This window comes from Melospiza georgiana, chromosome 5 (genome assembly GCF_028018845.1).
Source record: "Melospiza georgiana isolate bMelGeo1 chromosome 5, bMelGeo1.pri, whole genome shotgun sequence".
Taxonomy (NCBI): Eukaryota; Metazoa; Chordata; class Aves; order Passeriformes; family Passerellidae; genus Melospiza; species Melospiza georgiana.
In genome coordinates this window covers 32,912,227-32,969,536 of record NC_080434.1, presented here as the reverse complement: position 1 = coordinate 32,969,536, position 57,310 = coordinate 32,912,227, and the positions used below count along the sequence as shown (strand labels likewise).

At 46.1% G+C, this 57,310-nt stretch overlaps 4 protein-coding genes across 8 annotated transcripts; 2 read left to right on the top strand and 2 right to left on the bottom strand.

Annotated features, from left to right (window-relative positions):
- Positions 1-878: 878 nt before the first annotated feature.
- On the bottom strand, positions 879-4,688 carry PURG (purine rich element binding protein G). The gene is made up of 2 exons (XM_058023740.1): positions 4,640-4,688; positions 879-3,718 (listed from the first exon to the last, which is right to left on the bottom strand). The coding sequence occupies exon 2, from the start codon at positions 3,703-3,705 to the stop codon at positions 2,695-2,697; it is 1,011 nt and encodes a 336-aa protein (XP_057879723.1). The 5' UTR covers positions 3,706-3,718; positions 4,640-4,688; the 3' UTR covers positions 879-2,694.
- A 373-nt stretch (positions 4,689-5,061) lies between these two features.
- On the top strand, positions 5,062-33,521 carry WRN (WRN RecQ like helicase). 4 transcript variants are annotated; one of them, XM_058024221.1, is made up of 35 exons: positions 5,062-5,143; positions 5,550-5,652; positions 6,385-6,500; positions 7,427-7,572; positions 10,237-10,385; positions 12,167-12,316; positions 13,818-13,890; positions 14,823-14,931; positions 15,200-15,605; positions 15,748-15,828; positions 16,164-16,302; positions 17,031-17,106; positions 17,530-17,597; positions 17,756-17,864; positions 19,376-19,444; positions 19,940-20,022; positions 20,503-20,609; positions 21,308-21,495; positions 21,608-21,782; positions 22,302-22,483; positions 23,148-23,249; positions 23,614-23,706; positions 25,084-25,225; positions 25,980-26,153; positions 26,234-26,328; positions 26,586-26,661; positions 26,814-26,887; positions 27,635-27,713; positions 28,023-28,135; positions 28,311-28,425; positions 28,991-29,116; positions 29,964-30,126; positions 30,563-30,777; positions 32,403-32,543; positions 33,196-33,521. In XM_058024221.1, the coding sequence occupies exons 2-35, from the start codon at positions 5,563-5,565 to the stop codon at positions 33,316-33,318; spliced, it is 4,347 nt and encodes a 1,448-aa protein (XP_057880204.1). In that variant the 5' UTR covers positions 5,062-5,143; positions 5,550-5,562; the 3' UTR covers positions 33,319-33,521. The 4 variants fall into 4 exon arrangements, with proteins under 4 accessions (XP_057880204.1, XP_057880205.1, XP_057880203.1 ...); XM_058024222.1 differs by having other exon boundaries at positions 21,605-21,782; positions 26,589-26,661; XM_058024220.1 differs by having other exon boundaries at positions 21,605-21,782.
- Positions 33,522-33,627: 106 nt separating this feature from the next.
- GTF2E2 (general transcription factor IIE subunit 2) lies at positions 33,628-53,999 on the top strand. Its single transcript, XM_058024746.1, has 8 exons — positions 33,628-33,686; positions 34,252-34,418; positions 43,657-43,748; positions 44,142-44,249; positions 44,797-44,979; positions 45,427-45,520; positions 52,421-52,536; positions 53,189-53,999. Exons 2-8 carry the CDS (start codon positions 34,256-34,258, stop codon positions 53,306-53,308), a joined length of 876 nt encoding a protein of 291 aa, XP_057880729.1. The 5' UTR covers positions 33,628-33,686; positions 34,252-34,255; the 3' UTR covers positions 53,309-53,999.
- On the bottom strand, positions 36,449-42,296 carry SMIM18 (small integral membrane protein 18). Of its 2 annotated transcripts, XR_009114479.1 has the most exons (3): positions 42,020-42,296; positions 38,170-38,954; positions 36,449-37,226 (listed from the first exon to the last, which is right to left on the bottom strand). XR_009114479.1 is itself a non-coding variant. In XM_058024747.1 (2 exons), exons 1-2 carry the CDS (start codon positions 42,156-42,158, stop codon positions 38,608-38,610), a joined length of 486 nt encoding a protein of 161 aa, XP_057880730.1. In that variant the 5' UTR covers positions 42,159-42,296; the 3' UTR covers positions 37,981-38,607. The 2 variants fall into 2 exon arrangements, 1 of the variants encoding a protein (XP_057880730.1); XM_058024747.1 differs by lacking the exon at positions 36,449-37,226 and having other exon boundaries at positions 37,981-38,954.
- Positions 54,000-57,310: the final 3,311 nt, after the last annotated feature.

Here is a 57,310-nt window from a genome sequence, read left to right as displayed (position 1 = left end):
ACCTGCATGCCAGAACCAAGGCTGGCCGTCGCTGGATTCCTGGGTGACATTTACAAGAAACTAACGGCATTGGAAGGCCAATTCACTAACAAAAGATAAAGAGTTTTTTTAAAAAACGAGCAGCAATAAGGAAAGCAATTTTGCATCCTTTTTTGCATCTTTTAAAATGGTGAAGAAAACATCCCTTTCCAATCATGAATAATTTCCTCACCAATGCTACAGGAACATGGGGAAGGCAGGAGCACTTACAACACACTCGGCCCACTTAGGCTAATTCCAACCCAGGAGCTTTTACGATCCCTTGAGGCAAAGGCAGGCAGGGATGGGAGATGCCGAGCACACACAGGGAAGAAGAGCATAAAAAGTTCGTACATTCATAGCTCCGGTTTGTTGGACTAGAAGTGAATTTTTTTACCTCAGGCACTGTGACGGGCAGCAGCAGTCAGCGATGCGCTAATGTACGCATCAACGACTCATTCACTAAATTCTGGTTTCACACCATAACAGGATGTGGAGTTCTTTTAACGTGGGGTTTGGTGGGGTTTTTTTTTAATTGACCTGTTAAAACCATTGGGACGAAAGCCGCGAGAGCGCCGCTGAATCAGGACCCCGCACAACGCCCGCTGATTCATCATGGTCCACTGGCTGTTTGAGTGATGGAGTGAGAAACCTCTTCCAGGTTTGAAAAGGGACCTGAAAGAGCAACCTATGGAGAAAGGGATGGGAGTTTTTGACACTAAGCCAAAGGCTTGGTTGCTGTAACTGCTATATATGGTTTTAAAGGGGGAATCACCTAAAACAGTGAAATTAACTTTCTTACTTCTTGTCACAACTGTAACATTTTCCTAAAGGTTCTTTGGTGACTTTGGTGCAAGCTGTTATTTTTTTTCTTTTTTTTTTTTCTTTTTGTAAAGTTAAAACAGATTAACTAGTTTTAGTTCCCAAACTAAAATCCAGATTATCCTCTTGGTTCCCAACCCTGTCTCCCCAACCTTTCTCATTATGACATTAACAGGCAACAGCATTCGGATTGAGCGTGGCCATGCAGTGTGCAGGTGGCTCCAGACTCAGAGTGGTGAACAGTCTTGGTTGGAGATAAAGATGTTTCTCAAAAGGTTAAAAAATAAAACAGGTCATGGCTGCATGGAAAAACAGCTGGTCCACATGCACACTAGGCCACTCTGTAATGAAACAATTTGAGTGATTACAAATATCTGATCAGACATGGTAATGCCTGCTTAAAACAATCTTAAAGGTGAGCAACGCACTACTAGAAGTACCTGGAGCTCAGTCAAACTCCCGCTGGTTCAGGGGGAAGAAGCTGGTTGCCCAAAGGCTGGACAAGCCCCTTATGCTATAAATATTCATGTTTTAAGAAACACAGAACCTTTCACCAACCTCCCAACCAGGTAATTGCACACGTTCTCCCTCCAGGCAGAGAGTTAATATCACGAGATTTAAAATTACATCACAAAGACTCCAGGATGACAGCAAAACCTTGGGGCAGGCAGGCGAGATCGGGACTGGAGCGGCTCAAGGACAGCTCCAGCTCCGAGCTGGGGGGGAAGGTGGTGATGGCAGGGCACGGATGTTGTCTCCCCAGCACCACCCACAACCAGCACAACAGAAAAACCAATGGGGCATCCACCACAGCTTCCAAAATGCGCCACGAGCGAGCGTGACAGAGATGCCTTTCTACACGAATCCAGTGGCGCACCCAACACCCCAAAGGTCTTCCCATGGCAGGAGGAGGAAAACACCCAAAGGCTTTCCTCGCCCAGGTCACATCCCGAATCACATCAGTCTGGGAGAGGAGCCGGGAGCCTCGGCCACGGCATTCCTTCCACCTACCAACACCCGCTCCACGCCTAATACAAAAATACCTTCTGAAATTTTGGACAAAATGCGTTAAAAATAAAATAAAAAAAAAGATCACCAGCCTCTAAGGGGCAGAACATGGAGATGAGGAGTGGGTTATCATTCACTGCCATTAATTCAGGAGGCTGAGCACTCTGCTGTCCTGGGGTACTCAGGTGATCTGGTCAGCACAAAACTACGGGATGAACGACAGCTCTTCTGCCCTTCACTGGCATGTGACTGAGGTCTGATGGGTTATCAGGACTTTACCCATAAACAGACTATCGTTTCCAACTCAACAACCAGGAGATGTCAACTTTTAAACCTCTCTCCCTCCTCACACACAGACCAGAGATTCACATGGAGCCGATTTTTGCCATAAATGCTCTACAACAGTGCTGCTTGGCCTTCAGACCGGGCACGGGCAGAAGCCAGTCCTGAAAAACTGGTGATAAGCAGAAACTGATACATTTCATGGTAAGGTTCAGGGCAGGGGTACTTTTGTATCGTGTTTAAGTGCAACACAAGCCTTTTCTAGACTATTTAAAGGTCAGGGTGCCGGATTTTGTTTGTGCTGATACTCGTACTTCCACAGTCTCCAACACTCGAAGCAGCTGACTCATACGGACTTGGGAGGTTGGTCCTTTTCTAAGACACACGGAGATGTTTTGGGCATAGTTTAACGTCATAACCAGACTCCTATAACATTATATACTGGAGTTACCAAGAACTACCAGAAAAGGACTTTACAAAAAACTGGGGCAACTTGGAATTACTATAGGTCAGTCCCTCTCACCAATTTCTGCTTGCTTTGTTTGGTTAATCGTCCAATGCACTCTATTCCAGACCCTCTTGCTCTTCACCACTGTCCCCTCTGGCATCCATTCTTTTCTCTTTATGGCTGTTGTAAATTCTCCTCATCTCTTCTTCGTACTTGATAAAATTTTCCCCGAACCGTGTCCACGCTTTGTAGGGAACTGTGATGGTGTTACGGTAGGGCGGCCTCACCTCACTTACCTTCAGGAAGATGCCGTACCTGTTGGATCCCACGTCGAAGTAGAAGCGCTTGTTGTCCACTCGGAAGGAGGTGCCCTCGGGCAGCTCCGGGGGCTCCTCACCTCCCCCCCGGCGATCCTCTATGTCCCCCTCGCCATACTCTTCAATCAGCTGCACCAAAGCATCCCTGAACTCGATCATGCCTTGCGCCGGCAGGACGATCGTCTGCTCCTGTCCCAAGCCGTGGCCGAAGTAGCCCATCATGCCAGGTCCCCTGCTCATGGTCTGCCTAATCCGCAGGAAGCGCCCGCGCTGGTTCTCCTTCAGGTCCAGGTAGTACTTCCTGTTGTCCCTCTCGATGTACTCCGTTTTGAGGACGCTGTGAGGGGGCTCTTCGGAGCCCACGGAGGCTGGGGGCGAGGGCGGCGGGTGCTGCGGCCGCCTCCGGGGATGTTGCTCCTTGTCATTGCTGTGCTCGTGCCGGTGCCCATGGCCGCCCTTCAGGCCCAAGTGGGCGTAGTGCTCGATGAAGTCCCCGAGGCAGTCCTTCAGCTCGGCGGCCACCGACAGGGAGAGGGTCAGCTTGCTCTTCCTGATGTTGTCCTGCCTGCCCCTTCCTATCCAGACCTCGGCGATCTTCAGGAAGCGGCCACGGGAGCTCTGCTTCACATCCAGATAAAACCGCTTCTTTTGGATGTCCACCCTCTTGGAGGCCAGCTCCTGGATCTCCATGCAGCTCCCCTGGGAGGAGGCCGGGTAGTGGTACTGCTGCTGGGACTGGGAATAAATGTTCCTGTGCAGGCCAGAGCCTCCCAGGTTCCTTCCTCCTCCTCCTCCTCTCCCTCTTTCCATCTTTACCGATCAGCTGGAAACAATACACAACAGAGACACAGATAACAACATCAGCACCAGGGGCCTGCTCAGCTCCTCGGCGGCGGCTCCGCTCGGCGCCGCTCTCCCTACAAAGGCTCCTGCATCCCTCTCCGCTGCCACTGGCACGCAGCATCGCAGCCCGAGGATCCCGGACGCTCTTCCCCTCCCGTGCTCCGGCTGCCGGACAAGGGAGCCCCGATTCCAGTGGCACTCCCCGGCAACACTCCCTGCCCTGCAGCCCACCTGTCCTGCCTTGTGGTGCCACAGACCCTCCAGCTGCCCCACGGGGGTGGGTTATGGTGCCCTGTTTCGGGGAGCACTCACCCCTCTCCCCGGGCTGCGGCTCCCCTCTGCAGGGTCTATCCCCGAGCCGCTGCCTTCCCCCTCCATCACCCCCTCTGCTCTTCCTCCCAGGGCACGGGGGCTGCACTGGGGTTTCCTCCAGCACTGCCCTCCTGTCCCCCGCTACCCACGGAGCCCCCCCGCCACTGCATCTCCTGCCCCAGTGCCCTCCAGCCTCCAGTTCCTTCCCCCGGTAGTGCCCCAGTGCCCATCTGGCCCCTCACGGCCCCGGTACCGGCTCTGGTGCCCTCAGAGCCCTCCAGCACTGCCCCCGGTAGTGCTCCCCTAGCCCCCAGCGCCCCACTACTGCGCCCCAGTGCTCCCCATCACTGCACCTCCAGCCCCAGCGCTCCCACAACTTCACCCCTTGCCCCCCAGCGCCCCAAAAGTGCCGCCCGGCGCTCCCAGTACTGCCCCCAGCGCCCCAAAAGTGCCCCCAGCGCTGCCAGCGCCGCCCCCGAGCGCCCCCAGTGTCCCCCGGCACAGCATCTCCGGCCCCATCACTGCCCCCCGCAGCCCCGCGGCCCCTCCGCGGCCCCCGGAGCCGCGCTCCCCACGCCCGGTCACTCACCCCGCAGCGCCCATCGCCGCCGCTGCCCTTCAGCCGCCGCCGCCGCCACCGCCCGCAGCCGGCGGCCCCGCCGCCCCCCCCCTGCCGCGCAGAGCCACGGGCTGGCGCTCCCCCGCCGCCCGCTCCGCCCCGGCCCTCCCCGGCCCGCCCCGGCCCCGCCCGGCCGAGATCGGCGGCGGCGGCGGCAGCGCGGGGGGCGCCGGGGGGTGCGCGGCCCTTACGACGGCGAGACTACAACACCCACAGTGCCTCGCGGTCGCCGCGGTACCGTGCGTGCGCGTCACCTCGGGTAACCCGAACCGAGGCGGGGCGCCATCAGTGGCGTATTTAGGGCGCGACGCGGGGTGACGCGTAATGTGCGCTCGGGCTCCGTGAGGGCGGGCGCCGCTCCCAGGGACCGGAGCGCGGGGAGGCTGCGGCGGCCGAACGGGCTCGGGGCCCCCGCGCCGCGCTCGGAGCTGCTGCCGGCCTGCGGCGGGCTGCGAGGGGACACCGGCTGAAGCGGTGAGTGCGCTGCTGGGGGGCCCGGGAGCACTGGGGCACAGCAGGGCAGCCGCTCCCTGGGGGCCCTGGCGGCCTGCCCAGCGCTGAGGGCGTTCAGTGTTCGTGTAGCAAGTCAGGCGTGTTAGCCGTGGCTATTGTCGTGCTTTAGTGTGAAAATGCTTGTTTGGTGTTGAAATGCAGGGGGGTGTTGGTTGTGCTGCTGTACACCAAGGGAAAAGTCTGTTAGCCTTGAAAATAAATTAAAAATGAAGATATTTTCATAACCTTGATCAGGCCTGATGATAGTGACAGCTGACCTCCCCATGAGCTGCTGATTGTTCTAACTTTTTCTTGTCTTTATTAGTCCCAGAAATGGATGTAGTAGCTGACTGTTCCATTTTCTTTTTGTTCTCTTTATCAATTCTAGAAATGTGCCAGAAATGGATGGGGTAGCTGCTGGCCTGCGGGATAAGTATCCCCAGTGGATGCTTACAGAGAGCCAGGACGAAGCTTCCTTGGGGCACACAAAGGTGGGTCCTGGCTCACTGCAGAGCAACCCAGCTCTGGAGAATGTGTGAATGTTCAGTGTAAAAATGCCCATGAGGAGGGACCATCCCTGAAACAGCTTCAATCGTTAGGTAATTAATTAATTAATGAGAGAGGGGGAGAACAGAGGGTGCAGTTCAGCAGCTTTTATTACACCAAGTGGTATGAAATATATGATTATTTAGTTAGATAATTAGTTCGTAAATATATAATATTTATATATAATATAAATCTTAAAATAGATATCATTTATTTATATTATTATTATCTAAATATCATATATAAAATTTTGTATGTTTTTATATGCAATGTAGGTATAAAATAGAATAGATAATATTTGTATTGTATTAGTAAATATGTAATAGTAGTAAATATATAATTATTTAGTTAGATAATTATCTAACTGTTGATAATTAATATATAATTAATTATCAGTGGTTAGATAATTAATTCATTAATGAGGGAGGGGGAGAGCAGAAGGTGCAGTTCAGCAGTTTTTATTCCACCAAGTGGGAGTAAATGATTAGCTGATTAGTAAGTGTTTATTAAAAGTTATCAGGTGAAACAACAGTAATTTTGACTTTTTGTTCACTAGGGAAGATGGGATAGGAACCCAAATGTTTTGATGATGGGGCTGTGTGAGCCTGGCTGGGATGGGTGTCCCTGGTGAGGAGGGGGGGTGGCAGATAACCAGTCTCCCAAATTTGCTTTCTCAGAAGCCTGGTGCCCAGAGGAGTGTTCTGGAGGATGGGCTGCCTTTCTTGGAGTTCTCTGGCTCTGTTGTTTATAGCTATGAAGCCAGTGACTGTTCCCTCCTCTCAGAAGATATCAGGTAACAGCTCACACTCAGTTTTTTTCCATCTTTCCCTTGAGTGCTCCTGTGTTTTTGGAAGGGGCTCAGCTCTTGGGAATAGTTTCCCATTTGGCCTTGTTGGTGGGAGATGCCATTGCTGAGCCTTTCTGTTCCTCAGAGCAGAGGCTGTGAGGGCTCCAGTGCAGACTGAGTGCCTTTCACAGGATGGGTCATTCCATGTGCTTCCCTGGCTTCATGGACGAGTGTTAGTTCCTAATTAATCCATTAATTGGGAGTGTATGTGTAAAGAAAAGACAGTAAATTTGTAGTGCAAGTACATTATTATTTCCCCCTTTTTTTGTGTAGCACAGCTCATGATGCTGGGGGAAAAAAGTTGTGTGCAACACTTCCAGTGCTGTGGGATAAATAAAGGACTGTCTTTCAAGGGATCCTAGGGTGAACCCTTTACAGGAATAAAAACTATTCCTTTTTTCATCTGCCTGTCCTTGAGGCCTGTGTGGCCAAGTTGTAGTAGTGGGGATTAAAGGTTCTGTCCCTGTTGTGGTGCTGAGGGAGAAGAGGTGGGAAATTTGGGAGTCCAGGGAAGAAGGGAGTGGTGTGGGAAAGGTGTTTTGAGCTTGTTTCATTTCCCATTGCCATGCGCTGATTTGACTGGAAAGGAAGTCAGATGGGAAATCAGATTAATTTTGATGTGCTGGTAATTGCTGTGTCCTTCTCTGCACCCACCACCTGCAGCTGTTTTTAACAATGTGTATTTGTGTTTGCAGGCAGGTCTGCAGGGTTTTGCAGCATTTCAGGGGCTCTGTGGGTCAGCACCAAGTGCTCAGAGCTGTGGGATGCTTTCTGTGCCCTGCAGGTGTGACATAGGGGTGTCACACAGCCTCTGCTGTCAGTGGCAGGTGTTGGAGCAGCAGGTAAATGTGGGAATTTCTGCTCCTTTCCAGGCAGAGCCTGTCAGAGGGGGCTGCTGTGGGCTTTGACATCGAGTGGCCCCCATCCTACACCAAGGGCAAGATGGCCAGAACAGCTGTAATCCAGATGTGTGTGGCTGAGGACAGGTGCTACTTGTTCCATGTCTCCTCCATGGCAGGTACTGTGCTTCCTCTCTTATTTGGGGCATGAACTGCTCTCTGTTTCTCCTGGTTATCTCTGAACTGAAGCCTTGAGCAATGGCTGACATATCCTACCACATGGGACAGTAAAAACCCACCCTTTTCCTCCCCTTTCCCACCTAAAATAAAGGGATTTATTCATTGAGTGATGACTGTATATTAAGACAATCTTAGATGTGCTTGAAAACAGGGTGTGGGTTCTGATTATTTTTCTAAGTGGGAATGTTTTATTCCAGTTTTAAAAATTTAATTCTCTGCTCCTTTAATGAGTTTCCTGTTTAGTGCCAAAATAAACAGTGAACCTAAATAGAGCAGGCTGTGGGTTTTATTGTGTTTTGGTATTTTTGGTTGGTTTTTTTTGTTACATTTGGCTTCAACAAGGAGCCTCAAAAATGATGGCTGTTGTGCTCTTTGTTCCCAATTCCTGCGTTGTGTGACATCAGCTTTGGGAAAGAGTCCTGGGTACCTGGTGTGATGCAGCTGTGGGGAGAGAAGGGGGTGTGCTTAGCAGAGGCTGAATTCATTATGGATGTGAATAAAAGCTTCCAAATAGGGAAAATAGGGATAAGGGAGGGAGATGGCAATTTTATAACCTTTGGTTTAAAATGTTAGATTAAAAATATGCCTGGGAGAGGTTTCTGATTTCCCTGGGGGACTCATGCTGAGGTATAATAGTGATAATTTTAATGTTGGTGTTCAATCCTTTGTCATTTAGAGCAAATGGGGTGGAAAATTTAATTGCTGGAGGCTCTTCCATCGGGGAGGCTGGAGAGCACAAAGGAAAATGATGTGAGGAGAGGAAGCTGAGGGAACAATAGCCATAAAGAGCTGCAATGCTTCTGCTTCTGGCAGGGGAGACGTTTGTGCGGCTGCTGTGGTACAGCAAAAGGGGAAGTTTCCCTCTGGATGGTTTTCCAAAGTGCTTCCTCTTGCCAGTGGAGGATGCACTTTGAACTGAGTGACTTGGGCAGGGACCAGAGCCAATTTCTGCTTCTTATGGCAGTATATGTGATCTGCGGAAATCTGGCCAAACCAGAAGAAAAAACAGCAAGTCCTAGCAAAAAAGCTTTCTCCTGCAGGAGGAATTGGGCCTTATTGGACTGTGCATAAATGGCAAAACCATGTTTATTTATTTAATAGGAAGACTGTTCATCATTTTCCTTACAGATTTCTCAAACTGTGGTCTGTTTTCTCAGATTGTGGCCTTTGCACAGTCTTCAACTTTGACTAACAAAAAACCAGAAAATTCTCTTTTCTAGGAAATGGGGCAGGACTCATCGACTGGGGAGTGCCCATCCTGGAAGGTTGTAGTGATGATTCCCTTAGGTGAAAACCCCTTGCACATATGCAGGCTTGTATTTGGTTGAATTCTCTTTATTTGTGGAGGGTTTTCCATATTTTCCCATGGCTCACGTGCTTTGGGAATGCTGTAATTTGTCTGCCTCTCAGAGCACCAGCTTGCTGCTGTCTGGGGGGGTTTTACCAGTTATTTTTTTAAAGCTTTGGGGTGGATCTGCAATTTTCCAATGCACAGGAAATTGGCTGTGGCTACAAATGTAGAGTGGCAGCCAGCAAAGGGCAGAGACAATTGTGCACAAATGAAATCAGTGGTGCCAAGTGTTTGTTGAAGTACATAAATGCATATTGCAGGGCTGGGAAAAGGTGGTGTTTGCAACGAGAGCCAAGGCAGGTGAGCAGTGTGCCTGTGCAGCTCTCTGTGTTTGCAGGTACTAGATTTGCACTTTTGAGACTAATTCAGGGTATCCAGCTGTGGGGTCCTGAAGGTATGGATTTAAATAAGATGTTCTGAATTTTAAATGGGAGCAAACACACAGGGGAGTAAAAGGCTGTTATTGTTCAAGGATGAAGTGTCTGGGGCTGTTCTTCCTGCAGAAAGAGATGAGAAAGCTGCCTGCTTTAATTCAGCTCTGTAAGCTTGAAAATACCCTTTGATCCAGGTTTGCTGTGCCATCAGTTTGGGAGAAATCAAAATATAAAACTGAGTATCTGTGTGCATCTTTGAACACTGTGGGTTTTTGCTTGCTGACAGGTCTGGCATGTTTGGGCTTGGCACAGCAGCTGCTTGGTGGGTTCTGTTTTCCAAATGCTGTTGTTGGAGCAGCCCAGCCTTAGCTGTGAGTTTGTCTTCAGAAAATCTGTGCTGCTGGGGATTTCCCATGCTTATGGTTTCAACTCTTGCCCAGAAATGTGAAATAGCAAAAACTGTGAGGACATCGTGGGGAAAATAGTAAAATAATGTTTGATTTTATGTAATGAACACTGAGTTTTGAGAGATAAAGTGTCTTTTCCAGTGCGGGGTTGGTTTTTGTGGCGTGATTTAACAATCAGAAAGACCAATTATGTTTTGGGGTTTTTTTACTTGGTTTGTTTCCACATAGGTGCAGGATGATTTGTGTATTTCAGGTATTTCCTTCTTGCTTGTCTGCAGATGACCCATCACAACCAGCTGAAGTTTTCAAGTCATTCCAGGGAGAAGTCAAATAAACAGAGAAACTTTGGCTTTTCCTTTAGAAGCCCAGGGTTTTGCAGATGGTGTTTTTGCTTGGATTTTGTAATTTCCATTAGACTTTCTGGCATCTTCCACTGTTTAGTTTCTCATGTTTGGGCTTAATCTATTTTAGGTTTTCCCAAGGGACTCAAAAGGCTGCTCGAAGATGAAACAATTAAAAAGGTTGGCGTAGGAATTGAGGGAGATCAATGGAAGCTGATGAGTGACTTTGAGATCAAACTGAAGAGCTTTGTGGAGCTGGCTGACATTGCTAATGACAAAGTAAAACTCTAAAACCTTTTTGTTGTGGGAGGGAATCTTGTTATGGTGCTGCTGTGCAAAGGAAGGCTTCCTTGTCTTGGTTGGAGTTCAATTCCAACAGCAAACCTGTTCTGTGGAGTAAAGCAGAGATCTATTGTAACTTATTTAGAAGCTGCTTAAAAACACCTCTCAAAGCTTGCAGAACTAACTACTGTCTTCCAGTGAGCCAGTTTTTAATCCACATCTGTGTCCTCTCAGGTTTGTTCAAGTGTTTACAAGAGTTACTTTTTAAATTCAGCTGCAGGTGCTTTTCCTTTAATTTTTGGTGATGGAAATGGCCAGCTTGTCCTGCTGGCAGTGGTGGCATTGTCCCAGCAGTGGCTGAGCCTCATCAACAGGCTACAAGGAGGCAGCCCTGCTTCTTGGAGGGAGGCTCAAGGTCTTCCTTGAAGCCCTCCCTGCAGAGGTGTTTCTGCAACACAGTCTGGAAATGGATTTCCTATAGGAATATCTGCATTCCTGTGATTCTCAGGCTGGTGTCCCCTCAGCTCTGGTGTGGGTGCTGCTTCCAGCTCCAGCTGAGCTGCTGCTTACAAGTGGCCTTTGGCATGCCCTGAAATTCAGTTCTGTGTCAGAGATGGTTTGATGCAGGGCCACCTGTGCTGTCTTTTAAGGAAGGGAGCCCAAGCTTCATTGCTTTCCAAATCTTTCTGATTTCTAGCACATCCCTTAAAGCTTTTCTTTCTGTGTGCACCTTACCTGTGCTTGGTCTCTCCACATATTTCTCATTCCTTCTGTGGTGCAACTCAGTGCTTTCCCTAGGAGCCCCTGTGGAGTTGGGATTGTAAATGATACAAATTAACTGTTTTGCTCAAGCAACAAGAGGAGCTGTTACTTCTCCAACTTGAAGTTTCCTCAGTCATCCGGTTTGTTTTCGGTTTTTTTTTTAATTCTGTCTTTTGACTCAGGATAATTTGTTATGACGATGAGCAATGTGATCTCTGATAGCAGCTTCTGCTGAAGAGAAAACAAACCAAAAATAAACTTGAAAGAGAACAGGAGAACAGGGTTATATATAATGGCACAATGGGAGGGGAAGGGGTGGGGGAGCCTAAAAAGAACAGTTGGGAGGGTTTTTTTTAATACCAGACTCAAGGCAGTGAGCTGCTAATGCTGCACTGCTGCTGTTCAGCTCCACAGTTGGGCACATTTTCCAGGCTGGAATAGCAGCAGACTGTGCCCATGAGGCCTGGATCCTTGGGCGCCACAGCAAAATTTCCCAGGCTGGCTCTGGGGACAGTAGGGTGCAGCCACTGTGGCTGACAAGGGATTGCAAAGGCAATTGGAGGCAGCACATGCTGGGATGGCTTTTGGAGGCCTGGGAGTCCTGGGCTAGAGCTGTGCTTTTCTGCTTTGTGCTTGGCTTCAGCCTGACAGAAGATGTCCACCACACACAGGCAGGCTTTAATATTCCTGTGGTTTTATGAGGTAAATCCCTGTTGCTGGATGCTGGGTTTTTCTAATTAGAAAGGCAAATAGCAGAAAAATCCTGGAGGAGAGAGGGAGTGCTGTTTAAGTCCAGGGCTTTTATTTTATCAACCCAGAGGTTGTTTTGTACAGATGCCTCATATTTTTGTTGTGACAGCACTGCTTTGAAAAACTAAGTATGCTTTGACTAACCCAGAGCTCTTTGCTGCTAACAAGAGATTGAGTATGCTTTGCTCTTCTTGGGGAGGTGCAGATGCTTTCCTTTATAAACATATCCTCTGCTTTTGTTGTTTTGTTTGGGTTCTTTTCCCCAGCTGAAGTGTAAGGAGACGTGGAGCCTGAATGGCCTGGTGAAGCACCTTTTTGGCAGGCAGCTGCTGAAGGATCCGTCCGTCCGCTGCAGCAACTGGGAGGAGTTTCCACTCAAGGAGGAGCAGAAGCTCTATGCAGCCACAGATGCCTATGTATGTACCACAGCATTCCAGCCTCCTCAGAAGGGAGTGAATCCCTTCTCCACTGTGCTCCTAGCTGCTGGCTATTTCTTTAGTCCCTTGTTAGCACTTTTGGATGTGTTTCCTTCTGGTTTTGTCATCTTTGTTAGCTGCTACTTAACCTAAACCTTGTTAAATACAGTATGGGAGGTGAAATTCAAAATTTGCAAGAAACACAGCCTTCACTGGTGGGTAATAAAGGAGAGCCACAATATGAATTGTCAGGGAGAGTTGCAGCAACTGGGAGAAGTTTGCACTCAACAAGGAGCAGAAGCTCCATGCAGCCACAGATGCCTATGTATGTACCACAGGGGATCAGCATTCCAGCCTCTGGAACTGAATTCCTTCTCCTGTGTGCTCCTAGCTGCTGGGTATTTTTTAGTCCCTTGTTACTTCTGGATCCATTTCTTTCTGGTTTTGTCATATTTCTTAGCTGCTAATTAACCCAAATCTTGTTAAATATAGTATGGGAGGTGAAATTCAAAACCTGGAAAAAGCACAGCGTTCACTGGTGGCTAATACAAGAGAACCACAATCTGAATTGTCAGGGAGAGTTTAGTTGCATATGAGTTTTGTGCTTCTCCAGAAGTCCCTGTTTTTTCAGTCATTTGGATGAATTTTGGTTTATCTGCAGTTCTGTGAAGGGTTTTGCCAATATGCTACCAGGTGCCACCTGCTTCCTGGGAGAAAATCAAGGGAAAAAATCCTTTTAATCTTGTATTTCTAGGCTTGGAGGAAGGGAAGTGGGACAGTGGTTTCTTTTCTGATTTCTAGTTCAGTTAAAAGTTCTGCCATGTGGGGTTTAGCCTCTGTCAAGATCCTTAACAGTCTGGAAATTATTTCAAATTTTTTTTGTGCCTGGTTCGTCCTTTGTAGCCATTTTTTTCCAGGCAGTGCATCTTTCCCACTTTGCTCTGTTCACCTGGCCTGCCTTTTGGAGCCTCCCAGGAAAACATTAGGGAGTAACTTGTTTCTTTTTCAACACATGTAGCCTAATTAGCACATTGCTGGCTCTAGGCTGTGTTTTTCTGTTAGAACTCATTATTCATACCTAGGGAAATACTAAACACACTGAATCCATCTTGGTGTGTTTGTAGCTCTTCTCCTGGAGCAGGGCATGAAATCTGAATGAGGTGAGCAGATGGTGGCCCTGGGAGCTGAGCACTGGGAACTTTCTGTGTGCAGCCAGCAGCTGAGATGACCCACTCTGGGATCTGTGTAAGAGGATCCGTTTCAGAGGGAGTCCCAAGTCAGCACTTGGCCCTTAGTGCAGCATTCTGTAGCATGTAACCTGGTCCTGATGGACAGTGGAGTCAGGGTGGTAATTAGTATGATGGGAGCCATATTCCAGTTTGGATTTTTGCTGGTCACACTGCATTGCTGCCATGATTTGCCTGATTAACTCCTGATGAATTTTTTTTATTATTTTTTCTCTCAGGAGTACAGAGTACCAATAGTTTCTTTTCCCTCCTAGGCTGGCTACATTGTTTATGAAAAACTGAAAAACATGAATAAGAGTGACCTGAAATTGTGTAGCATGAACAAAGGTAAGTTGTCCATCCAGGCATAAGGAATTTATCCCATTTACAATTGCGTATTGCATTTCCCAGCAGGGAAATCAATATATATATTAAAATAGTGCCAGGTTTGTTTGGCTTCTTGGTGATTCCACATGACTTGCAGAGGGAGCAAGAGGCCTTGGATGCCCGGAGTACCCATACTCAGTGCCTGTTTTCCATAGGATGTGGGAAGGTGCTCTCAGGGTGATTGTGTTTGTCTCTGCTGTACACAGGGATGGGAAGAATTCCCACTGTCATTCCAGTTTGTTTATGGAAACACTTGAGTGAGTTAATTTCAGTGCTGCTGATGCAGGGACAAATACCTAATTTAAGATGAAATAGGGCCACAAAACAAACCATGTTGGGAAGTAATGTTTTTATTGAGGCACATCGGTAGGACTTAAAATGTTTCAGGGCAGCTTATCATTATTTACTTGGCCAGAGACGATTTTAAAATCTTAGTGTTTTGTTCAGTTCTGTGTTTCATAAAAAATTACAGTTAGCTTAAGGCTGAAAAAGAGGTGGTGAGGGGATAGTTTCCTTTTTGTTTTGGCTCAGTTTTAATTTCTTGCCAAAAGATTTCTTGCCAAAAGGAGCGGTGGCAGTGCTGTCCCCTTGATCTGAGGTGCAGGATTTGGCCTTGTTTTACCTCTGTGTTAGCAGCTCTTTTCCAGGAGCTGGAGGGATTGCTTTGTTCCCGTTGTGTACCTGTTTTCCCTGAGCTTGTGTGATGGAAGAGATGCAATGCTGGAATACTTAGAAGCTTGGCCTGATTCTCTGTGTTTGATTTTTTTAAGCCCGGGGAAATGCTGTTTTACCAGCTGGAAATGCTGTAGAGATGCAGTTGCTGGAGTTCTTAAAATAGGGATGTTATTACAAATTAATTGTTATAAAATAACCACTTGTTGTGCTTGTTACAGATGCCACATCTGAGGGTGTGAAGAAGCACTTGGCTTCCCTGGCTGCAGAGATAACAGACCTGGCTTCTCACATCCCCGACTCTTCTGGACAACTGGAGAACTTGCAGAGGTCAGTTTTGTGCTGACTTGTCTCTACCTCCACAATCAGTGTTTTGTTTTTGATCCCCCAGGTCCCATACAACAAAGTGACATGTCTTTGAACAGGCATCTGTTACCCGTTTGTTTTCCAGGAAAATGCATTTTTTTTATATGTAGGAATATGTGTTTTCACTGGTCTGACTGCAAAGGATTTGACCCTGAATTTGGCTGAATTTTGTTCTGAAGTGTAATAGCTGCTGGTGTAATTTTGCTTTACTTTCTTTGATTTTACCTCCTAGGGCTACAGAAATACTAGCAGAGATATCAGGGAACATCAGTGCCTTGAAAGCCACCCTGCTTTGCTCAGGTTCCCCTTCTGGGCTGGAGAGGAGCTGTGGTGCAAACAGAACACATTGGGAAGCCAAGTCAGCAAGTGTCAAAGCACAGCAAGCAGAATGTGCTGAGCAGCCTGAAAGTGACCTCAACATCTGCTCTGATGCTACCCTGGCTGTCCTCTGGGAGGAAGAAATGAGTGGGGAGGAGGCACAGAGAGGTAACACTGCTCTGGAAAGTGGGGCTCCAGCAGCCAGGGTCACAGACAGAGAGGACAGGGATGACTTCATGTCCCTGGACATTACTGAGCAAGAGCTGCAGGTCTTGGAATGTCAGGCTGCCAAGGAATTGGGAAGTGAAGCTGCACCTGAGGTAATGAACACTCCTTAACTCCAAATATTTCTATCAGATGTTTTGTTTTTAATGGACAGTCCTCAGAGCTGAATGTTGAGCTTAATTATCTTGAATTTTCAGAAATTACTCTGCTCCTAAGAGAATTGTGTTGATTTTGTAGGAGGCGTGTTCCACAGACAATGAACAAAATGTGTCCTGTGTCATTGAGAGTGACGAAGAGCTGGAAATGGAGATGCTCAAAGTGAGTGCCAGAGGGTTTATTTTAAAATTTTATTTATAATTATGCTGCTCTGGGAGCACAGTTAATGGGAGGGAATATGAAGCAGAAAGGTGCTGCTTGCAGAAGAGGGACAGAATAAACACAGGAATACCTAAAGAATTCAATTTGCTGGGGTTAGACTGGAATACCATTGGCCTCCTTTGTCATCTTTACTCCACCAGCTTGGACTTGATCTGCCTGCTAGATTAAAGTTGTTATAACTGGATTAAAAATTGGTTCCCATATCTTATTACTTGAGAGAGGTGTTTTATCTACCCTTCCCTGCTCCAAAATAACTTTTCTTCTTAAATGCTCAGTCTCTAGAAGATGTAGATGATTGTGAAGGAGTTCTACCTGAAGGAGAGTCCAGTAAAGCCAGGAAAAGTCCTGAAGTGGATGTAACACCAGATGGTGATGAAGATGAAGGTGTTGAGGAAGAGGAGGAGGAATATTTGGGTATGGTTTTTTAAAAGTATTAGTGCATGGTGAAATCTTTGTTTTAAAAACCACTGTCTGTAGAAGCAGCCTTGAAAGCACAGTGACTTTTAGGGATGGGTTTCTCAAAATGGGAAGGTCAAGCTTGCCTGGATTTCTAAGGGGAGCTTGGACTGTATGAAGATTCAAATACAAAGGTGTGCTTGGCAGGAGAGAGTGACGTTCTGCCTTGGTCAGCTGATGTCTGCTTCATGGAGTAAAACTGACCTGGGGGTGTGGAGGACCTGCTCAGAGCACAGGGGAGGTGACACCTCCCATCTGCCTGTGCTCTTCTGTTGCTGCTGAATGACAGAATTGTGAAGAAATTCTGCCTTGGGGGTGGTTTTGACTTGCTTTGGGGTTGTCCCTGTGGAGACAAATGAAATGGGGAAAAGCAGCTGAAATATGAGGAGGAGCTGTCTTTTAAGGGTGATGCTGTTCCAGATGATGCAGTTATGCATTGCAGTCCTATTGCTTTATTTCATTAATCAAGCCTCATGCAGGGTCTCTGAGGAGCCTCCTTGCTTTTTTTAATCCTTCATTCCAGCCTGAAAATATCTGGAGTTTGAGATCTCTCTTTTCACTGGAATTGCCCAAATTCTAACCCCTGGGCATGACAAAGCATGAGCAGACTGTTGCTTGTGGAGACAGTGCTTTATCTTTTTAAAATTCAATCCTAAAAGAGTGTTTTCTCCTCTCTCCCACTAAAGATCCACTGCTGCCAGAGCCTGCAGAAAGCCACATCATGTGTCTCAAGACTTATTTTGGGCATTCTTCTTTTAAACCGTGAGTGTGTTTTCTGTTGAAATGGACACTCTGGGGTAGGTGTTCCTGCCCTTCCTCCAATCTGGATGATGTTTTTATTACCATTCACTTGAAAAAAGTGGCAACAAGCAAATCCAGGTCTTTTTCACACTCTCTTGAATTGGAGATAAGTGATCCATAAATGCTGTGAAAACCACAGGTGTTATTTGAGATCAGTGATCTCCTGCTTCAAGTGCTGCCTGCCTGAGTCCTGTTAAAGATCCCTACTTGGGCCCTGCCTGCACTACTTGGGGTGTCTGAGTGGCTGCAGCGTGCAAGGACACCACTCTGAGGCAGCCCCAAGGGTCCCTTTAACCCACAATCCAGCAAAATATGCAGTTCCATACAATTCACTTGTTATCTGTGGTGGCCAAAATCACGTATTCCCCTTTGTTTAATTTCAAGGGTCCAGTGGAAAGTGATCAATTCTCTTTTGGAAGACAGAAGAGATAATCTTGTTGTCATGGCAACTGGTGAGTTACCACTGCATCCTAAGAAACAATAGAAAGTCATTCCCTTTTTGAGGGACAGCAGTACAACAAACATGGCTGGGTTTTTTTGGAGTGTCAGAATTGTCTGTTGTAGGTGCATAGAAATCATGGTGTCTTACTTTTTTTTTTTCCCCTCTCAGGCTATGGAAAAAGCTTGTGCTTCCAGTTTCCTCCTGTTTACACTGGACAAACAGGAATTGTCATCTGCCCTCTTATCTCCCTGATGGAGGACCAGGTGCTGCAGCTGACGTGAGTGACATGGTGGCAGGGCCAGGCTGCTGCTGGCTGCCCCCTGGGCACACAGGGATGCTGCCTGTGCCCCTGCTGGGTGTTTTATTTGCAGCAGGCTCTTGGGGTGTCAGCTGCAGGGCTTGTGTGTCTCAGCGAGCACACACAGCCCTTGTGTGACTGTCAGCAGTCTCACATCCCTGGGTTTGCCACGTGGGTCAACCAGAGGCTGAGCTTGCAAAGGATGGATGCTGCTGAGAGGTTTCTGAAGGCACTTATTTCTGGATTCACAGGCTTTTTATGTCAGACCAGAGTGGTGGGGGAGCTGTTTGAGGCTGTCAGACTCGTTTCAGGGTTTGCTTTGGGTCAGAGGGGTGACATGTGAACCCAGTATAGCTGGGAGCTGTTGGCACTCCAGATCAAAGCTGCAGCACAGGCTTTCAAGAGGGACAGTGTAGTAGGTCTCCCAACACCTGACCTCTTCACTTCTTCACAGATCTGAGGGGGGAACTTGTGGGTGACACCAAATCACTCTGACATGAGTGGTTCTAGGTGTGTTGTCAAGATAAATCTCTTTGATTTTTAATACCTGATAATGCTTTCTCCACATGTATTCACTTCCTATTGTAAGAGCCATTCACTTCTGACACTTTTGCACTGAGCTGTGGGACTCATGCTGAGTTGTGTGGTTCATTCCTGCTTTTTCCACCTTGGGAAAAGGAGTTTTTTGTGTTAGAGGGGATATGAAGGTGCTTTGAAGTGAAGAACACCAGTGACATGTGGCATTTTCTGCTGCATGTTGTGGCTGTGTGCAGATGAATGGCTGGACAGCCTAAGCTCTTTGACTATTGCTCAGCAGGGTGTCTCTGTGACTTTTCCACTGTTTTTCTCTGTGGAAGGGGTTTATTCACTGCCTTAATTAATTTTGAAGGCTGAGGAGACTGAATTTGTACAAACTGCAGCAGTTTGTCTGTCAGTCTGGCTGCAGTTTGGACTGAGCAGCTGTGGAAACCAAGGGCTATGAGACAATGCAGCAAATCACCAAGCTAAGAGGTAAAATATCAATAAGTTGGGCTGGTATTTATTATGTCATTAAAAAGCAGCCACCTGATTTAAAACAAGCAGATGCAGCATCAGTAGCTCACAAAAGATGGAACACGGTAAAAAACTGTGGGCTAGCTAGGCTTATATCCAAATGTGAGGACCTGCTGCAGTGAAGAGTTGAAGAAAATAGATTTAGCATATTCTTTTGCATGTTTTAATTGTGAACTTGTGCAAGGAAAATGGCTTTCCTTTCTCTGATTCCTATTAATCCAGTGTGTGTCTTGTGGAGGGGAAGTGCAAGAGCATTTGGGTGGCAGGAAGAGCCGTGCACCACTCCTGCTTTTTCAAAAGGTGTTTCACACAAAGATCCTTGAAGAAAACAGTGTCTGACCTCACAGCTTGAACTTCCTTTGGAAATGCTGGCACAGGCTGGAAGCTGAAGCTTGGAGAGGGAGTCTGTTCATGACTGTGCTTTTTTATTTCTGCAGAATGACAGGGATTCCAGCTTGTTTCCTTGGTTCAGCTCAGTCAAAACAGGTCAAGGATTCTATCAGAGGGTGAGTTTGAGCCAAGCTTTCTGGTACTCTGGGCTGTGACAAAGGGCTGCTGTGGGGGTGGGATGTCTCCCTGCTCCATCACCACTGAAACTCCTGCTTCTGGCCCAGCCCTGGGACCTGGCACTCAGGATATTCTTTGCATTCACCCAGGCTGAGAGTGTGGGAGGCTACAGCCACCCTCCAGTGCCTTTTGGCTGGGGAAATGGAATTTAGTGACTCTGCTGTATTCTGACTTATACCTGATTTTAGTCAGGTTTTAGGCCTGTATCTGTCAGCACCACAACAGTCCCTTGTTATTCCAATGGCTGGCAAATTACTTTTCCTGCAATGCCTTGCTTTCCTGTGGTTCTGGAATGTTTTCTGTGGACTTCACACAATTCCTCTTGTTTGCCATCAGAAATCTGTTGTTCTCATTGTTTTTCAGTGCCATCATGATTTTATTGAATTGAATTGTCTGGATTCTTCTGTGTCAGTGTATTTTTTCTGATCTTTCAGGGGTCAGTACAGAGTCATATACATGACTCCAGAGTTTTGCTCAGGGAACTTAGAGTTACTTCAGGACCTTGACCGAACTGTTGGTAAGTTGAAGGTAAGATTGTGGGTGAGTTGCCAGGCAGCTTAAATTGATCATTATGTTTAAGCCTTTTTGGTAATTGGAGACTTTTCACCCATTTCTTGGTGAGAGTAGTGACACCATTCATTCCCATTCATCACACAAGATGAAAAAAATCATATGAGTTTGTCTGAGACCATCAGGCTTTGTGTTACAATCCAGGAAATACAACAAATGACATCTGGAATTCTTACTGGTGACTGATTGAGAAGCAGTGAGTGGGAAAAGCTCCTGTTGGAGCTAACTTGAGATTTTGAGCCATATGAGGGATGTTGGATGAATGGAGCTTAGATTGTGGTGGGGGGGGAGACTGTAAAAGCTCCTGGACCTTTTTTATGAGAAAGACCCAAAAGATGGTGCAGCAGAAAGCATTCTAGGAATAAAACCCAGGCCCTGCTGGTGGTTTTAGGAAAGCTGGAGCTTGCTGTGGTTTTGTGTCCTCCAGGTATCACCCTCATAGCTGTGGATGAAGCTCACTGCATCTCTGAGTGGGGCCATGACTTCAGGAGCTCCTTCAGAAGTTTGGGCTTGTTAAAGAAGACTCTGCCCAGGGTGAGGTTTGGCTGAGTTGGGTTTCTGATACAAGAAGAGGGCTTTGGGTAGTAGTTTGGAAATACCACCCTTTTCATGTTGTGCTCTGGGTGTACTGACCATGCTGGTTGGGAATTGGAGCATCCCTTTCAGTGACTGGGCTTTGTAGGTTCTCCCAGTGTTTAAACAAAGGGTGTTCTAAACTTGGACTACCAAAACTTAAGAAATTTAAATTGCTTTGAATTCCTATGCTGAGGAAGATGATGTCCCTAAGCCCCTGGTTTCATATTGGAGGATTTTATTTTACCTGACCAAGTGGCTGGTAGGAGCATGCCACTGATTTCTGGACACTCCTCAAGCACTTACTGCATAAGCTCAGAAATTAAGACCTGAATTTAACATGCTTTTATTGTCAGTGTCATCCTATATTCCCTAAACTTAGCTAATCACAGCAGTGAAATACTGTGGTCTTGTGGAAGATGCATTCAGAATAAAACTTTGCGTTTCAAGTGTTGTGTTCCTGTCTGCCCTCTCAAAAGCTTCAGTCTAAAATGTTCAAGAAGCTCAGTATTAACTATATTTTTTCAAATGACTGAATTTATCCAATGATAAACACATTAAAGTGCCTGTTTAGGTTCTGAATTAGTAGACTCTTGAGGTTTTTGTTGTAAAAAATGCTCAGTGAGAGGTCATTAATGTTATTGTATATCTCTTTGCAGATCCCCATTATTGCATTGACTGCAACTGCGAGTCCCTCGATCAGAGAGGACATAGTGAAATGCCTGGACCTGAGGAATCCCCAGGTCACCTGCACCAGCTTTGACAGACCTAACCTGTACCTGGAGGTTGGACAGCAAAGTGGAGACATCTATAGGGATTTGAAGCAGTTTCTGACTAGGAAAGGAAGGTAAGAATTTAAGCCTGGTTTTGATCCCTCAGGTATGTTGTTTTTTTTTTACAGGCAGGTGGCATTTTTTTGTTGTGTCTTTACATGATGTTGTTGTTGATACTTTCAGCAGTTCTGTGTATGAGTTTGAAGGCCCCACTATCATCTACTGCCCTACAAGAAAGGCCACTGAGCAGGTGGTGTGTGCACTGAAAAAACTCAATGTGACCTGTGGTACCTACCATGCTGGGATGGGGAACAAGCAGAGGAGGGACACTCACCACCAGTTCATGAGGGATGAAATTCAGGTATGGAGGAAATAAGTCTCTTGAGTCCTGTTTAGAACTGCAGAGTTTTTGGTGGAAGAAAATTTTGGAATATCAACCTGTGTTAGCCATGTCCTCTCTCTTCAGTTCTGGGTGAAGAAATTGCTGGTCTGTGCTGTCAGGAGCAAGATTCCAGGCTTATCTTTTGAATTTCTGTAGTAATTCCCTTAAAGATATGTGGTATTGAGGGAAAATGGTGATAGCTGGAACAGGAGCACAGCTTCTATGAGCTGCTTTTTTCCTGGGCAGCAGAGATATCCTGGGACTCCTTGTGTTCCTTTTCATGACCTGTTTTGTGCCTGTTGAGAACAGCTTCTTGAAAACACTCCTGCATTTGCCAAAAGACATTATCCCTCTCATGGTTACAATCCTATGGCTGTGCCCTGGCCAGAGGGTGTGGGCATGGAGCTGGTGTAGTTCAGGCTGGATTTTGATGAAGATTCCCAAGCGTGTGTGAAGTAAGCCAGGCCTGTTTTTTGGCACGTGCCTGCTGTTTTGCAGTGCGTCGTGGCCACGGTGGCCTTTGGGATGGGCATCAACAAGGCCGACATCCGGCTGGTGATCCACTACGGCGCCCCCAAGGAGATGGAGTCCTACTACCAGGAGATGGGCAGGGCCGGGCGTGACGGCCTCCCTGCTGCCTGCCACGTCCTCTGGGCTGCCACTGACCTGGCCTCCAACAGGTACAGCCCTGCCCTCCCTCCTCAGGCCCTTTGGCCATGGCTCACTGCACTTCAGTAGCCTGTTGTGTTTGTGGGGTGCCCCGACAAAGGAAGGGAATGATGGATCTGACTGTGTTCTCAGAAGGCTAATTCATTATTTTATGATACTCGTATTGAAGAATGCTATGCTAAAGTATACTAAAGAATACAGAGAAGATACAGACAGAAGGCAGCTTGACCCTGATTGGCCAATAAGTCAAATCATATGAAACCAGTGAAATAATCTCCAGACACATTACACATGTGAGTATGACACAGGAGAAGCAAATGAGATAAGAACTTGTTTTCCTTTTTCTCTGAGACTTCTCAGCTTCCCAGGAGAAAATCCTGGGCAAAGGCATTTTTCAGAAAATATGGCTGTGACAGTAGCCCATGGGCTTGGAAGAACCTCTGTCTCTCTGCTGTTCTGTCCTCTTTGGGATAATGTTGGGAAGAATATGAATGAAGTGCTCTCCTGAGTATCCCCCATGGTGCAGAAGCAGACAGGCAGCTTGGGTCTGGTTTTAGCAGGATACTTTTTCTAGGCCATCCTGGTGAATTGGAGGGTATTGTCTGGTATGTTTCATTTTTGATGTGTTAACAGTGGTCAGCATTTAGGGCTGTACATTTTTTGCTCCTGTCTCAGGCGCCTCCTGGGTGAGATCCGTGATGAGGGGTTCCGGCTGTACAAGCTGAAGATGTTGGCCAAGATGGAGAAGTACCTGGTGTCCAAGGGCTGCAGGAGGAAGTGAGTGCTGGCACTATTTAGTGCTGTGTCACTGCAGGCAGCTTTGCTAAGAGCTGCTGGGGCTCAGGCACAGCTGGGGGCTGTAGCCAGAAGGCAGCTCAGGCTCACAATGTGTTCCACAAGCACAGAACATTCTATTCTGTATTAATAAGCAGTATCAAAAGTACATCCTTCAGCACATTTATGCATTTCCTTGTTTGCTTTTTTAAAAAAAAAAAAGACTTTTTCTTTAGAGGAATCAGGGCTAAATAATTGGTTCCCCAGTGAATTAATTAATGATGCTGATTTTGACTCCATTTTCTGCAATAAATTTTATGTGTAAATTCTTGGTCTTTTATTGAGTTCTTTTTGTTCCCTTGGGTAGAATCATCCTGTCTCATTTTGAAGACAGACGACTCCGGAAGGTTTCCTCTGGCATCATGGGCACAGAAGAATGCTGTGATAATTGCAGGTCCAGGTAAGCTTTCTTCCCTCAAGGCTGATCCTAGAGGTTATGTTCTCTCAGCCTGACTTAGAAGGCAAATTATCTAAAAATTGACTCTCACACATCTGATCTGGCAGCTGCTCAGCCTCAGGTTTATTTTTGGGCATCTCCCTAACCTTTTTCCAGTGAGTCAAGCAAACTGTGATAAGCTCCAAGTGAGGCTGTGGGAAAGCCTGGAAGCAGAGCAGGATCGCAGTTCCTAAAAGGGGATTAGAGCACCACTCAGTGAAAAACACTTCTATTCATCAGTTTAAGGCCTGTTAGGTAATTAATCCCAAAGGACAACACTTGCAAATGGTGTGTGATACCAGGTGTCTAAGGCTAAATTGCCCCAGTGTCCGGGGAGCTGTTCTCCTGTGCTGACATGTGCTCTTTTAACCTGCTAATAATCTCGTGGATGTGCTGAGAGGGACTCAGGAGGCTGATAGTCAGGGAGGCGTGAGCAGAAACACATTTGTCACCTCCTTCTGTAGTTACAATAAAGCTTTCCCTGAAGTTACAATGAAGCATTCCTTGCTCTGGCTCTTAGCCTGATGCTTTCTGATCCCAGGTGAGGTGTTAGGCTGTGCTGCTTTCTGGAGAAGTGTTACCAATTTAGCTACTGAATTTCTGTATGTCAAGGATTAGGACAGCTTTGCCTGGCCTCTACTACAGCTAAGTTAAAGAATTTAAAAGATCATAATTGCCCTCTTTGTAGTCACCTTGCAGTGCTACTAAAGAGCCAGATTGTGAATTTGTATTGCACAACTGAAATCACTTGAAGTAAGTAATGCTTGTTTTTTCTCCTTAGAAGTGGTTTGTGCCAATAATGTTTCAGTGTGTTCTTTCAGGCAGTAAGAAAGAGCAACCCCACTAAAGGGCTATGTCTTTCTTTACTCCTGGTTTTGTTTTTCCTATTTACAAACCTTACCTAGCTTTTAGTGGGGTTGCTCTTTACTCCTGGTTTTGTTTTTCCTTTATGTTCTTAAAGAAACAGGAAAAAACTTTAAAGCGCAGTTAAAGAAATGTTGTGCATGCCTAAACCAATGCAAATATTTTGATATTGAATTCCAAAAATTGTTGAGACCATGTTCTTAACAGCAGGTGTGGTGGAGAACTTCCTGTTGGGTTGGGCAGGTGTCTGAGAAGTTACATGGATAGAAATAGAAATGTGTCTTGAAGTTACATTGATGCAAATCATTAAATGTGTTTACATGTATAGAACATGGACTGACATTAGAGACTAGGTACAAGTAATCACTTGTTATTTCATTTAATTATTTCTTTAATCACTGGGTTGACAGCATTTGGAGCAAGGGAGAGGGGACTTGGTTTGTTTGTGTTAAGCCTGGCTTTTTTTGTGCCTTGCAGTGGCTCCTGCCTTGCAGTCCCCAGTGACTTTGAGGGTGGATTGCAGGACTTTGGGAAGCAAGCACACCAGCTGCTGTCTGCAGTGAGCGCCCTGGATGAGAAGTTTGGGACCAGAATGCCAATTCTGCTTCTTCGAGGGTCTGTAAGTGATGGGGCAACTCCTTGTGTGTGTTCTGAGGGGAGGGGCTGTGACAACCTCATTTACTTTATCCTCTTAATTGATCTGTTCATCAGTACATGGATATCCATGCATGTCCATGTGTGTGTACCATTTTTCTTGGAGAGATGGAGGTTTGTGTAGAGAGGTAGTCTTGACTTTGGGAAGCTGCTCAGCTCCACTCCCCATGCAGCAAGCAAGGGGATTGTCCTCTAATTTTTTGTGAAAATGCATCATTTTGATTATCTTGAAAGGAACAGCCTTTTCAGAATTCAGGATAAACATTTGGCTCAATTAGTTGGCTTATGTTTAAATAAAACAAAGAATGGCTACCATTGTATCTTAATGTTGCTGTCTGACTTTGAGTACTGAAGTAGTGTACTAGAATAAGTATAAACTAACTTCCATACACCTTTAATTTTAATTGTTTTGAAATGCTAAGCAAGAAAGTCACTGGAAATAAATTAGAAAAAGAACAAAATATTTTTTATGCTTACAAACTGAGGTTAGGGTGAGTTATGTTCCTTGTTTAAACCTTTTATTGCAGTTAAGCTGCTGGTTGTCACACAAGTGCATCTAGGGAAAAATGAACTTGCCACAGCCTTGGCAGGAAGTAGATTAGGAGTGGAATAGCTCAGAGGAGGCTCCTCACATGCTGGGCTTTTGGTTTACTGGTTGTGTTTGAAGTTTCCCTGTGCAAGGAGTGCCCAGATGTGACAGGATCTTTCCAACCTTGCAGTGCTCGCAGCGCTTGCCGGAGCGGTACCGCAGGCACCCTCTCTTTGGCTGTGGGAAAGAGTGGCCGGAGAACTGGTGGAAACTGCTCTGCCAGCAGCTCATCATGGAAGGCTTCCTCAAAGAGGTTTCAGCCCAGAACAACAAGTTTGCAACCATTTGTGTGCTCACCCAGAAGGTACTTGTGGTAGTGAAAGGACCCACTGAGAGCTCCTCCTGAGTAACCCACAGCTAAGCAGTGTGGTTTGTTTCCTACAGGGTAGGAATTGGCTGTCCAAGGATGGATCTGCCCCAAATCCAAGTCTTTTGTTACAGTCCAGTGAAGACCTGAATCTGCAGAGACCTTCTGCCAGGTAATTGCAGCACATGTGTTCTCTTGAATCAGATCTGTCTCTGAACCCTGCTTTTGGAGAGGGCAGGGTTGAACAGGAGGAGGTTTTGAGATCCTCAGTGTTCTGGGTTTTTTGCACAGAATAACAATTCTAATAATTAATCAATAACTTGATTTGCCAAATGCATCCTTGTACTGACTTGAAATCAGTTTATTTAGCAGAATGTTGTTTTTTGTTCACTGTACAATGGAGTTAAGATGTAATTAATTGCATTACAGCAGCAGGCGTTCGCCTCTGCTCGCCAAGCAGCGCTCCCCTGGCACAAAAGGAACAGCACAGTCACCAGGCAAGCAGGTCTGTACCAGTACAACCCTCCTGCTGTGTCATCCATCCCTGCCCATGTTATAAAAAATCCAACCCAGCTTAGTCCACGTTAATTTTTATCAACAGCAAACTCAGTGAAAAGATGGTAAATCAGCATTTGTCTTGTTCTCATTTTTTTATAGGTATCTCTATATGAGATGTTCTCCTGTTACAGAAAAGGTCAAACTCCTCCAAGAAACACTAACATGGTTAACAGGTACAGTATTTGGAATTAAACCAGCTTTACCTAGTTTTGACAGTGTGAATGGGGATACTGCTTGTTGGGGGATCATTAAAATGAGCACTTTCCTGTGTGAGGGGCATGGAAATGTTTAATGCATTAAAAAAAGACAAGTGCCTAAAACTTGCTGTACACTGCATTATTACATTTCAAAATGTATTTACAAGATTTCAGAGTTAACATGAGGGAGCATGGAGGGCTCTGCCTTTCCATACTGGTCTGGAGCACAGTTAACATCAGGGAACATGGAGGGCTCTGCCTTTCCACACTGGTCTGGAGAAGACCGAGACCAACTTGAGGCTCCCTCAGGTCAAAAGAAATCAAATAACCTCTTGCAAATGCAGACCAAGTAATTTGTTTTCCTGGCTCATGTGCTGCTTCAGATTAAATGCACCTTGTGTTTAAGTGGATTCCCCCTTCAGGCTGTATCAGTTAGGTGAATAGTTGCCACTGCAGCCATGTGAAGACAGATTATTTTAGGGACAGTTAAAATCTGTAAAACCAAGCTATTTTGCACTGTGCTTAGGGAAGGAGTCTTAGTCCAACTTGTGTGCTGACAGATGTTGCAGTGTAATCCTGGCAGTCCAGTCAAGGGTTCATGTCCCTGAGCTCATGGACTCAGTGGGAGTCTGGATACTGCTGGTTGTACCCCAGCCAGCCCTGGGTGCAGAGCTGGCAACATAAATTGGGCCTTGATTCAAGTGATTTATTTTTTTTTGGTAGTGTTTCAGGGCGCTCACCACTGAAATCTCCTTTGAAGCCCCAACAACCAAGTGCTTCATCCAGAGAAAAAGAGCTTGAGGTAAGCTCTGCTGGAACTGGGAGGATATCTCTGAATTGCAGTCAGCCTGCAAACCACAGTTTTTCTGTGTTTGGGCAGAACAAAATTACTTAAAATTAACTTAAAACCACAAAATTACTTCAAATTACTGGGTTGTTTTAAACAGAACTACCAGAATAGGACTGAAATACACAAGGAGGGGTTAATGGATGGTGGGGTTTTTGTGTATTATTGGGAAGATCAGGGAGGGGATAACTTCTGTTCTTGTAACAATTGTACTTACAAGTGATGTAGAGCTGCTTCCTGAGAATTTGGCTCCTTCCTTCCCAGACTGCTCTGTATGGCAAGCTGCTGACTGCTAGACAGAAGGCAGCTAATGAGAAGGAAATTCCTCCAGCTGTCTTGGCAACCAATAAGATCCTGGTGGAGATGGCCCGGATAAGGTAAAACCAGCACGCAGACATGTTGTACAAACTGGGGAGCTTGCAAGCCAAGTCACAAATCCCTTTGCTGCTTCTCTTGGGGGAATGGAGGCATCTGAAGTGCCTCCTCCAGCTACCAAAAGGCAGCAATATTTTGGGATTGCCTTATGTTGTTGCATTCTTCATCCTAAACCAGGCCTACGAGCATAGAGAACCTGAAGAAAATTGATGGTGTGTCTGAAGCCAAGTCCACCATGTTGATGCCTCTCCTGGCTGAGATTAAGGACTTCTGCCAAGCAAATGGTTTGCAGGTATGATGAAATCAAGTGTCTTCTCCTTGGCAGGAACCTTAAGGATGGAGTTTGCTCTGCAGCTATTGGACAACTCCATGGAGTTGTCTTTCTGTTTCACAAAAAAAAAAAGCTTGATCTAGCAATAGGAATCAAAAGCATGTCTAGTTTTGTAGTTGTTTTCAGGAGGTCTGTTTTGAGAAATTTGAGCTCAAATTGAGAAGTGTCCCAGGCAGACTCAATGCCACAGTTTGTTCTGGTGAAATAGTTTCACATGGAATGAGGAATACCTAAGATGATGTGTTGGCCTGGGCACTTTATTCTGGCTGGTTTTCTTTTCCAAGTTCCTTGAATGATGCTGTGCTGGTTTTAGTAAGATGAACATGTGAATGTCCATCTGGATTCCCTCCTTGCTTTAGTGTTCTCTCCCTTTACTTTTAAGAACATGGAGTTGGAGTCAAAACCAACCTCCAGAGAGATGAATGGTTCTGTTAGGGTTACTTTGTCAGATAACTTCAGATAATGGGAGGGTGATCAGTGGGTTGTCAGTGGGATAAAATTAATTTAATTCTGCTTTATCTCTCAGACCGACACATTCCCTGCCGCTGAATCCAAGGTTCAGAAAGAAGCATCTCCCTGGAAGCGTGCTAGAGCCCTTTCTCCCTCAGAGGAGGTCACATATATCTTGTTCCAGGAGAAAAATTACTCTCTGGTAAGCTCTGGGCTGTGGAGGCTTTTGCTTTGCTGAAAACTGGTAGCAGAGAGGCTTTGTCTAGAGGAGGGGGATGTACAACTTTTCTTAAATCCTCTGCATAGTGCTGGATAGGTTGCTTTAAACCTCTGAGGCAGTGTTTTTCCTGGGAAGTGGCAGATGCTCTTACTTATCTCTGAAGTGGTGGTATGGAAAACTGTGGTGGTATACAGTGAATTTTTAATTCCAGAGGAAGCAACTTGAGTTGCTTTGGCTTTTACTTTGCCTGTCCCAAGAGTATGGGGCAGATGGTCCCAGAGTTAAAAATGTACTTAAAGATGAATTAACAAGAAATAGTTGTACAGTTATTAATGGGCAGCTTGATGTGCTGTATCCACCAATCCTGCTGAAATGCACAGTGTGTGTATTCTTTGTGGAGAAACAAGTAGAAAGTTGAAGTGTGGTTTTTTGAAGAGTACCAGATTCCAGTTGGAGACCTGTCCTTGAGAATATAAAGTTTGGATCAATCAAGTTCAAGATGCTTTGCTTCAAGGCAAATGCTTTAGGAGGAGAATTCATCCAACGTGTGAAAATGAGGGGGGAATTTGTTGTGTTTGTGGGTCCCTGAGAAGTCAGGTGCACCACAGCTCCCTCATCTCAGCTAAGTTCAAGGTGAAGTGTTGCACTTAAGCTGTGAAGTTTTGAGGGAGAAATGCACTTGACAAGCTGGGTAAGAAATGAGATAGGTAGTAGGAATAAAGCAGTGTTTTGGGAAACTTTGTTGCGCTACCATGTGCTGGCGACTCTGGATTGTTTTTTGGGACTGACACCTGAGCCCTGTACATGCCCTGTGCCTTTGTTTCACCAGAGGGCCATAAGTGAGAGCAGATCTCTGCCCCTGGCAGTGGTTGGCACCCACCTGTGCCAGGCGCTGGCCGCGGGCCGCACGGTGAGTGTGGAGCGTGCGGGTCTGACCCCCGACGTGCAGAGCCTCATCAGGGACATAATCTGCAGCCCTCCCATCCTCTCAGGTGAGCATCACTGACCTACCTGCAGCTGCTACTCCCAGCTACACCCCCCAGCAGTCCTGGAAGGCTGGGGCAGACTGCTTTCCTTTCAGGTTCAGTTGTAAAGTAACTTCATCATGATCCATAACAATGGGGCTGACTTTTACAAGTCATTTGACTCAGTTGTGTGGAAGTTCTTGAGACATCCCTCTTAAATCTGTGTTTACTGAAATGTTTTTGGGGAAAAAACTGACAAAGTATTGCTGTAAGTACTGGCATCCTCAGAAAACACAGTGGGAATTTATCACATGATCTCACAAGTCAAACCCATGCATTTTCACCTTCTTACGTTTTCTATGCCTTAATCCATTACGTGCGTTAATGAGGTGCAACAAATGTACTGTACAATATAAGAAAACTGAGTTTAAAGAATTAACGTTATATTTCTATTTTTTCCAAGACACTACCAAACTTCAAGAAATTAGAAAACGTACTCCTGCCAATATTGAGCTGTATCTGATCAAGATGATGATTGTACTACTGGAGAAAGAGAGTAGAAATAAATCTCAGGATGGCGTAGGCTTCAAAAGAAGATTGGTGTGGCCTGAAGGGCAGCAGGGAAAAACAGGAGCAGATCAAGCAAGAAGGCAAGGTGCATTGTGGAATAAAACACAGGTTAGTAAAGAAGGTTGTAAGTGTTCTTCTGTAAAATCATGTTTTCTGTGTAGGAACAGACTAACATAATGTTTTTGGTGTTTCCAGCATCTTCCCAATCCATCTCTCCCTCAGTTTTGAATAGAACTGCCTCCTCCTCAGAGGAATGCTCAGAACAGAAACTGAGGATTCTCTTGGGATAAGTGTTGACCTATGAAGAAGTCAGAGCTGTGCAGCTTAGCTGTGATTTATTACACATATTGCAAGTTCTTCCCAGTATGAAAATTGGATGTGCATGTTCCTTCATAGCAGCTAAATCCAGCTTGTGCCCTGGCTTTTTTTCTGTGCACTGGGATGTGGGCAAAGAGGTTCTCCTACTAGGCAGGAAGGTTAAGAAGATAAAAAAAGCCAGAGGCAATTCCAGCCAGGAATTGGGTCCTTAGATTACTTGAAACTGCTGGGCACAGCCTGATAACAAGTGTTACCTGGAGGACCAATGTTGGAAAATAAGGAGCTCTTTGTTGCTGTTTGAGAAAATCCAGAGTAGTCTCAGCCCTCTGCTGGCCTTTGACCCCATGTCTGAGTTCAGCACCTGGTACAAAGGACACCCTGCACTGAGTGGCACCTGGTGGCAATAGCACAAAGAAACAGCATATTCCAGATCCTGCTACCTGTGCTGGGATTTTGTGTCTGCTCCTTACAGGGCTTGGGGCTGATTTCTTAAACACTGGCTCAAACAATTTTTCAAGCACTGCCATTTTGCCAAATAGATTTTTCGTGCTTCCCTGAGTGCTGTTTTGTTTCTACAATATCTGTGTCACAGCCTCTTTTTCCTGCAGTTGACCTCCTGACAGTGCAACTGCCAGAGCTCTTGTCACACTTTCTGTGCTCCTGGAGCTAATAGTGGAATGACACGCTATTAGTAATCAAATTAATGTAATCCAAAGGAACAGACTGCAAATCCAAAAGCTAATCCAGTCTTTATTTACTTCTCCTTCAGAAAATATGCTGAATATCTAATACTTCTCTGTATTAAGCAATTCTAAATCTCTTAATGGGTGTTCTTGGGTTTGAATGGCCTGACACTGCTGCTGCTTTTACAGGGGAGTGGGATCAATCCAGCAGCCAGGGAAGGAGCAGGGAAAACCCATCTGCATGTGGTGCCTTCAGCTTGGGTAAACAGCTGTTGTCACCCTAATAAAGCATGTGGTAAAACTGCCATTAGTGAGGGTTTCGGTAACACAGGGATGTGTGGCTGATGCAAAAATGTCACTGTGACTGCTGCAACCTATGGCCAGCAGGATGGTGTAAAAAACATGAGCTCATATCTCTGTGCCCACTGTGCTGTTTGTAACTGACACTTTAGCTGTGAAAACACATTTCAAAATACAACATTGGGAGGCATAAGTAAATATTTCAAGTTTTCAGAGCCATAGGGATGGAGCAAGTGGTTTTTCTCCACTGAAAAAAAAAGCCAAGTACAATTTTGCTGTGTGTTTGAAATGCACTAACTTCACTTGCTCAGATTTTATTATGGTGAAATGAATAAGCAATAGGTGGTGCCCTCACTAAGCAGAGGTGCTGGCACGCTGTTGATGAGGGACTGTGACCCAGGTAACCCTGTGCTTTCTTTTGTTCCCTGGAAGGCTGCGGGGAGTGTGGATGGCAGCCAGGCAGGGAGCAGGGGGGCAGCAGACCCCTCAAAGCCCACCACCGTGGCATCCTCCCATCAGCCTGCCCTCCATCCTGAGCAGAAGGAGCAGCTCTTGGCAGACTCTCAGCCCAAGGTGAGAAGGCAGGAGCACAGCCCAGACCGGCTGATGGGGGTGGGAATCTTCAACAACCCAATTCTCAGCTTCTGTTTGGCTCCCAGACTGTCTAAAACCCTGGCCTGGCTTGCCAGCCCTTTCCTCTCAGTGGTGCCATGTTGTTTTTGTTGTCCTTGCTGTGTCCAGATATCCCACATGGACAGCAATAGACTGCTACAAGAAACTTTTCCTCCAGTACATTTTGTCAGCTCTCTCGTGGCAGATGCTTCCAACATTTTAAGAGGACATTTATTTCCTTTATTTCCCTTTGAAGTACAGGGTACTGTGAGGCTGTGCCCATCACATTAAGGGTTTTTCCCCTGGTGTCTATAGGAACACAAGCTGTATGAGCAGATATTGAGTTCTTATTTAAAAGGGAGCTCCTGTCCCTGACCAGCACCACTTGTTGAACCCTTTGTTTCAGTTTGAAGCTGGATATTGCTGTGAGTGTATATCTTTGTCAGCCTTGATTCTCAGAGTTTAGCTCTTGAATAAGGTGTTGGGTTTAACTGCTGCATATTCATGAACAGTTTTTGGTCAGTTTGTGGCTCCAGCTGAGCATGAATTAGAGCAGTAGAGCAGGCTGTTGCTGTGTGCGTCCTTCTACATTTGTGCCTTTGTTTCCTTCCAGAGCTTGCATCCCCCTGCTAAGAGGAGGGTGCCAGAATGGTTTGGAACCTCGGCAGCAACACCTGGAGCTGTAACCCAGACCAAGAAATGCAAAACAGAAACCAAGAAAGGGATTTTCAGTTGAATGTGGAAATCAAGATGATCTGTTTTTAACTTGTCTTTCCCATAACTGCGAGCATTATCTGCACAGACTGTTGCTTCACAGGGGCTTTAATTGCCCCTGCTCTGCATTATTCCTGCTGCTGCCTCCTCTCTTCCTCAAGCAGCACTTTTGAGACTTTTTTTCACTGTGTGAAACGGGATGTTAATAAAAGGATTTGAATAAATAACCGAGTTTTTTCATGTGTATGTGTCTGTGTGTGGGGGAGCTGAGGGCGGGCATGCCGGGCCGCGTTGCCATGGCGACGGGCGGGCCGCTTCCGGGGCGTGGCGTGCGGGGCGCGCGAGGGCTGCCGGGAGCGGCATGGCTCGCTAGGCGGCGGCGGCGCGCGGGTGAGCGGGCGGGGGCCGCCCTGAGGGGACGGGGCAGCTGCAGCGGGACCGGCACCGGGACGGGAGCGGAGAGGGGGACGGGGGAGCGGCCGCCCCGCTCTGTGCGCGGGGGCAGGGGCGGCGAGGCGCCGGCATCCCCCGGCCGGGGGTTTCCGCCCGCCGCGCTGCCACTTTGTTCCGTCCTGCCGTGAGGTGCCTCGTTAAGCTGGTGCGGGGCTCTCCTGTCCCTGTTCGGCATTGCTGTTCACATTCCTTAAGGTTCCGGTAGTGCTCTGACACCTCGAATGCGTTGTTGACGTCCGTGTTGGGGAAAAGGAGGAGCACACAAGGAGTAAATTGCTCCCCAGGGCTGTGGTCACGGCCCCGATCCTGCCGCAGCTCACGGGGCCTTCGGACAGCCCCGCCGGGCCCGGGAGGGGCTCTTGGCCTGTCCTGTGTGGGGCTGGGAGTCGGACTCAGTGCTGGGACCCCATCGCGCTCAGCACATTCCGTGATAAACAGCAGCTTCTGCTCCTAAACACCTCGGTGAGGCTGACACCCTTCTCTCGCCTTTTCCCCGTGGCAGAATCATGGACCCCAGCTTGCTGCGGGAGCGGGAGCTGTTCAAAAAGCGAGCCCTCTCCACGCCCGCCGTAGAGAAACGCCCAGCGCTCTCCTCCGACTCCTCTGCTTCCAAGAAGAAGAAGGCCAAGGTAGAGCAAGGGGGCTCCTCCAGCTCAAAACAAACCACAGGTGGGTGGAAGTCTCCTGTCCAGCAGCTGCTTGTTGTTTCCTGCTGTTTACCTTTAATCCGTGGTTTATTAATGTGAATAATGCTGTATCTGTGAGTTTTGCTGGTGGCTGTTGTCAATTTCTCTTCAATTACCACTTTTGCTAAGAAAATCACTTGCACAGTGTGAAAAACCCATTCCCTACTGTGCATGTGTGTTAAGCCTCATCCCGTGGCTCGTTTGCTGTTGCTCTGTTGGAGGAATCTGTGCTGCCAAAATGATTGATGTGAGACCGTGCTTTGGATGTGCTTTTGGAAACGGTGAGTTTCAGTGCTTGCTGGACAGGCAGTGCCATTCATTTTCTGTTTGCCATGTTGGGTAGGACCTGGATCAACCTGGTCTAAGGGAAAGTGTCCCCATGACAGGAGGCTGGAACAGGATGATCTTTAGGCTCCCTTCCCAACCTGTTCCGTGATTATTTCTGGCAAAAGAGTACCTAAAACATTTAGATAACTCTAAGTTGGAGGGTGTTCATATCTGAGATGCATTTTTCCAGGTGTATCTTGTTTGGGGATTTTGTTTTAGGGGATTTGCCAGGTGTTTCTTGTTTGGCTTGCATGTTGCAATTAGCAGTTGTCTCGTTTCACCTGGGAGCTAAGCTTTGCTCGTGAGCACCAGGCATTCCAGGGTTTTCTGCCTGTTTTTCTGGGGAGTTGTGGCATTTCCCTGAGGAGGTGGTGGCATTGATAATGAGTCTCCTAGTATCAAATAAACAGTTAATAAAGCAGCACCAAAAATAGTGGGAGTGTGTGGAAAGTGCAGCACCGGGGAGAGGATTTGCTCCCAAAGCCATGGCAGTACTCAAGTGCACTTTAAAGGTCAGATCAAATGCCAGGAGTTACTAAATCACAAAATACCCTGTTGTGCAAACTCACTCCATGCTCATATTTTGAATAATACCCACGTGGCTCTCTCCTAAACTCCAGGAGAAACAATAGAGCTAAAAACAGCAGAGAAAAATGTCAGGGAGTTTGGGAGGAGGGGTAGCATCTTCTGTCCCAGGGGAAGAGTTGGGAATTTGGGTATGTGTCTGCAGCTTCTCAGGCACCAAATAAAGTATCAGCCAGACATTCTAAAATAAATCAAGGGAGGCCAGGTTTCCATCCATCCCTTTTTCACACTCCAAATAAAACAAAATTCTGTGTGGAATATCCTAGGCTGCATCACTGGGGTGAGCAAGGTTTGCTGGGAAGAAGGGATGGGGAGTCAGGAAGAGGGCAGAGGGTACAAATGTGAGTCTGATCTGGAGGATTTGAGCAGATAAAGAAGGTTTCATTTTGTTTCTGTGGTTTCTGTGGGCTGAGGGTTTCTTTAAGTGCTGTTGTGGCTGTCAGACAATTCACTTACACAAACAGGGACCCGAGGTGGCTCTGAGGAGATAAAGTTCATCTTTTATGCTGCTGGCTGCGTTCCAGGCAGTAGCAGAGAGGTTCCAGGGTTTCTACAATATTTTTATGCTGCAGAGTCAAAATCCTCTGCCTCAAAACCCACTTTTTATTTCACTTGCCAGATTGGCAGATGCCTGTCAGGATATGTGGGTGTCAGAGACAGGAGGTGGAGTAACAACCTGGTGTTGGGAAATCCCTGTCCCACCGCCCTGAAGAGACAAAAATAGGGTGGTCAGTCCTAGTTTTGTAGTGCAGTGGCCACAGAGGTGATGAAGGGAGTCACCTTTATCACCTTATTATTTATGTGCTGGCACTGATAGTCCCTGGGTGTGTAGTGCCTCCCTGGCTCTGTGGTTCTGTGGCTCAGAGAGCCTGCCCTTGATACTTTTTGGGGGAGGAGAGGTTTGGAGACCATGCTAATCTTCAAGAGACTGTCCAGCTAAATCTGGCCTGTCTGTGAAGTCTGGCTCTAAGCTTCCCACTGCTCCTACAGTGATTGTTATGCAGACATTACTGTCATTGTTTCAACAAGTTGTTTGAAAAAATTCAAAGCTAGTTTGCTCAGTTTAGAACAGGAACTGGAAAATAAATGAAATGGATCAAATCTGTTTGTTTCATTTTATTAATCAATAGTAAATTGTGGCTGTGGTCTTTGTCTTAAGACCTTTGTCTCAGTGGTCTCTGCTGACAGTTGTCAAGAGCCAGAATCTTCAGGGGCTGTTTTGTGGAAAAGAATCATCCTGAGTCTTCTCTGGTACTGTGCAAGGGGCCACCTTTGCCTTCTGCTCCTTGTGCCCACCCCCATTCCCCTTTGCAGACCTGTGAAATAAAAAGCTGGGATGAGTCCCAACATATGTCACTCCATGTGCTTCTCAGGAAGGCATTGCCAGAGCAGCAGAGGCTGGCGTGCTGCACACACTGCCCTCTTGTGTGCAGCTTGATGGGCACTGTGGGAATGCTGCAAGTGTCCAGAGCCTTTCCTTTTAGGAGAGAGCCAGGATTTAATTCAGTGCATCCTGATGGCTACTCTGGCCTCTTGAGCAGGGCTTCCCAGTCTGACGCTGTCACACAGCAGAAGGTGGCATGTCATCCTTATCACCACTGGCATTATCTCCGTCATCCATCTCAGTGTGAGTCCTAAATGATCTTGTGCTCAGGGCAGTGGCTTCCATCAGTTGTGCTTTTGATTTTGGGCTTGAAGAAGTGTGTCTATGGGGATTTGTGGCTGCAGGAGGGAGTTTGTTTCTCCAGGTGAATCACTGGACTAGCTGTGCTAGTTCATCCTGCCCTGGGTGTTTTGTGATTCCATCTCCCCAATGGAGAGTGTCAATTAGCAAGTCTTTCACTGTGTTCAGATCTTCTGGAGCTTAGTCATGCTCAGCCTGAGAGGGGGATTTGATATATATAAAAAAAAAGATCATTATAGGTACTGGTCAAGGTTTTTCAGACATGGATGGACTGTGAGGTCTCTTGTGGTTGTGGCCATTTAGGTGGGTTTTGTTTCCTCCCTGCCAGGAATGTTTTCTGGAGTTAAATAACTTGTCCCACATGTAGCTTTGCTCTGGGACATTTCTGTGGGGATTCAGGAGGGTGGAGGACTTGCCAGGAGTTACTGTTGGCTACACTGTTGGACATTTTTATTACAGTTGTCATTTGTAACTGCAAAACTTGAATGGTTTTAAGCCAGAGGTGTGAGAGTCCTGTGGCCAGGACATGAACAAGGGGTGAGTGTGAACTCTGGGATGTGTCAGCAGGCAGATGGAGTCAAGCGAGATTCTCTTGTGCAAAGTGCTAAAAGCTGCACCTGGGCTGGGTGCCATCCCCCTCTTCAGTGTGGGAGGTCTGTGGCCCATCTCCCTGTGCTCTTGGCAAGAACTCCACCAGTTCCAGTTTGGCTTTGAAAGTTTGGGATAGGGGTGATAGATCCGGTGTCTCCCGCTCCCTGTAGTGTTGTGGTTGCCACAGAAGCAGCAGCCTTGAGGCAGAGAATTGTCCCTGTTCATTTCCAGCAGTATTTTTGGGTAGGGTCAGATATTCTGAAGGTAGTGGGTTATGCAGGTGTAAACACCCAGAAATTGTTGGCCAGACTGGGGAGAACGGCTCCCTGGAACTGGAGAAGGGTCAAAATACCTACCCTTAGGAGATCTAGAAGAGACCATTTTAGGGATACATTTCTTGTTGGCTTAGTCTTCCTCCCACCACCCTCTCTTCTAAAAGCAAAAAACCCTTAATAAAAAGCACTGCCAAAGGCTAGAATGCACCCAGTCCTTTCCTGCCTGGAGGGTCTCTCGCCCTCCAACCCTCCTCTCCCAACTTTTTTCTTACCCCTTGTCTGTCTGTCCTGTCCCTGTGTGGTTGACTCGGTGGGACAACACTGCTGTCTTTGCACGGAATGTGATCAGACTGTTGGACATTTTATAAATGTTTTCTTCAGTGAAGCAACAGTTTTATGCATGTTAGGCAGCATTTGTTCCGTCAGGTAGACAAAATTCTATGCTAGTCACTCAATATAAACAGCAACAGTTCATCTAAAAACAACAATCTTTTTCCCTCCCATAACACTGCAGTAGATTGTCTTTCTGCTGAGCACTTGGAAAACCTTTGCCAATTATTCCAGCTCACATCCAGAGATAAAATTGCCACTGTGGATATTTAAATCCAAAAGAAAAAAGCACACAACTTGCTCGTTTGTAAGCTAAGGAGGCTTCATTCCAGGTGTCAAATGTCAAACCAAGTTCTCCAAGTGCAGTTGCTCAGTTCTTCCTACACCACCTCTGTGTCTCGCTTCCTGAAGCTGTTCAGCATTGCTCTGACAGGATTGGGCTCGTTCTCCAAGTCCTTCACAGTTTTGTTTTTCACACAGCAGCAGCAGTCCAGCAGTTCATACAGGAAAGCCAGCACCACCAGAGAAACTACAGTGAAGATGAATATGATCAGGATGACAAAGCAGGCAGTGTTCCAGTTGTCATGGAAAGGGTAAATTTTTTGCACTTGGAAGCCCAGATACTGGGAGATGGATGTAGTAGTTTCATTCCAGTGGGTGCTGTTGAGGGTTGCCATCCTTGAGGACCTGCTTGGCTTGGGTATGCTCACTGGCACAGATTTGGGAGCTGAAACACAAAAACAAAGCTGTTGAGAACTGTCAATCAAGGAAACACTGTGATATTTATCACAAATTGGAGCTACTTAGACTAAGTGCTCAAAGTTTCTACTAACATGGATTGTTGCATACTTGTATTTGCTCACCAAAATATCAAACTCCACGTGTGTAAGTTTGTGATAGACCTGGAACATTTATTTTGGCAGTGTCTGGTTCGTGCAGGCATGATGTGGTGTAAGTGATTCAGGAATGAAAGAGCTTTGCTTCTTTATTTCAATTATATGCACAAACAGCTTACAAACTAGATTTTCAAGGTGTGCAGTGGTTTCAATCACCTGTGCATCATCAGTCTTGTGGTGTGAAAGGCCTTATTATTTTGGAATTGCCTGTCAGCACAGACTTGTTCACCTGCAAAACTCTCTGGACTTCAGGAGGGCAGATTTCCTGACCTCTTCATTCCCCTGCTCTTCCCCTGCTGAGTAGTTTGTGCTGGAGAAATTTGGCTGCCCAGATGGCACTGGGAAGCATTTGGAAATCTTGTTTGTGGTGCTGTAGTCACTGGGGTGGATAACAAGGAAAACCCAACCCTTCCTGAGGAGTTCTTCCTCCTTATTTTCAACTCTGCCTAAGCCTGGGTTGGCACCCAGCAGAGGAAGAGGCTGCTCTGTGGTGTGGGGGAGATGAAGCAAGAAGCTGACTCCAGCAAATCTGCCTTTGCTCAATAGTCTAATGCAATAAAAATTGTCCAAGGAGCTACAGTAACTTCTGGTTATCTGCTGTGGCTGTAGGATGTCATAATAACCTTTGAATCCCTCAGGCAGTTTAAAACCGGGTGTGGGAGGAGGAGATCAAGTCAGGTCTCCATATTTCTTTGAGGAAACAGCAAGGAGTTTTTAGGTGGAACATGGTGGTGATGGTGTCTACTAAAGCAGTCTGAGTACCTGTCCTTATTTCTGTGAAATTATTAAAGAAAAGGACATGGTGGAAACCAGGATCATGCTGCCAAACCAGCCTGTGATCTATGTCTTATTTTTATTGTTCTAATATTCTACATTTTGTTCTTTATCCTTTTATCTTCAGTGGATTTAAATTGAAACAAAAGAGCTTTGTTGTTGGGAAGGTCCCTGGCATTAGTGTTTCACACAGACATTTACTGCAGCAGTTGCAGTAACTTAAATCTGTAGCTGGGTACACAAATTAGTAATTGAATATACAGTATATAACTGAGATGGATGGGATTAATTAAATTGTTCGTGGGATTTTTGTTTTTTTGTTTTTTTGGTTTTTTTTCTTAAACAAGTTTACAGAGCAAATCCTAGCTAAAAATAGTCCTGGCTTGAGTCAGGTCCTGGCTTGGTTTGGTCACGGTGTGAGAGGAAACTCAGCCAACCTGTTATGGGGCTAAAACTCATGAGGGTTTTTGAAGGGGTGGCTTGAAGACTTATTTCAAAATAATCCATGAGACCAAGAGAGATGGGGGAGCTGAATAAAAGGATTTGGAGCCCCCTTTGAGGAGTAATTAAAATAAGCAGGATTTAATTGTGTGTTTTAAATGGCAAAAGGATACCTTTGGGAAAGAAAAGTTTTGTTTTGAACTTTGTAAACAGATTCCTAGGGCTGAGGGTTTTGTTGGAGTCTGTTACACGTAAGTTTGCTTGCTCTGTAAACACCAAGCACAAAACCAGACTGTTTCTGTGAAGCAAAATTTAATAAGTTTTGGTGGGACTTTTTCATTTATATTGCTCTGAGTGATCAAGATCTGTGGCCACTGGAGGGATTGGTCAGATTTGCACTGTTCAGCCAGGACAGCTCTCTGCCACGGGAGTAGCTCTGTTCCCACGAGGAGAGGAGCATCTTGAGCACGGCATGGCCAGAAAACAGTGCAGCAGCCATTCCCTCCCCACTCCACAGTCATTCCCTTCCCACTCCACAGCCAACCCCTTTCTGCTCCACAAGCTCCATCAGGGCAGCCATTCCCTCCCCACTCCATATCCACCATAGGGCAGCAGTTTGCACAGTGGAGACATGTTTGTCTTTATGCCAGGAGATGGAATTTAATGCTCCTTGAGGAGGAGGAGGATGATCTCTCCACGGGGCGAGGCAGATAAAGATCAGCTGCTCTTTGCTGTAATTATTGAAATACTAGGCTGAAGTAGCTGTTGCTGACTGTTCAGAATTAAAACAGCACTAATGAGGTTAGTGTCCTTGAAAGCTGTCAAAAATGGGCTGGTTTCCTGCATTTGTACTTATTTTGTAATGGCAGAGGTCAGATTCGTATCATCAGCCAGTCTGATTTACAATCAAGTCAGCAGTTGTACATATCAAAAATGCAACGAGTTAAATATTTAATGCACTAGGTTTTAATTTAAAAGCATTAGCATCTTTGGGCACTGCAGAGGACCAGCTTTATTTGAAATCATGGAGCAGAGGGAAATGACTGGCAGAAAATCCTTTTAATGCAGCTCTGAGGAAGCCCTGTTTAAGAAGGCACTGAGCATTTACAAATCTCAGGTGCATTCTAACCCGGCTCTGCCCTGTGTCCATGGCTGCTCCAGTGTTTCCAAAGGTAACAGCAGGCACAGGGATTTTCTCCCTGCCTGTTTCTCCTCCACACACACACAGATCTCTTTTAGGCAGCCTAATTTACGGAATACCCCCTGGGAGGTAACACTGCTCACATTTCAGCTGGAGCTGCCTTTGTTTTAAGGAAAACCCTTTCGCTGTCATTTCTGTGCAAACACATAGAATCAATCACCAGGAACGTGAGGCTGCAGGAAACCACCCACCTCCCCTGCAAGCACGAAATCCATTTTGTTTACTGGATCTTGGCTGGTTGTGTTAGCTCTGCTGTAAGATGGAGTGGTCATCAATTTTCCATTAGTGCACAGATGGTGAAAGTGCTCGTCTGATTGTGCAAGACAAGCTCCTCCACATTCAGCAGGATAAACCCTGCTCAGCCTAGAGAAAAATCATTCTGATTCCAAGAAGCTTTTACAGGTTCTCAGCTTACAGACATATTTTCTTTCAGTAATCAAGATAAACCTGAGAGAATGTTATAAAATGATACACACCTACCTCTTGTGTGAAAGGATGCTGAGAGAGCGCCGTTCTGGTCCCTTTTTTTAGTGCAGCCTATGGCACAGCTAAGATGGAGCTTTCCTTCCATTGGCCAGAGCACGATGCTGCTGACAACTTCCTTTGTGCTCATTTGCATCGAGCCCTCATCCCCAGGAGTAAATCATTCAGAAATGTGACTCTTACTGTCTGGAATGAGAAGCAAATGCCTCCCTGTTCTTGCTTTTTGCGGTGGGATGAGCTCGTTAGCAGAGGTTGGCCACGACCCCGCTCTGCTTTGTGCTCGGATCAGCCATCAAACCGTGACGTTTGAAGTGTTAATATCTGCAGATTTCCAGTCGCACCGTGGGGTTAGATTCTCTTGTCATCGACTGCAAGCAGACAGATTAAACAGGATTATCTTCCTGATTCAATTCAAATCTGACAGAACAAAAACATGATAAATTGTCTTAACTGTTTGTTGTACCTCTGAATTTATTTTGGTCACTTCAGACCTCTCATTGCATCTATGATTTTTCTATTTATTTCTAAAATGTCCTACATAACATTAATCTTTAAAGGGAACCTTGTAGGGAAAAATCTCTATGGGCTACATCTTCAGGGAGAGCTGGCTTTTGATTTTCCTTCTTTTAATTTAGTAACCAGAATAAAATATTCCTCTGTAGCTACAGTGATATTTCTATGTTAATTTTAGAATTGTTGTGCTGTATGAAGCCTTTAAGACTTTGATGTCATGTAACAGTTTGACGATTCTGTTCTTTTCTCTTGCTACACTGATTTTTCCACAGAAACAATGGGAGCTCCATATCTCTGAGATATCTGTTGTCCTGTCAGATGTGCTTAGAAATCACCAGAGGATTAAACAATCCCCGTGGTGACAAAGAGATGGTGTTCTTTTTCTGGAGTAGCTGAAATTCCAGAAAACTGTTGCCATTAGGTTTGAGCAATGTTGTGCTGGTAATGAGCCTGGGGCTTGTGATAGTGGTTTGTGGATATTTGTGTTTAATGTGCTGTGCTAAGAGCTGACGGTTATTAAATGGTCATTAACAACCTTGCAAGAACTTTTGAAACAAAGTGATAGCAAACCTCATGATAAAGACAGCCAGAGTTGACAACAGAGGGGGTTCTGAGTTGCTGTTCCAGTGGTTGAATTGGTTTGCATTTGTATGGCTCTGTTTAATAAATTCTCCACTAGAACCACTTGAAACAGTATTTTTTTTTTTAAATCACAGCCTTCCTTCACCGGCTGTGTAACCACTGAGTACCTTGGGGGAAGAAGGGAAGCTTTGTGCCCCCATCTCAGCAGCAGGAAGGTATTGGTGGAGCAAAAGCAGTGCGTTATTTCAGCATGGATTCATGTAGTGTAAATGATTATGGGATGTTAAGCCACCAAATTAAACATGTTCTCTTGTGCCAGGAACTCTGCAGTCACTTGCTGCTTTCTTAACTTTTTATTTGTGGAGTTCTGCCCAGAAATGCTCCAGAGCTGTGTCCTCTGAGTCCCTGAGTCTGGATCAAGATGTGTGCAAGGACTCACCTGGGGGTGGCTGCTTCTGCCACTCCTGTTTGTGATGGAGCTCAGAGCCAACAGGAAGCTATCAAAGCACCCTCTAATTGTTTGTTTTCTTTCTTTGTAGATCACAGCAATGGATCATTTAACTTGAAAGCCCTTTCGGGAGGCTCTGGCTACAAGTTTGGAGTCCTTGCTAAAATAGTGAATTATATGAAGGTATGGTGTTTTGGTGTAAAATAATACTGGTTTTAAATAATTTAATTGTTTCTTGTCCTGTGGCTAGAAAATGCTGAATGTTTCAACCCCTGAAATTCTTTTACTGCAAGAGTGAGAATTTCAAGAAACTGCTTGTTAAATTCAAAGTGCTGTCAGTAAATGAAATTGTTAGCATATTGTTCCATAACTGAAATCCTGATTATCCCAGCTCACTCTGCAACCAAAATAATGGGGTTTATTTGCAGGAATTTCAAGATGCTGTCAGGTTTTGGGATTCATTGGCTAGCGATCAAAATAAAGTGTAATTTGGTGCCAATCTCAGCTACTTTTTGGTGATTGAGTTGCTGAATAAAGTGAGTACAGAGCTGTAAGAGATGCTCTTTGCTTTTGCAGACCCGGCACCAGCGTGGTGACACACATCCATTAACCCTGGAGGAGATACTGGATGAAACACAGCATTTAGATATTGGACTCAAGCAGAAACAATGGTTAATGAGTGAGGTAAAGAAAACACATGTTCAGATTTTCATTAAAGAATTCTGATAAAGCTGAATTACACACATTTGTTAAATTATTAATATGTAATCCCTTCTTCAAGAAACTACTAAGTCAGACTGTAACATTCCTTGCTGACAATACTGATATTCTGGGGAGCAGAAACCTCTGCTCTGGCAGCGTTGTTGTGAGGGAAGCTTGATTTTGCTGCAGTCTTCCAAAAAGTAGCTCCAGGCTTCTTCCATAATGAACCAGAATATCAGAATGGAATGGAAGAGCTCCTCCCAAGAAGCGTATATAAAGTTATCCCTGAGCCATTGCCAGATGAAGAAAGGTAAACAAATACCCTGCAGCACCAAAGTTGGGTCCCTTCTCTCTTAGAGGTGCTGTGTGTCTTGGTGAATTATAGGATTCAAGGATTTAAAATCTGTTTCAACTCAAAGCTCCAGCCTGGCAGCTGTAACGTGTGGTTCATGTGCTCAAAAGCACACCAGGAAAAAAGTAGTAAGTGTCTGCACTGTTTCAAGGTTTGAAATTTCTGCCCCTGTTACAGGCTCTAGTCAACAACCCAAAAATAGAAGTTGTGGATGGGAAGTATGCCTTCAAACCCAAGTACAACTTGAAAGACAAAAAGGCCTTGCTCAGGCTCTTGGACAAGCACGACCAGCGAGGCCTGGGAGGAATCCTTCTGGAAGACATCGAGGAAGGGCTGCCCAATGCACAGAAAGCCATAAAGGTGAGCAACACGTGGCTGCAGTTCAGCTTTCACTTCTCACAGAGAAGACACTAAGACAGAGCTTTCTCATGAGCTGTTGCTGTTCTTTTGATAACTCAAGTGGCATTTCAGCAGATCTGATATTGTGGCATTTTCTGTATTTCATCCTTCACGTTCAGATTTGCCCTGATGTCTCAGCACAGCTCTCAGAGCTCTTTCTCACAAAAGACTCCTGATCTCCCATGTTCCAGCTGCAGGCATTTAGTTCTGCTTTCAGACCTTGACCTCAGTCCTCTGAATCTCCTTTTTGATTTATTAGTGTACTCATGTGTTTCATGGCCAGTTACTTTGCAGCTTCTCCAGTTTGTTGTTGCTTTTATTAGCCCAAGGTCTGGCTTTGTTGGGGTTGGAGACCTTCAGCTTGGAAAAGAAATGATTTTTAGTTGTTGTTTTGTATTTGTTTTTGAGGCTTTAGGGGACCAGATCATCTTCGTTAATCGCCCTGATAAGAAGAAAATTCTTTTCTACAACGACAAGAGCTGTCACTTTGCTGTGGATGAAGGTAGGTGTTGTTTTACATGGGTCTCCATGACAGTTGATCTGAATTCACCTTAAGGACATCTGTGTATAAGCAGCCTTCAGATAGAGCAGTCTTTTAGGGTGATAATAAAATATTAGGTGTGTCCAGATGTGAGGGAAGTGTTGATATTAACATGAGGCTAATGAGACCAGCAAGTGAGTCCAGTGGTAATATCCTCTTCTTTATGATGGCTGCATTGGAACATGGCACCAGGAATCCACCAGTTGTCTTCAAGAGTAGTAGTACAGAAGAGACTAAAAACCACCTCACTGTGACTGAAATGGCATCTAAGATTTTGCTGCTTAAGGGGAAGCCAAAAAACCCCAAAAGAATGATTTGGGGGTGCAAGATTTTTGTTGGGTTTTTTTCCTGGTTATGAACCATGTGCCTTTTACTGGTGAATGCAGCAAGAAGCCATAAATGGAACAGAAGGAGGAAGCATGGAGGGATGAGATGTGAGCAAAATTCTTGAGAAGAGGGTGGTTACAGCTGGGAGGAGAGCACAGACAACTAAAGATGTGTGGGGGCAGTGCTGCTGCCCAGGGCTGGAGTGGATTTGGGGCTTCACAAGTTCAGTGTGTTTGCTGTGTCACAAATGGTGGTAGAATCCTCTGGTGCCATTTTATGCACAGAAATCAATTACAGAAATCAGGATGTGTTCCAGTAAGGACATAAATGTCAGCATGAGGTGTCTGTAAATGCAGAAAAGGGAAGGCAGTCTGTGTCAGAAGATCTTATTTTGAATGACTCAGTGACACTGAACGCTTTCTTTTTTTCATGTATTGTTCTTGTAGCATGACACATAAAGCCATTGCGTCACACAGCGTCACATTATGTATGGTAAAAAAATGAGTTTTGATACAATTTGAACTGCTCTATTTCCAGGACCACAGGAGGATACATAAAGATCTTTCTTTCTTTGCCTACCTCAAGGGGAATCTTTATTTCCAATAGAATTTAGCAACTAAAGATGTGTATCGTTAACTATTTGTTATGTACTGAGAGTACACACTTGTAATCTCAGTAACGATAGCTTTGTTTCACAAAGGTGATTAAGCAGAGGTGGCATCTACAGCATTTAATAATACTGAAAAATATCTCAAAAGGTTGAAGTGAATTTCATTTTTAACGATGATTTCTGTCATTTCTTGGTAGGGGCAATGCAACTATATGCAAAATGCAGAATGGATTCTCTGGGGAATTTCTGATTTCCAAATGTTTAGGAGTTTACCATGAACCCTGTCCTTCTGTTGAGATAATGCCTCTTCAGTCCATCAGCCCACAGTTTTTGGGGGCCTGAACATGGCCAAAGCATTTAGAAATCAGTGCTCTTGCAGTAACTTTTGAGACAGACTTTTAAGTTTTAGCCACTGGTTTTATCACAGTCGTGTTGCTAAATGAATGTTTTTTCTTGTGCAATTTTTTCCAGATAGCAGGAACCCAACCATAATAAAAGAGTGATCAGAGGGAAGTCTCTACCCTGTTGCTATTAGCTTGTAATAACTCCAGGATTAGCTGTCAAGTTTCATAACAGGGCCCATTTTGGTAAGATGTACACAGAGGCATCAGGCAGCCAGGATAAATCCTGGGCTCCTCTTACACAGAACAGAGGGAGCTGTTGCTCCCAGAGGGAGGAAGAGGTTAAAAAAACTCCTTAAAATGCCTGGCCTCCTGCTGAAAGAAGGCATTTAAGCTGCAGTGTGTGTCCTGAAGGGATCCTTAGAGCAGTGTTTGTAGTTCAAGGTGGCTCTGCTTCCTTTTATCCGCAGGTGGCAGCAGCTCCCCATCCCAGCCAGAAGTGATGTTTTGTTGTTCCTCTGTTCCTGCTGGTTTTGGTTTTCCTTTTGATGCTTTGTTCTGAGAGGGGGCAAGAATATTTTCTCTTTTGTGAATATTGTGATCCACCTGAGTATGCCACAGTGCTGGAAACATCCCTCAATGTGTTCGCTCACTCACTGCAGCTGGAGCAGGTCCCTTTTTGAGCCCTGTTATCCTGTGATGAAGGAAAGCCACCCTTCCTGAGCAGCTTTGCTTTAGGATTCTTTCCAGAGCAGCAGAAGGGTGTCTCTTAGGGAGTCTCTGGCAGAATTGTCTGTGCACAGGACGAGTTATGACACGTCTCTGCCTTAGCAATGCGACTGCAGCTCATTATCTCTGGCAACGTTCAAATGAAGTTTTTAAAAAGGCTGCAAAATAAGCCTTGAAGTGTTGGCAGACTCTTTGATCTAGCAGCCGGTGACAGTTCAAAATATGTTTCTAGTTTAATGTTTATCCTCAGAAATAAGGGCTCTGTGCTCGTCAGTGCTGCTGTATGACATCCCAGCTCAGAACATGTTGGCTGAGGGTGATAGCCTTGAAAAGTGGGGTCCTCTCCCACTGCTGCCTGAGCCAGGGCAATTTGTGAAGCTCTCTGCCTGGAGCAGTGGGAGGACCTCCTTTCTGGCAGTGCCTGCCTCTGCCCTTGATGGCTGAACAAGCTTTTCTTTCTCCCCCTGTGAAAATAAATCCCAATGTATCGCAGCAACGGAGCGCTGCCCATATATCGAGATCTCAAGGGTACTGGAGGGGGTTTGAGCAGCAAGGAAGGGCTTTTGTTCTTCCTTTTATGTGATTAGCCGAGGAAGGTTCAGGTTGCATGTGTTCCTTCTGGACTTCCTGGCTAATTAATCTGCTGTCAGTGGTGTGGAGCTGAAAGTGTTTATAAAAGCAGGGCCAGATTTCAGGTGCTTCAGCCAAGTCGAGGCTGCCTGTTCTTTGCATGTGAACAAGGCTTTCACCCCTGTGCTGAATGCTGAAAGGCCACTTGGATTGCCTGACTGCTAGAGATGGTATCTTCCCCCGCTGAATGCACTACAGGAAGTATTTTTTTGCTGAAAAATTCTGATATTTAATTATTTTTAAATTCTTCCTACGCTTTTGAAGGGCTTTTTACGGAATGGCCAAAGCTTCTTAAATTGAACACTGTAAAATCTGCATGTGATCAGTGCTGATTTACAGCTGTGGTGGTCCAGGAACAGCACAGATTTAGCACCAAGCACCTTTTCCTTCTGGTATAAATCCAGTGCTACATTCCCTGGGACTGCTAGGACTGTTGTTTCTTCCCTTCTACACTGTTATTTTCTAGTTTTGTCCTTTGCTCAGCTTTTGGCTTGGCTCACTGAGGATTTTTAAGCTGTTTTTAATCTCTGGCAGATTTTATTAGCTGTGTGATGTATCAGTTTATCTCCACAACCATCTCAACCTTTCTGCAAGAGCAGGTGAGGCAGTCAGAAGTGCTGGATAAGCCTCTCCAAAGTCACCAGGCAGTCATTTACCCATGACTTCATTCCCCAAATGTAAGCATTTACAGAAAGGAAGTGGGTTAGAGTATAATCACTCAGGGAATGTCAGTGCAAATTGTTTTCATCTATGAGGCACCTCGTGATGCTGTAAAATCAAGGTAACTGTGCATCCTTACCCCTTGGGTGTTTCAGAGAGAGAAGGTGTCTGCAAAATCTTTGTTATGCTGCCCTCAGCTTAGCTCTGTGTTATTTCCTGCTGGTCAGAGCTCATTGTTTTGAGTTTTGACTTCATGTTGCTAGAGATGTCAGCAAACATCTAGACTGGCTTTTCACCAGCTCCTGGTCTCATTTCCTCCTCTCAGTACTCAGAAGACCAGAATTTAGCTCTCTGGAGGAGCAAGGAGGCAGCCTGTGAGTAGTGTTGATTCTGTCCAGTTTCTGAGTTAACATCTTTCCGTGATCAGATTGCCAGATATTGTGTATAGGATTTGTTCATGACACTTGCCTCAGTACTGGGATCACAGCTTTGTGCCTCTTCTCAGGAAGATCTGCACTGGAATCAGAACAGAAAGCTCTGTGAAAAATGCAAATCTCAGTGAGGGTTCAAAGCACCTGCATGGCTTTGACCAGAAACTCCTGGGAGATTTCTCCCCTGGGGATTTTTTCTGGGCTCTGCCTTGTCAAAGCAGCCTAAGCCCTGCAGAGATTGTCAGCATGCCTGAGTGTGGCCTGCCCTGCTGTCTTTTTATCCTCTGTGCTGTGATGGTGTCAGGATCACCCAGCAGTGAGCAGGGCACGGAACAGGCGAATTGAATGTGCTGTGTCATCATAATGGCTGCAGGCACCACAGGAATGCATACATCCCAACCTGTTCTCCATGGCTGGCTGCAGCAGGCCAGCATGTGGGGAGCCTCCTGCTCCAGCCATCCCCTCACACCAGCACTGAGCTCCTTGTGCCCTGTGAAAGAAAAACCTTGTGAAAAATGGATCTGGTATATTGAAGTCTGCCCTAGGACCTGCCTTCTGCTGCTGTTGTCTGCTCTTCAGACACACAGCAAAGGCCAGGGTGACAGCACTAGGGATTCTTGTCAAGGAAACCAGGCTGAATCTTTCCCTGTGTCAGCTCAAGGGTGTATTTTCTGAGGTGCAGAAGTACCACAGCTACAAATGCAGATGGTTGTTTCTTGAGAGCTGCAGTTATTGCCAGCTTTTCCCACAGGTTCTCATATTTCAGAGAGGATGTCACAATAATTCAGAGAGTGTATTCCCAAGGTCTAAACTTTCCCTGGCTGACAGGGGCATGGTCCTTGGAGACTTAAAAGCCTGACAGGTAATGTGTAAATGGTTCAGTGCCAGCCATCCAGCTGCTCTCTTCCTTCAGACCTTGCACTTAGCCCAGTGTCTGGTGTTACACCAAGTCAGTTTTGTGATGAGGTGATGGATGGATGGATCTCCCTTTCCTTCTAGGTGACACACCAAGTGCAGACAACTTGTATGCACTGAAGGGTGGCAGCTCCCCATGCTTCTCCACCTTTATCCTGTGCTTTTTGTTCCAATAGGGGGTGTTTCCATGTTGTTGTGACTCCCTCTTTCCTGGGCAGTGGACTATTTTAAAGCCCTACATGGAGCTCCAGAATGAGTAGAAGTTTCTTTTGCAATTACTGCAATCAAAGCAGTAGTGCTGAAAGCAGCCTGATTTACGGAGGAGTTTTTAAATGGAGTTGCAGAATATGATATGGTGACTCTGGTGGGGCCAATTAGTGGATTAAATTGTCTGTATGTAAAATCCATTCTGGCTCTGCACTATTGGATCTTGGTGCCTGTTCCATTTGTATTTCTTGGCCGAGTTTAGAAGGTGGATGTGAAGCTGGAGTGATGTTATAACCGTGGCACTACAAGAAATGCAGACCACTGTAGTTAGATATTAACTGTGATCTGCACTTCTGTGCATGCTGATCCCTGAAGAGCTGACCATTTATTTTCTAGTGTTTAATTTTTCACTTCTGTTCCCCAGAAGAATGTAGACCGGTTTGACCTTAAGCACCTATCCTCAGCTTTCTTTTTTTTTGCACTAGGGTGTATTTATCCATATATCCTGAACTCTAATGAGGAGACACATTTGTTTGCAGCAGGATATTATGAATAAGAGGACAAACCTTCTCCACCTGCTGCAGCTGGATGGGGTGAGGGATGATCTCTGATAGCAGGCACAGGCAGCTGTGCTGAAAGCTTGGAAAGCCCCTCAGAATGGATGAGCAGATGGAGGATGTCTTCACTGCAGTGTCAGTCCTTGCATTAAGGGATGTGCACACTGATCCCAGGGTGCTGGATAGCCTCTGTGAGAAGCAGGCTGTGAGCTATCTCCCTGTAACCAAACGTGGTGTTTTGACAGGTTTTGGTTCTCTTCAAAACCACTGCATTACCCAAAACAAACACTGTCATTCTTCAGTGGTGAAATTCTTTTGTTTCCTGAAAAGCTGGGGCAGTCTCTTATTGTTGGCAGCAAACACCTGAGACTCGAGGCATGTATTTGCATAGAAAAACAAGGTGCTTTCGGCAGGGAATTGTTCCAAGGGCAGGAACCAGGTTGGTTTTGTACACTCCCATTTGGTTGCAGTGTGCCCAGAGCCAGGATACCTATGGCAAGCGGGCCCTGGAGCGTCCCATCCCCTGCTGCACAGGACACATCCTTAAGCATGCAGAGGTTGTGGTTGTTTTGACAACCGTATACTAAATTTATCTGGAAATAAAAGGAAAAATTTAGTCTTGCCTTGCTATGTGTGCCTCGTGTTTTATTTATAGTTTGTTAGCCAGACCTGCTGACAGGATGTATCTTAACTCCCTGCATGGGGAATGAAGGGAGGTAGGATCGTACCAGCCGCTGCCTGGAGAAGGCATTCCAGAGGCTCTGTGAAACTTTACGTGAGGCAGAAAGTGTGCAGGCAGATGGCAGCTGCTCTAATTAAGACTTACTGTCTCTGTCTGTTTTCCTGCTGCTGTGGTTTTTAAGGTGTCTCTCTTCTTTTTAACACCAGAGGAATTTTAGTACTCTGTTATCTGTAGAGCACGGTGTGGATCGTATTGCGGTGATAAACGGGCTCAGAGCCGCTGAAGTCGATGTCTCGAACCCTCAATAAATTAGGGGATGGGATGAGGAGTCTCCCAAGTCAGTGGCAGCTGAGGATGTGTAAATGAAGTTGCCATTTCTGGTTAGTGATTGCCCTTCATTGGGATCTGTGAAACTCATTCACAGCCTACAGAGTTCTGGAGATCTCAGGCAAAAAGAGACTCCATAGCAAATGAACACGGAAAGCACAGGTTGCCTCCGGGTGCTCCTGATGCTCGAGTGCAGTTTAGCTTGAGGGTGTTTTGTTGTTGTTTTGTTGGTTGGAGTTTCATCTTTTCGGGTTTTGGGTGTTTTTGGCTGTGCATCAGCATTTGGAGAGGGTGAGGGCTGTGCTGAGTGAGTGCCTGCTGGTGGTGACAGACTGATGTGCCAGAATGTTGGAGTGTTTGAAATCAAGTCTCTCCCCTTCCCTTCCTGTGGGGTCTTTGCCCAGGGTTTACTCACTGGGATATAAAACCCAGTTTGTCATTTCAGAATTCCAGAAGCTGTGGAGGAGCATTCCTGTGGATTCTATGGATGAGGAGAAGATAGAAGAGTATCTGAAACGACAGGGTATTTCTTCCATGCAAGAAACCGGACCAAAGAGAATAGTAAGAGATACAAATTATAGGTCTTCTAGGAGATCCCTCCCTTTCTGATCCCTCAGTGTTAATTCCAAAATGTGTTGGTGAGCCTATGTACAACTTTCTGGAGCTTGGGGGAGCGTGGCCAGTGTTAAAAACTGGAAAAACTAAGTGCTGCAGCCAGCAGTCAGTGATTTTTATGACTTGTTAGAGCTGGTGTAATTAATCCGAGCAGCATCAAAGGAGGACAAACTCCAGGAATCCCCGTGAGCTCTACAGTGGAAGATTCTGCTTGAAGCTCTACAATGCATCAAGAGTAGTAGTGTTTTGGGAGGAAGGTGGTGGGGGGGGTGTGTTGCCTTTTCTGCTGTAGAGATTTGAAGTCCTGATGGGATTGTGGACAGAACTGTGGGACATGTACCTGCTTCTGTAGCTGCACTTAAGAGTGCCAACTTAACTACTGTGCCTGGGATGCCATGGCTCTGCTCTGTCCCCAGGCTCATCTCCCTGCCTGCATTGGAATTGGATGCTGTTGCTTCTCCAGGAGCCAGCACTTCCCTTCCCTGCCCACCCCTCCTTCTGGCAGAGCTCATCTTTCTCAGCAATGGTGACCAGCACGGTGTCACACGTCAGGTCAGATGTCACAGATCTTCTGAGTGCTGTTTGTTTTTTCTTGCAGGCTCCCATTCAGAGGAGGAAGAAACCTGCTTCTCAGAAGAAACGCCGGTTTAAGACTCACAATGACCACTTGGTTGGAGTATTAAAAGATTACTCTGATGTGGTTCCTGGCAAGCAGTGAGCGCTTGAATTCTGGAGCAAATGCGTGTTTCTAGATGGGCTTTCTGCTGCTGGGGCTCGGTGTCTGCTCACACAAGGACTGACTGTGTATAATAATGTGATGTGTTTCCCCCACCCCAGCAAGTGCCAGAGGTGAAACAGGTCAGTTTAAGAGCAAGTATGAGCTACTAAATTTAGAGGTTAATTTAATTAGCTAATGAGAAACGTGTCTTTGAGTAAGAGGTTCTCACTAGTTGCCTGTTGGCATAAATGGTGCTCAGCATGTAATGCAGGAATTCCTGCTCAGTGCTTAACTCTGCTTTTACATTGCTTAGTGGGTATTTATCTGGAATTACTTACAAGGGGCTTTCTAGTGGGATTGAATACAGCATTTGTATTACCTGTTTCAGGAAAACCTTTTCCTAAAATCACTGCAGGCAAAGTTTCTTTCACAGTCAAATACACCCACGGTTTGTATGCTTCTTCCTTTCCACGGGACTGAGCTTTACTGAAAGGCGGTGATATCTGAGACTCAAACTCAGAAAACCCCGCTCCCAAAATCCCAGCAGGCTGTGGGATAGGATGCAGCCAGAGCTTCCTAATGGTAATTAGGAATTGCCCTCGGCAATGTCTCCTCACTGTTGTGGGTACAAGTGTGTTGCACCTTCTGCTCTGTGCACAGGAGGGAAATAAAACGACGATGTAATACTGAAGTGTTTTTTTCTTTTAAGTAATAAATTTACAATGCAGGTTTCCATTGTTGCTTCCTTAAAGAATGAGAACATCGGCAACTTTTGTGCTTGTTGCGTTTTCCTTTTCATGGAGGTAAAGGAATCTTTGCTATATTTTTATCCTCTCAGTGACTTAACTGTACTAGGCTAACACTGTCATCTCTTTAATGATGGCTGGGGAGAGGGGAGGAACCACCTTAAATGCAAGCTGCCTGTCAATGCCTGGTGTTGTGTGCAGCACAGCCTTACATGGACTGTGGCCAAACCGTGTCCTCTCCATAACTTATTGTTGTGTTCTAAAGCAGAGCTGGTCAATGCTGATCCTGTTTGCATGGCCCTGCAGGAGAGGAGCTGTTCCTGCATTCTTCCATGGTTAGGATCAGAGATAAAAGAGGTGCCTGCAGCTCCCCACCGAGGGCACATCACTGCTGCCTGAGCTCAGGCTGTGGTCTTGCTCGGAGCAGAGGCCGTCGGATGCGGCCACGTGAGCAGATGAAGAATGAGGCTTTGTTGCTGTGGCACTGAACAAGTTCTGTCAGCTTGGGGAAATGTGCTTCTGTAAGTGCAGCGTTTATCCTCCTGGTTTGAAAGGCTGCTCTTCTGAGAAACAGGCAGTGCTCCCAGCCTTGCACATGTCAGCCCTGGTTAAGGAGCTGGCAAATGCTGTTAGGAGGCTTCTTCTATTATTTTTATATATATATTTCATGCTTTTTAAATATATATATATAAAAGTGTGCTGCTCCAGATGGCTTTGAACCTCTTTTCTTTCCTATATCTTCCAGGTCAGCACAAACAATTCATTTTGGCGCTTTTTAGTTTTGCATTACAGCTCTGCTTTGAGTACCTGCAGCACACTTGCAAAACTGTTCACCTCTCTTCTGTCATCTCCACTCAAGGTAAAAAAGATTCCCTTCCATCTGCTGCATTTTTGAGCAGTGGTTTGTTTGGTGATGGTGTTTGGACGACAGCAGAGCTCTGAGTTGCTTTTCCTGCCTTTGGGGAGTCTCATGGAGTAACTTCCCATTTATCTTACATAACACTGCCCTTTCTCTGTGAACCAAAGCTGGCTGCAAGGTAGGCTACCTGCTTTGTTTCTCTGCTCAAGTGATTAGGATAATAGAGTCTGAGTCTAAAGAAAATGCCTCCAGCTACTTTGAAAGATTAAAAATATGTTAGGTCAAAAAAAACAGGAGAGCAGGAAAGGGAAAGTGACTGTGAGCTCTGTGTGCTGCACTGGCCTTGTCAGGCTCCAGTGTTCAAAGGAACAAAAGAGTCCAGGTGGTGTCCAGTTGGAAAGACCGAATTAGATGCTTTGCCTCACTGGTGGATGCCTTCTCCTCTGCAATAGTAGCAGAAAGGGCATAAATAAGTTTTATAGCTTGTTAGGGTAAAATCTGAAAAACAGCTGAAGGAGAGCTCATGTTGGCCTGTTAGTGGTGGCATGGACTATAGAAAGCAGTGGTGGAGAAAACAAGTTCAGACAGTTAGCACAGAATTGTAGAGTCCCAAACTGGTTTGGGTTGGAAGGGACCTTAAATCCCATCCCATTCATCCCATTCCAGCCCCTGCCGTGGGCAGGGACACCTTCCACTAGACCAGGTTGCTTCAAACCCACTCCAAGCCAGCCTTAGACACTTCCAGGGGTGGGGCAACCACAGCTCTGGGTAATCTGTGCCAGGGCCACAGCACCCTCACAGGGAAGTCTTTCTTCCATATATCTAAGCTAAATTTCCCCTCTTTCAGTTTGTACCCATTCTCCCTTGTCCTGTCAGTACAGTCCCTGATAAAGGGTCCCTCTAAGGCTTCCTTCCCTCCGTGGCCCTCCAGATACTGGAGGGGGCTGTGAAGTCTCCATCCAACCTCCTCCTCTCCAGGGTGACCAGACCCAATTTTCTGAGCCTGTCAAAAAGAACAGAAACATGAGCTCCTCTCTTTTCTGTAGACTTCAGGAGCTGGATTTTGTTTCCAAAGATGCTCCCAGTGTTCCTTTTTTTTTCCCAAGACCTCTTAAAAATCAGATGGTGGGACTAGAAAACATCTCAGACTGTATGAGCATGAGTCTGTTTGCTGAAACCATTTTAGTACCATTGTAGTCCACTTCACAGCATTATATCCTGATCAGGCTTTTTGCTGAAGCTGAGCTGTTAAAAACTTAAACCTCCTTCATATTCCTCCATCATATTCTCTTGTGTTCTGTGTGTGGCAGAATGACTCTCCCAGTGGCCAAAACCACCATGCCCTCAGCTTGCTTACTTTGGCAAAACCCTTCTTCCCTCAGGCTGGCATTGCAGAGGCTGCTGAGAGGCATCATGTGCTGTCCTGTCCTGGCAGCCCTGGGCCATTATCCCACTTTTCTCCTCCTTCCCTGGAAGCATCTGCTGCAAACCAGGAAGATGAGGGCACTTGGGCTGAGAACATAGAACAGAGTATTTCAGATGGAAGTGGTTTGTGGCAGGCACCTTGGTCTTGTGCATTTCAGGAAGGTTCTTTGGCAAACCCATCTCAGTGCTGTCTATACCTTTCCCAGCCTCTTCCACTCTCCTGGGGCTCCTGTCCAGCAAGGACATTGTGTTCCCTCAGCTCCAGGATTTGATGGGTTGATCCCAACAAGGTTTTTCTTTTTTTAAGAGACAAGTTGAGTAGCCCACGTGTGTCACATAGATCTCTACTGACTAACTTCTCTCCTAAAAGTTGCTCTGACTGCAGAGTTATTCCACCTCCTCCTCCCTTAAGAAGATCATTCTGGAAGGGGATGGAAAGCAGCAGGGTGGCATATGGTTGAATGAGAAAACTGACGTGAGGCGATGTGTACGAGAGCTCATCTATAATTCATCATGATCACTCCAGGCTTTTAGGGAGTGGAGGAGAGTGAGGCCAGGGAGCCCTGGGAAGGGTAGGGAGGCCCTGCACGTGGCTGCAGCCAGCCAGGGCTGTCACTTCTGATGAGCACGGGCGGGCGGTGCCGGGCCACCAGGGAGAGCCGCGCTCCCGCTACCTGCTGATGAGGAGGGGCTGCCTTTGCAGATTACCAAAAGCAGCCGTGGTGCTGACATCTTATTATTTCCAGCTTCGTTGCTCACTTTCAGGTCGTTGCTAATGTACCAGGCCCCTTTGTGTGTTACTGCCTCGGGGGCCTCTGGCAGCTCCTGCTTCTGGGAGAAGGATGGCCAGGAGAGCCAGTGCTCAGTGCTGGCTGGTTTAGAATGGCAAGGCTAACCACTGGCAGCCATCAGGGAGAGGAGAGCTTGGATCTCAGCCTGCTGGTGCTGGCTTCCGTCTGCTGGCAAAGTCAG

Coding starts and splice junctions, on each gene's coding strand:
- PURG (XM_058023740.1), bottom strand. CDS start 3,705: ATGGAAAGAGGGAGAGGAGGAGGAGGAGGAAGGAACCTGGGAGGCTCT.
- WRN (XM_058024220.1), top strand. CDS start 5,563: ATGGATGGGGTAGCTGCTGGCCTGCGGGATAAGTATCCCCAGTGGATG. Junction 10,386..12,166: donor CTGACATTGCTAATGACAAA/GTAAAACTCTAA, acceptor TCTTTTCCCCAG/CTGAAGTGTAAGGAGACGTG. Junction 27,714..28,022: donor CCAGAGAAAAAGAGCTTGAG/GTAAGCTCTGCT, acceptor CTTCCTTCCCAG/ACTGCTCTGTATGGCAAGCT.
- GTF2E2 (XM_058024746.1), top strand. CDS start 34,256: ATGGACCCCAGCTTGCTGCGGGAGCGGGAGCTGTTCAAAAAGCGAGCC. Junction 44,250..44,796: donor AACAATGGTTAATGAGTGAG/GTAAAGAAAACA, acceptor CCCCTGTTACAG/GCTCTAGTCAACAACCCAAA. Junction 44,980..45,426: donor ATGCACAGAAAGCCATAAAG/GTGAGCAACACG, acceptor TTTGTTTTTGAG/GCTTTAGGGGACCAGATCAT.
- SMIM18 (XM_058024747.1), bottom strand. CDS start 42,158: ATGCAAATGAGCACAAAGGAAGTTGTCAGCAGCATCGTGCTCTGGCCA. Junction 38,955..42,019: donor AGCATCCTTTCACACAAGAG/GTAGGTGTGTAT, acceptor TTTGTGTTTCAG/CTCCCAAATCTGTGCCAGTG.